Here is a 68,878-nt window from a genome sequence, read left to right on the forward strand (position 1 = left end):
TATAATAAGAATTTCAAATTAAATTTATTTTTTATTGATGAACGAAAATTAAATCATATAAATATTTTAATTATATTTTAATGATAATAACAATTTAAATTGATTACTTTTCTAAATACATTTGGTAAAGATCTTCAAAAGATTTTGTTAGACATAAATATCCTTTTTGTTTCAAATAAAAATATTTACTACAAAATTAGTTTGTAAGTACAATATCTTTTAAAAAAAATTGTTTGTTGTTCTTAACAGTATCTACAAATATTTCTTTTCTATTATATAGGTCAAATTTAATTTAACTTCCATATATAAATTTCAAATTTAGAAATAAAACCATAAATTATGTTGGTAAGCTCCATATATTCACTAAAGCTAATAATATAAAATCTTTATAACTACTTTAATAATGATATAGTTTAATTTTAAATAGAATATTATTATATTGAACTAAATATGATAAATTCTATTTTATTTTTAGTTATCGTTTATTAAATGAAAAATAAAAATTCTATTTTTATATATATTTTATAATAATAATAAATCATGTTAAAATAAACTATTATATTGAATTAAATATGGTAAATTATATTAAATTGATATATTTATTTTCATAAATATAAATATTTAAAAATATAATATGAAGACCAAACAGCTTAATATTCGCAAACTAGATAATAAATGTATAAAACAATATAAATATCTCAAAATTTTGTATATACAAATAATATATTATCTAAAATGAATAAACGTAAAAATTAAACACAAAATTTAGTATCAATTTAATAATATATTATCTAAAAGAAAATTCAGCTTTGAAGGACAGTGAATCAGAATTTAGTATAAATTAAACACAAAATAATTTTCAGGTATGTTGTTTCATGCATATACTAAATTTTACATTAACTAAATGCAAACATAATAAGAAGCAAAAAAATTCATGTAACAATCTTAAATAATTGATTAATTATAACATATAAACTAGGGAAATACCTAAAGATAGGACTAAAAAAGTTTTGGTCACAAATATATACTCTAAAAATCAAAATGACCAAAATATTTTATTAAAGAGGTAAATATACATTTATACCCATAGGGTTAACTAATCCAAACCTTAGGGTTTAGAGTTAAGGGTGGAGATTTTGGATTAGGTTTAAAATTTTATAAAATAAAAAATAAATATTAAAAATTTGAAAATAAAAATTTTTAAAATAGTTTCAAAAAGTATTTTCGAATTAAAAAAAATTGGAAACAAAAAACTAAAAAAAATCAAAAAAAAAAATTCAAAAAAAAATTATAACAAAGTTCGAATTTGAAAACATATAATCTAAAACTATAAAAAAAAGATTTTTTTTTATTTTTTTTTATTTTTTTAATTTTTTAATTTTTTAATTTTTTATTTATCTAGGATATTAGGATCTTTTTATCTATTAAATGAAATATTTTGGTAACTTTCCTCCTAATCGTCTACTTTTGTGACCAAAACTTGAAAATTATCTATTTATGAGAATTCTCCTATAAACTATGAAATTATTTGTATTTGAAATAGTTATATAAATATTTATATATATGATTTAACGTTAAAATTGTGTACCACCAGTGATCTAAAATAAATATCTATGTATATAAATTGAAAAATATACTCGCGAATGCGCGGATCAATACCTAATCTAATTTATTAATTAAGAGTCATATTTTTATCTACTATTAACAAGTCATAGTAGTATTAGTTAAAGAATTAGTTAATATGACATACTTGATAACTTACGTTAATAAAAAAGGCGAACAATATATTTTAATTTGTTTTTAATTACAACAAAATATGTTGAGAAATAATCTAACAAAATCTTAGTTGAAATTTAAATATTTTTATAAAATAACACATTAATTTCGTAATTAGTAATTTAATATTATTATCAATCAATTTTGACTAAAATTTAATTATAAAATAAGAAAATAAAATTATGTACTATTTTTTCTAAATTCTATAATTATACTATGTATTCTATAAAAATAGAAATGCTATATGAATTAAATGTGGCAAAACTATATTAAACAGGTAAATTAAAGTTTTTTTATTTTAAAAAAAACCATTTAAATAAATTATCACCCATCCTTAAAACGAGTTAAAATTCATAAATGATATAGTATTTTATAAAAAATAAATTTATTAACTTAGGTTAAGCTTTTATATCTACAACTATATATTGTCTTTTTAGTTAGTTTGAAACTCTCAACATTATATTGTTTAAAAATGTTTATATACAAAATATAATAGGATACAATAACCTTTAGTTACTATTTTAAAAAAAATAAGTTATTAGAAAACTATGAAATTTTAGTAATTCATTTAAAATATTAATGACAAATCAAAATTTAATTATAAATTGAATAATTTATTTAAATATAGCAAAATCTGTTGAGAAATTTTTTGAAAATATAACAAAAATTCAAATATTTTATAACATTATATGTTAATGTAGTAACAAAAACAAATTCAAAATTCGTCTAATCTTCCAATCTCAAAAATAGTCGTGTAATTTTTCAAAGTTTTCTTAACAAAATATAAAAATTTGAAAATAAATATTCAAATTTTACAAAAGATAAAATTATAGATAATAAAGAATATATTTTTGAAATGCACCACGAAAATAACAAATTATATGTGTTGTAAATATTAAAACAATCTAATATTTTGAATTCTTAGCTAAAAAAATAAAGGAATCCAATATTTTGGAATTTATAATTGAAAAAGTAAAACTTAATATATAGTTTTATTGGAATATTCATGATATATGTTGTAAAAATTAAAGTAATATAATATTTTAAATTCTTAATTAAAATAAATAAATCTTAATATTGTAACATCCAAAAAATATCCTATACCAATAAGATTTAATAAAATAATATGATAGATAATAATACTATGTATAAGACTTACTAAAATAATAGGGCGATATTATTTAAACAAAACAATGTTTTTACTTTTAAATCGCATAAAATACTGAAATGATATATGTTAAAGTATTTTTTTTAAACACAACAAGTAAATATAAATTATTTTAAGCATATTTATTTTCTATAATATAAATAAATAAATTTTAAAAATGTATTATACGCAAAATGTATAAATTAGAGAAAAACATATTTTGAAGGAAGTTCTCTATTCGTTTATTTCAAATTGTTATTTTATTGTACCTAACTCGAAAATATAATAGTAAGTAATAAAAATTAATAACAAAGTAAAATGTATTAAATAATCACTGTATATTAATAATACCGAAAAAGAAATATGAACAGTAATATTATAGAGTTACACAATATATAACACTAAAATGAAAACTATATATTTAAAACATTTGTCATAATATCAAATACGTTTATAAAATGAAAAAATATCCGCACGGACGTGGTGTTAAAATCTAGTATAATCTATTAATTTAGGGTTCTATTATTATCTACTATTAACAAGTCATAGTATGACCACTAAATTTTGAATTTGATTATTTACATTAATAATAAACCAACTATAAATTGAATTTTTTTTAACTATAATAAAATCAGTTGAGAAAAAATCTAACAAAATCTTACTAAACATTTAAATATTTTAATAAAGTAACACATTAATTAATTTTATAATTAGTAATACTAATATTATTATAAATCAATTTTAATTAAACTTTTATTCTAAAACAGGAATATGAATATTCTATACTAGTTTTTATGAATCTTATAATTATATTCTATATTATATAAAAATAGAAGTCATTGATGAACTAAATATGACAAAATTATATTAAATAGGTAAATTAACAAATTTTATTTTTTTAAAATCGTTTTGTTTACATAAATTATCACTCATCATTAAAATGGGTTAAATTCATAAATTATAAAATATTTTTATAGAAAAATAAATTTATTAACATAGTTTAACCTCTTATATCTACGACTATATGTTAAAATTTTATTTATTTTGAAACTCTCAATAATATATTGTTTAAAAATGTTTTTATATAAAAATATAATGGTATATAATAACATTTAGTTCTTATACTATTTAAAATATGTTATTAGAAAACTATGAAATTTTAATAATTCATTTAAAATATTAATGACAAATCAAATTTAATAATGTATCAAAAAAAATTCAAAATTCATGTAATCTTCCAAACTAAAAAATAGTTGTATAATTTTCAAAAGTTATCTTGCCAAAATATGCAATTTTGAAAATAAATATTCAAACTCAAAATGATAATTTTTTTTTGATGACCCTCGTATCCGGAGCCTCGAGAGCATCCGACTAGCGCCAATGACCGTCCATCACCGGAGCTTAGTAGGGAATTCTGCCGAGACATCCAGGAGGGCTGGTGATCACCCCATGTAAATTCTACCAGTGGCCACATGTTAGCAGGCTTCTGCGTATTGGGCCCGAAGGTCCCTCAAGATAATCACCTCCTAGCGGCACTCGAACCCATGACTTCGCATTCGCATGTTGAGTTTAACCACTAAACCACTAACACGTGGTTAAAATGATAATATTTTAAATTTTACAAAAGATAAAATCATAGATAATAAAGAATAACTTTTTAAAATGCACCACGAAAAATAAACTATATATTTTGTAAAAATTAAAGTAAACTAATATCTTGAATTCTTATATTTTTTTAAAAAACTTAATATCATAATATCCAAAAATATTCTATATCAATAAAATTTACTAAAATAATATGATAGATGCTACTATATATAAAATTTACAAAAATAATAAGACTATATTGTTTAAACAAAACAGTAATTTTACTTATAAATCCAGTAAACTACAAAAATGATATATGTTAAAGCATATCTTTTAAAAACAACATGTAAATATAAATTATCTTAAACATGAAAATATATTTGTAAGTAATAAACATTAATAACAAAGTAAAATTTATTAAACAAATCAATATATATTAATGACGCCGAATAAAAATATAAACAATAGTATTATAGAAGTTACATAATATATAACATTAATATGAAAATTATATATTTAAAACATTTATAATAATATCAAACACATTTATAAAATGTAAAATTATCCGCACGGATAATGAATGTTAAATCCATTACGAGAAGTAGTTAAATTGTTTAAAATATGCTTGTGGGTTAAATGGAATTTATACATTCAATTAGTTGAATACAAAAAATATGGAACATGTAGCGACATATGCTGAAATGGGAGTGGAGAAAATGGTGAGATAGTGAAAAGCACACACATAGATGATTATTCATTTGGGAGTTGGTGAAAACTTATTTCATGATCTATGTAATCTGGCGTCATTAATGACAATACTTATCTTTGATTTTAAAGTAAAACAGCTAGGCGACAGATGTAGATTTGACTCACTGTTAATGTTTAATCCTCATACGTCACCTCAATCTAGCACGTCTAGGTTCCAAGTCTGGGTCAGGCGGAATTTATTTAAAAAAATAAGAACAGAGGTTATATAGAAAAAGTAAGATACGGATTCACTCGTGTACTTGTGATTTTCGAAAACACAAAAATGTCGGAACTGAGATGGAAGTGTCGGGGTCTGAGATCAGTGATCGTTCTCTTCACCAATTTCGCTTTAGCTTTTGCCTTCGTTTCCGCTGAGAGGGGCTTTTTTTATTCCAAGGCGAGGGAAAGTGACGAACCACCCAGTTTCTTCCTGGATTTTCTATGGGAACCTGATCAGACAGGTTATCATCATGTCTGGCCCGTAAGTAGTTTTTCTCTTTGATCTGATCCGGTTTTGATAAAAGAAAAATAAAAATAAAAATCATTTTCCCCAGGAATTTGAGTTCAACTGGCAAATTGTTTTGGGCACACTCGTTGGATTCTTTGGAGCTGCGTTTGGTAGCGTAGGAGGTGTTGGTGGAGGTGGCATTTTCGTACCTATGCTCAGTTTGATTATCGGCTTTGATCCTAAATCAGCAACAGCTTTGTCAAAATGTAAGAGTAACGTTATACTACCATTGCTTTAGAGCATCAGTTTTATATGGTTATTTTGATCATTTTCTTTTAATAGGCATGATCGTGGGAGCTTCTGTGTCAACTGTGTATTACAATCTTAGATTGAGGCATCCTACGCTTGATATGCCAATCATCGACTACGATCTCGCGCTGTTGATCCAGCCCATGCTTATGCTTGGGATTAGCGTTGGTGTCGCTTTCAATGTCATGTTTCCAGATTGGATGGTCACAGTACTCCTCATAATCCTCTTTCTAGGTAAAAAAAATCCTCATAATCCTAAGAAATTTTACCAGTCATTCATTTTTTCTTTGTACTCTTTCCCATTGTAGAGAAATATTCACTAAATACGATAAGAAATCATTATTCATCATCATTTTTATAATTTTATTCTTTTCCATTCATTTTCTATATGTTCCCAATGTTCATGTGATGGTTATCAGTTAGACCTGTTGTCTTTCTCCATCCGCAGTTAGACTTATTATATCTATGGGTATGCAGGTACATCAACAAAGGCGTTTTTGAAAGGTCGTGAGACTTGGAACAAGGAGACTATAGAGAAAATGGTACATCCCTAACTTTCATCAATTATTCTTTGAATATCCTTTCTATAATATTGTTTTATAAGAACTTTCAATCTCTAATGCCTATCAAACTCTTTTGTGCTACAGGAAGCTGCTAAGCGTTTAGAGTCAGATGGTGAGTTGAGTTTGTGTTGTGTCAAACATGTTTCAGTGACAACCATATTACAACCTCTGTTTTTTTCTTCTTCTTTTTTTGGGTTAAACATAATCTACTTTTCACCAGGTGTATCTGCCACAGAAGTGGAATATATGCCTCTTCCTGCAGCTCCGAGCACCAATCCTGGAAACAACAAGAAACGAGAAGTGAATTCTATTATCTTTACACTAGTGCTAGTTCTGTGTGATGTCAAGAGTTAATCCTAATTTACTGCAGGTAAGTATTATTGAGAATGTATACTGGAAGGAACTTGGACTTCTCGTTTTCGTCTGGATTGTTTTCCTGGCACTGCAGATAGCCAAGGTTAGTTAGTACACATTCATATGTATCATTTTGAGCATACTTTTACATGTTCAAACTTTATTCATGTTCTTTTCATGGAAACAGACAAATATGCCAACTTGTTCAGTTGGATATTGGGTCATAAACTTGTTACAGGTATAACATTCAGTTACATTTTTATTTTTATTAGTTAGCTGAGAGAACCATGTACACTGCTTACTTACATCTCTTCCGATTCATGCAGATTCCGGTTGCAGTTGGTGTATCAAGCTACGAGGCAGTAGCTTTGTACCAGGGTAGAAGAATCATTGCATCTAATGGACAAGGAGACTCTAATTTTACCATTGGTCAGCTTATTCTTTACTGTTCATTTGGCGTATTGGCGGGTGTAGTCGGTGGGTTACTTGGTTTAGGCGGAGGTTTCATCATGGGACCATTGTTTCTTGAGCTCGGTGTCCCTCCACAGGTGTGTGAATTTATCATATTCGAGAATCACTTTTTCTTGTATCACTAGATCTCTACTTTTTATTATTGCAGGTCTCAAGTGCCACAGCGACTTTTGCAATGACTTTCTCTTCATCCATGTCTGTTGTAGAATACTATCTTCTCAAACGATTCCCTATTCCATATGGTGAGTTTATATGTTACATCATGTTTGGTAAGACTGTTTTTCTTACCTCGGGATGTCTACTTTTATGTCTGTGTAGCTCTGTATCTTGTGGGAGTGGCAACAATTGCAGCTTTGGTTGGACAACATGTAGTCAGAAGACTGATAGCAGTCCTCGGCCGAGCATCCCTCATCATTTTCATCCTCGCCTCCACGATTTTTATCAGCGCCATATCACTTGGTACATGACCTCCCTCGCTCACCAAAAACTATTTCTTTGAATTTCAGCACTTTTAATTTGTTCTGCTTTAACATAGATTTACTTTGTTTCGTGAGTTGGTGTTTATCTATCAAAATGGATAGGATAGATACCTTGCGCAGCTAGTGACGGAATTTTTAATCACCTTGAGTAGATGTGTAATGTTATATTTGTTATTAGGTGGCGTGGGAATAGTGAACATGATGGGCAAGTTACAACGGCACGAGTACATGGGTTTTGAAAACCTCTGCAAGTACAGTGGTTAAGGTTTAACAATCTGGATAATGTCAAAGAAAATATCTCGGATTTTTTACCTATTTTTAACTGAAGCCAAGTCGTCTCTACTCGGTAAAGTATAGCTTGTAAAAGTTCTCATTCTTGATGGCAAGATTTATTGTCTTTCCATGTTTGTGGCTATTTCTTTAGTCTAGAGACTATTCCGCTTGTTCGCTATTTGTTCTAAATATGTTTTTCTAAAATAGTTATGTAAGGCATCTCCAACATCATTAAAAATGCTTCAATGGTACTATATTTTCAGTCTATAATAAAATGAAAAATATGATTACTCCAATATAAAGTTTTTTTCACCATTCTATTTTCTATTCTAAAATAGAGTATCACTGGGACAAACTCAAACCCATAAGAAATAAAGGTTGAGAATGGCTACATGTGATTCGCGGTTTTCATTGCGGAATTTACAAAACCGTATTTCATTTACCATTCACAATTTTTGTTAAGGAAGTGCGGTTTTCAAGAGAAAAAAATACGAAAACCGCAAATACAATTTTTATGTTGTAAAGTGGTTGACAACAGCGCAAAACCGCTACGCATCAGATAGCTAGCGTTATTTAAAAAACGCACTCCAACAGTATAAAAACTTAGGTAATGAATGGAGCCAGCGTTTTTAGAAAAAGCGGGACGTATTTGTTAATGATGTGACAGAATTCTGAAAGTGTCACCAATCAAGAAAATTGTAATTGTTATAGCGGTTTTGGTCAAAAAACGCTTTCACAAAACTATTTTTTTGTTTGTTCAGGTTTTAACGAATAACGCAAAAGCACTACTTATGGTGCGGTATATATGTCAGAATAACGCACTTTGACCATCTATTATTTAAAATAAAAGTATTTTGATTTTTGATAAAATCTTATAATATTTTTTTATCAGCTATAAATCCCATAGACGTTTCTAATAATAATAATTACATCAATGATTTAGGGTCCGAATGGTGACGGCGGAATTGTTAAAATAAGCGGTACGGAATTTAAGTGCGGTACGGTACAACAGCGGTTCGTGCGTTATGCGGGAGAAGTACGGTACGGTACAACAGCGGTTCGTGCGTTATGCGGGACAAGTGCGGTTTTGATAGAAAAGTAGTGCGGTTTTGATAGAAAAATTAGAGCGGTTTGATAAAAAAAATAGTGCGGTTTTGATATAAAAAACAGAAAACAAGTGTGATATGATAGTGTGATTACTGTGGATCCTAATGGGAGGAGCGGTGGTTTAGCTCTTTTTTATTATAATGAGTATCAGGTGAAGATTTTATATTCTAGCAATAGAATGATAGATATTGAGGCGGTGGTTAAAGGAAAACAAGTCTTTCTTACTTTTGTTTATGGGGATCCGGTGCCAAAACTAAGAGAACAAGTATGGGAGAGACTAACCCGATTTGGTTTGGCAAGATCAGAACCTTGGTTTATTATTGGGGATCTAAATGAAATTACTGGGAATCATGAAAAGGATGGGGGTTCTCTTCGTTGTGCTACTTCATTTATCCCGTTCAATAATATGATAAGGAATAGTGGTTTACTAGAATTTCCGGCTCGAGGAAATACAATGTCTTGGCAAGGAAGAAGGGGCAAAGGGAAAGGAGCAGTGACGATCAGATGTCGTTTGGATCGAGCTTTGGCAAATGAGGAATGGCATACGCTTTTCCCATGTTCTTATACAGAGTATCTAAAGATGGTGGGATCTGACCATCGCCCAGTGTTGGCTTTCTTAGAGGATAAATTTATAAAGAAAAGAAGGGGGCAATTTAGATTTGACAAAAGATGGATTGGCCAAGAGGGTCTTATGGAGTCGATTGTAACAGGCTGGACGGGGAGTCAGGAAGGACAACTAGGAGATCTTGTTACCAAAATTACTAATTGTCGCCATGAAATATCTACTTGGCGTAAAGATAATCAACCATATGGAAAAGATAAAATACAGAAGCTTCAACAGGCACTTGAAGACGTGCAAATGGATAATAATCGGTCTCAAGAGGAGATTATTGAGGTTTCTAGGAAATTGCAGGAGGCTTATAAGGATGAGGAGGAATATTGGCACCAGAAAAGCAGGAATATGTGGTACTCATCTGGAGATCTAAATACTAAATTTTATCATGCTTTGACGAAGCAGCGTAGGGTTCGTAACAAAATAGTGGGTCTTCATGATGAAACAGGTAACTGGATAACAGATGAGAAAGGGGTTGAGAAGGTGGCGGTTGATTACTTTGAGAGTCTGTTTACGACCACGGATCCAACGGAATTTGATAGTTTTTTGGAGGAGATAGTACCATCTATTTCTCCCCGAATGAATCAAAATTTGCTGCGAATGGCAACGGAGGAAGAGGTCCGACAAGCTTTATTTATGATGCATCCAGAGAAAGCGCCAGGACCGGACGGGATGACAGCTCTTTTTTTTCAGCACTCATGGCATATAATTAAGAGGGATGTGGTTGAGCTGGTGAACAATTTTCTTCTCACAGGAAATATGGATCAACGTTTAAATATGACTAATATTTGTATGATTCCGAAAGTAGAGAGACCCACAAGGATGACGGAATTACGGCCGATAAGCCTTTGTAATGTTGGTTATAAGATTATCTCGAAGGTTTTATGTCAACGATTGAAAATTTGCCTACCAAGACTGATTTCGGAGACACAATCGGCATTTGTGGCGGGTAGGTTAATATCGGATAATATACTTATCGCGCAGGAAATGTTTCATGGACTGAGGACAAATAAGTCATGTCAGAACAAATTTATGGCAATCAAAACGGATATGAGTAAGGCATATGATAGGATTGAGTGGAAATTCATTGTGGCACTTTTACACAGAATGGGATTTGATCCTCGATGGGTTAATTTGATGCTGGAATGTATCTCTTCGGTCCAATATAGGGTACTTATCAATGGGCAGCCACAGGGACTTATTATTCCTCAACGAGGTCTACGGCAGGGGGATCCTCTGTCTCCGTATTTATTCATTATGTGCACTGAGGCATTAATAGCGAATATTAAGAGGGCAGAGAGAGAGAAACAACTTACTGGTTTAAAGGTGGCGCGAGCGTGTCCAGCAATCTCTCATTTGCTATTTGCAGATGATAGTCTATTCTTTTGTAAGGCAAACAAGGAGGAGTGTCAAACTATTCTTAGGATTTTACAGGAATATGAGGCTGTCTCAGGGCAACAAATTAATTTCCAGAAGTCCTCAATTCAATTTGGGCATAAGATTGAAGAATCAATTCGTCAAGAGTTGAGAGATATTCTGGGAATCCAAAACATAGGAGGCATGGGATCCTATTTGGGGTTGCCAGAAAGTCTTGGAGGGTCTAAGGTACAGGTTTTTGGTTTTGTTCAGGAACGTTTGAATAATAGGGTTAATGGATGGACATTCCGATTTTTTACTAAAGGAGGAAAAGAGGTAATTATTAAATCGGTGGTGACGGCTTTGCCCAATCATGTTATGTCTGTTTATCGGTTACCGAAGACTACAGTTCAAAAATTAACAAGCGCAGTTGCTCGGTTTTGGTGGAGCCCAGGAGGAAGTTCTAAAGGTATGCATTGGAAATCATGGGATAAATTATGTGAAACCAAAGATAACGGTGGGTTAGGTTTCAAGGATCTTATGGATTTTAATACGGCAATGCTTGGAAAGCAACTATGGAGACTGATGGAAAAACCAAATACTCTATTCTCAAGAGTCTTCAAAGGACGGTATTACAGGAATGCTTCACCCCTGGAACCGATTCGTTCTTCTTCTCCGTCATATGGCTGGAGGAGTATCATTTCTGCTAGATCTCTGGTTTGTAAAGGACTAATTAAACGGGTGGGAACAGGTTCGTCTATCTCTGTATGGAATGATCCTTGGATCCCAGCCACTCGCCCGAGACCAGCAACCAAAAATTTCCCCAACTTTTATCCGGACCTTACAGTGGATTCCCTCATAAATTCGGAATCTCGCTCATGGAATTTACAGGTAATTAGGACTCTTGTGGATCCTGCGGATGCGAAAATAATTGAAAGTATTCCTTTAAGTAGGAATCAGTTTGAGGATAGGAATGGATGGCATTTTACTAAAACTGGAAAATATTCAGTCCAATCAGGCTATCAAGTGGAACGGATTTATCCGGATAAGGAAAAACCACCAGTTTTTTATGGCCCTACAGTGGATATACTTAAAGCTTTCTGTTAGAAAGTTCGGTGTCCCCCAAAAATAAGGCATTTTTTATGGCAACTTCTCTCAGGATGTATATCGGTAATGAAAAACCTCAAGGCAAGAGGGATAAATGGAGATACATTTTGTGCTCGATGCGGAGAGCCTGAAGAATCAATTAACCATGTATTTTTTGAATGTCCACCGGCACGCCAAGTGTGGGCATTATCCAAGATTCCGTCAGCTCCGAATTTTTTTCCTACTTCTTCATTGTTTGCTAATATGGATCATCTATTTTGGAGAGTCCGGCCAAAGATGGATGATCATCAGTTTGCATGGATTCTATGGTATATTTGGAAAGCTCGAAATAACAAAGTTTTCAGTAATTTGGATATGGATCCGAGGGATACTCTTCAATTAGCTGAAATAGAATCATCACTTTGGGCAGAAGCACAGGTGGGAAATGACCCAACGAGAGGGCTTTCGGTACCGATCAATGTTCCCCTAGTGACACAAGGTCGATGGTGTTTTATGGATGGTTCATGGAAGGATAAGGATACGTTCTCAGGACAAGGCTGGTATAGTACTTTACCAGGGTTTGATGGGCTGCTAGGGGCAAGGAATGTAAGGGCATGTCTTTCACCCCTTCATTCGGAGATAGAGGCGTTGATTTGGGCAATGGAATGTATGAAGAATTTAAGACAGTTTCAGGTAACGTTTGCAACGGATTGTTCTCAATTGGTGAAGATGGTTTCGGAACCAGAAGAATGGCCAGCATTCGAAAGCTATTTGGAGGACATAAAGCTTCTCAAAGGAAGTTTCCTCAACTCTGATATAGTTCATGTACCTCGGACAGCGAATCTTCGGGCAGATAGTCTAGCACGCAGTGCTAGGAAACAATCGTCCTTTGTCGTTCACATGGATGCGGAGTTACCGATTTGGTTTACAGAGTCATCATGAGTCTGTAAATTCTTTGCTGTCAAAAAAAAAAAAAAAAAAAAACAGAAAACAAATATATTTAAGACAATAACAATTAAATGTATTTGTTTAGTGATAAATAAAAAATTCTAAATATAATTTTAGTAAAAAAATCTGATTGTAATTTATGTATTTTATATAAATTATTTATCAAAATAGTCCTGTTAATAAATTATTTTTACTAATTATAAATAAATAAAAAATTATTTATTTTATATGATGCATAGTTGTACTAAACAATAAGGAATAAATTCAATTTTATTAAAAAATTAATACCATTTTCAAATTTACTTTATAAAAATAACTATTTTCATAAATACGTCAATTTTGCAAGAAAAAAATTAAACTAACATTCCTAAATCATTTATAAATATTTTATAAAATTTTAGTAACCTAACTCCACCGTTAAGTGCTAACTTTTAAACAATACTAGATTTTGACCCGCGCAGGCGCGCGGGTGTATATTTTGAAAAATATGTTGATATTTGTTTTTCATGTAATTATTAGGATTTGGAAAAATGAATTCGAAGAACATAACCGATACCGATCCAAAGATATAGTACCAAACCCAAACATAAATTGATTAAATATTCTAATTATTCAAAATTTTGTTATTTAGAGAACCGAATCTGATCCGAACCGAAGTATTTAGGTATCCGAATTTATCTAAAAATAGATTTATATACTTATATATATTAATTATTTTTAGATTTAACGTATATAAAACATCAAAAATGATACTTTTAAATTGGTTTAAATACTTGAAAATATATATAGATAGTCAAAAGTAAATATCTGAAATAGTTAAAGTATACTCAAATCACCAAAAATACTTAAAATAATTATTGATTTCGTATCCAAAATTTTAAATCAAGCCAATTGATATGTTAAGTTTAAGTATTATGACATATGTTATTCAAATTTATACGTAATATATTATTTTATTTATACATTTTGAGAAATTTAAAATATATAATGATTTAAGACTTTAAAAATAATTTAAATTAGTTATCCAAACCCAAACCAAACCCGCAAAGATCCAAATCGAACTCAAACCAAAATTTAGAAACATTCTAATAAGGCTGAAATCTTTGATCCCGAAAACCCAAAATACAAACCGATCTGAACTAAACCCGTATGGATATCCAAAAGCCCATCCCTAGTCATTATTATATATCGTATTTTATCATCATATAATTAATCGTATTTTATATGTACCATCATATAAGTAATCATATAATTAATAGTATTTTATACATACCATCATATAAATAATTACATATATTATATTTTTAAAACTTAATATGAAATATGAAAACCATAATTTGAGTTGGTATTTCAAATTGGGCTTTGTATTATATTTTTCTTATATATATTGACAATATTTTTTTATAATGGTTATTGAAAAATAGTTTAGTAAAAATCCATTTTTGAATATATGTATATTTTTGAATCAATTTTTGATATAAATCAAATTTGAATTATTATTTTGATTTGAAATATGTATATAAAGTTTAAATTTTGTTTTATGTTTAGTTTAGAAAATTTTTTTTCAGGGAATTAGATTGATCCATTTTGGTATATTTTAAAAATGGCATAGATAACTTTCAATTTTTTAAAAAAACATAAGCCCATTACTTTTTTTCTTAATACTACTATCCTTGTTTTCAAACAAAAATATTTTTTTTTTAAAGACTGCAATCCATGTTTCCAAACACTCCAAATTTTTAAAAGTCCTATTCAAGTGTCCAAACACTCCAATTTTGTACTTGAGTTTTAATAAGATAGATTCTCTCGTTTCCGTTTAATTGTTATTGTCGATTTTAATATTGTGAATGATTTTTTATAGTTTGTTATTAATTAATAAAAAAAAGAAATTCATAATATTTTGACAACTCTTGTTAGTATTAAAATCAAATAGCATACCCATAGTTACGTATTGTTTTCAAACTCTCTTTATATCATTAGTTATTTTTATTGATAGTAGAGATTCTTTTTAATCCATTTAAAACGAAATAACAAATGAAGACTGAATTTGGCAAAATAAATAAATAACAAATGAAGAGAAAATAAATGAAATACACAAAAACACACAGTATTTACTGTGTAAAAGGCGGAATTCTACAAATCCGCTGGGTAATTGGTGAGGGACTACGGAAAAGCGGTCCAAAGGGTAATAACTTCCCAAAATAAAAACGCACACATGTACTTTTTCTTTTTTTAAGAAAACCGCAAGTTACAGAAAAAGCTTGATTGGTAAATGAAAGTGGTTTTCGAAAACCGCAAATTACATATAAAATGTTGATTGGTAAACAAAAGTGGTTTTCGAAAAACGTCTTTCAATTACACACTACTTTAATTTCCTTTTCTTCATAACTCATTTTAAACAATAAATCTTTTCTTTATTTCAAAAAAATGAAAATAGAGAAATTAATTATACAAATAAATCTATCCAAATAGCATTAATTTATTTATTTTCATATATTTTTACATGTTTTTGTTTTAATCAACTATTTATTTTGTATTGCAAAATATTTTCACCAATATTAAGGATGATTGGTTGAACTGTAACTGTAGAAATTTATTGTAAAATTTAAGCTGGAATTTTTTTTGATTTAATTATAAGTAATGTAGCTTTAAAATTGATTACTACAATAATATATTTCTATAATAAAAAAATAGAGTTTTAGAAAATGAGACTTTTACAGCCATTTTATTATTTTTTGCAGTAGTTAAAAAAAACAAGATAAAACATAATTAGTGATTTATCGTGTCGGGCCATGCCTCTTTCTGACCTGATAACTAGTATCGCCTCCCTGCTTCATATCGATCTATTATGCGCATTTGCATTTAGCATTGGGCGCCCGGTGCCACGAAATGATTGAGATCAGTATTTATTTTATATTATTTCAATCAAAACCGCACAACTTTTTATTAAAACCACACTAGTTTTTAATGAAATCCGCATTTATCCTGCAAAACGCATGAACCGCAGTTGGATCGTACCGCAATTCAATTCCGTCTTGCTTAAAGATGGTCTAACGTTAGGACAACCAAAACGTATTTGTCCTGTTATTGTTTAGTCTTATTACCATATAAAGTAGAGAAATTAGACCACATATACCTAGAAAAATTCATAATTAAGTAAATACCCTAAATACTATTGATACTTCTAAACCCCAATATTGTCCCTGCCCTTGTCCTACCCCATATCTCTGCCCCTGCCCTTGCCCTGCCAGCTCCTGCCCATTCTTCTTCCTTCTACCTCTTGTATCTCTCTAAATTTTTTTACCGAATAATAATATGCTGGCTCTTTCTTCTTTCCTAATCCATTATCACAATAATTTTTTTCTCTTTTCTATCTCCACAGTTGTGGATCCAGTAAAATTATCTCATCGAGGTAGGAGAGAAGATTAACTCCTAACACAACCAAAAATTGATTGAACCAAATCTCTCGCCGCGAACCGAGGAGATTGAATTTCTGCAGAACTGGATGCTCAGAGTGAAGAAAAAATACAAGATCTAGTTTTTGATTGATGGAACTTCGGTGAGAACTTCCCTGCACACGACAGAGAAATAAACGAAGAGTGTAAGGTATATAATCTAATAGCTGGTAGTTTACATCTTACGTGCTAACCATTGCCCAAAATTGTTATTCATGGCATCATTGGTTTTATCTATAGAAAATTAGTTCTTGACTAAAAGTTGTTTCAATGGTCGGTATCATTCCTAGTATTGATTAACTTTAATTTTAACATAGCTGGAACTGCTGTTATCATTCATAATAGACCCTAACTATGTGCCTTGCATTACTTTATCGTTAGCATGTAACTATTTTCATCTTACGCTAACTATATGCCTCACATTGACATTATTAGGTGTTAGTATTTATATTAGCCGTTACTACAAAAGTTAGCAGTGACCTCATTTGTATCATATATAAATTAATAAACTACATCTAAATTTATGTTTTACACGTTAAATAACATATCACAATGAGGTCACTGCTTTTGTTACTTGTTAGTTATAATTTTTTCATAAACAAGTTTATTCACTAACAACTCATATAAACCAGAAATTAGATTTATGTCATTGTTAACATTACTTGATACCTACATCATTATCTGTCTAATATATATTATTTAATGCTAACATTTTCCTTAAAGCTTAACGTAAAATGTTAACATTATATGTTATAGGATAAATACCGTTTTAGAGTTATTTCATTGTTAACATTACATGACAGATGCATCATTAGCTGTTTAACTTATCTAATATTTAATGTTAACATTTTACGTTAAAGCTTAACGTTAAATATTTTAAGATAAAGCTAAACATTAAATCTTAACGTTAAATATTTTACGATAAAGCTTAACATTAAACATTTTCTGTTAACATATAATAATCTATGTTTGAGTTTCCTACTATGTTTTTTCTCTTTGTGGACTATTGATTCCTACAATTTATCGTAATCTCTAATTTATTGGTAGAAAATTCATAAATTAGGGAAAACGTTTTTGGTGTATCTGAGATTAGATGTTGATGACGAGCATGAATTAAAAATGAGGAGATTATTGTTGGATTTGAATTGGAAACCAAGTAAGCAATAGTTAAATGATTCGATGAAAAATTGATTGTGTGTTTGAAGAAAAGCTTTATACTTCGATAAAGGTGGAGAAGAAAGATAAAAAAAGATTTATGATAGAGATGAAAACCTGGAAAAGAAAGAGAAAGAAATTCGGGAAAGAAAGAGAAAGATGAGGAATGTTTGGAGCAGGGGTAAAACCGTCAAAGAGAACCAAAAATGTACTTGGTACTAGAGTTTTTGAGCGCATAGGATATTTCTCTAATATTGCACTCGATTTGGTATTTCTAGCCAATTGTCTCTGTAAAGTAGTGGTTCCCCAGCCGCGGGACATCTCTAAGCATATAACTTCACACACGTGATGGTAACTACATCGAATAGGTTATTTAATATATTGTTCAAAAACAAATTAACAAACGATATAAAATGAATATAGTACGTATAGGAAATGTATACAAAAACAAAAGCCAAAAAACAAATAATTATTAAACAAAAAAATGAAACTCACTATACAAATCTCGGATCCTCCCTGCAGTGAAACACACTCTTAAATCTTGTGAGGTTATTAACCGTTCCAGTAGATTCCACTAGAGCTTCTTCGGTAGATTATATGTCTTCTTGAGAAACCTCGTCGCAGATTCATCGTTACGATAACACAAAACTCGTAAGAGCGTGTTTGGTTCCATACCACTCCACTGGCCTGAAGTCGGAGGCAACGGAAGCCTAGACTTAGCTGAAGAACCGTATGCTTCGAGCGTCATTCCCTTAAACCTCTCTATCAAACTGTCTGTGTCTGTACTGAACAGAGGAAGCACACCTCTAACCGTGGTCGAGAACTTATCGATCAGGTCCATGGCCAGACCATCTCCATTCGCCCAGAACAGATCTTTCATAGATTTGAAATCTTGTTCCATAATCTGAGAGTCTTGTATTGTAAAAGCCCTAGAGGGTCCTCCAGCAAGTAGGACAAGTAAGAAGCCATCGAAAGAAGCTCTCATAAGATCGGTTATGATGCGCGTACGGACTCTTTCATGTACCGTCTCTGCTATGACTGTCAAATTCTGTTCGAGCTCCTTGAGGAAAGGCTCGATTCTAGAGGACGAGAGGTCACCGATGTATAATCCGTCCCATAACGCGTGGCTTAGGTCATGGAAGACGACTTTGTAAGCTAAAGACTCAGATAGCTGTTGAACGCCTTCGATGCAAGCCGCTGGTGTGAGCTCAAACTTTTTCCCTAAACCGTTGGAGAAGTCGTCGGTGTGAGCTGACTCACAGTTCCTCAAATGCGTGATCACTCTCTTCTCCACAACGTCAAGCTCGCTGCGGATTTTGTGCAAGCTGTTTATTCTGATACATATCTGCGTGACCCCAAAGGAACCAGCCTCTCCGTTGGCAATCGGAACCTGAGAGTTTTTCTTCTGAGAAGGAGGTGACTTTTCTTTCTTCTTCCAAACACCTTGGAACTTTGACTCCGTTGTACATCGTGTGAGTGCAGGCATTGTAGGCATGTACGTAGTTCGAGAGCCTGAACATCATTATCATTACATGTTAGAAAATCAAAATTTTCAACAGATAGGAATCAATCATATGCCAGCAAACTTACCACAACCAGATTTCGCCTTTGAGACATAATACTGAAGATATTTGTCTAAACCAATGATCAAATCAGGTAACACAGCAGGATGCATAGGTATGGGAAGCTGAAAAAACGCTTCCAAAGTTTCATCAGTAATACGCAACACTTCTGCAGCAGATAGTGCATATCCTCCTTCTTGGTTCTCCACCGGATTCCAAACCTGGAAAAAGAAAACTCTGGTGATTAATTAAATCACTCCAAAGCTTAATAAAGACTATGTTTGATTTTTACTAACCTCTTGCTGCAAATTCCTGTCGACCCATTCCTTGAGTCTGTCTATCCTTGCCTTGATCCAGTCTTTGACCAAATTAGCAATAACAGTCTCAGCTTCGAAAGGAGGCATCTCACGGATAATCGCTTTGCCACCATCATCGCTGTCAACAGAATCCTCTACTGCGATTTGCACAAGATCCTTCTCTAGCTTATCAGCAGCTCTTAATACCTGAACAGCATCGGGTGTCAATTCAGATATCCCGGAGATAAACTGTTTAATCTCGTTTCCGTAACAAACATGGAGTGTAGCCACAGCAACTCCTGCGGCAAACGGATGCCACCTCTTCCATATTGGACTGAACATCCGCTTTTCCTGAACAGCTAGCTCGCCAATGTCTTTAGCAAGGATGGCAAGAACAGGAAGAGGGTTTTTCTGGTTCCTCGATGCCCTCCTGCTAGAATCTGCTTTCTCCATTCTCTATTCACATATAAAATAATCAAATATAAGTTGATAGAATAGTTATAAGAAACGGTAAGTAAAAAGACACAATGCCAACACTTGCCTGAGCAAAAGCAGTACGTAGTGATGACCTGATGTATGTCTCAATCCTCGTACGAGCTACATCAACTTCTCCTTTCCTCCTTCTACGATATTCGTTAGATATATCTTCAACTAAAATCCTAGCTGCTGATACACCCAAAGAAACAATGCCCTCCATTGTACCGACATTGCTTCGGTCAAAGGTGTCATGGTACGCAAGGAGCCTTTTCTCTGCCCAACCCAATATAGCACTAAGCGTAGCACTCAAAACTTGGGAGTACTCAGGATCTTTCGTCGTCTTTGCATCTTTAGCAACTTCCGCAAGCTGAGACTCACAAGCGTAAAGCAAATCCATCTCAACTTGTCCAGTCACAACATACCGAGAGAACAAAAGCCACGTGAAACAGAGGTTATGAAGCATCTGGTTAATCCCAAGAATCACCCACGTCTTCTTTATATGTTCCATAAGGTCATCAACTTCCTCCACCATGGAGGTAGCGTCGCTAGAATCAAAACAAGCCTCTAAAAGCATTTCATATAGCCTGAGATTAAACGGAGAGCCATCAGCCCAGTGGCAAGAGTCAGAGAAAGACCCGTCAGATCTAGTGGCTAGCGACATGACCGCAGATCGAAGACTCTGCATCTGCTCGTTGTTCCTTCCAGTCTCCAAAGGCCGGTCAAGCGCACCGTGAATGATCTGCCGCAGTCGTTGAGAAGAACTCGTCTTGTCAAGCGGTACGCGAGGGTGCAACAGAAGACCTGCCTCGAGAACCTTGAGTGATCTCTTCAGCCACGCGTCGTACTCTTGCTGATCTGTGAAATCAGATGACTTAAGCTGCTGTAACAATTCTAACGGAAGAACCACTGACTCTATCTTCCTTCCAACCTGAAAAAAAAAACATTAAATAAACTTTCCAGCAATTAACATATTCATATCCAGAAACATACAATTAAAGATCTATAAACATCAAGAAAATCAAATCACGGATAAGTTAGGCTCCGAATGATGACTGCGGTTTGAAGATAAACGGTTCACCTGCACCTAACAGTTATAAAAATATATAGATATATAGTATATGTAGAGATTTTTGTTATTGTTAACTGCAGGGCGGGCGGTACGATGGTCACCATTCAAAGTCTTAATTAGAATCAATATAACAAAATCATGATACGAGCGATTAGATTCAACTAAATCGAGATCGAGATTTACAATAAATCGAACAATTGACCAGGTCAAGGTGTGAATCAGCTCAATGCAGAAGCGAAACTGAGCTAACCGCAGATGTTTCTTTGATTTTTTGCATTAGTCTCTCTATGCTATTAGGAAACACTATGTAAAGGTCTTTTTTTTTTTGAGTTTAAATTTAACATTTTAATTCAAAAAAAAAAAAAAAAAAAAAAAAACTGAGCTAACCTGACTAGCAGCGATCCTAAGGAAAGCTCTACGAACGCGCGAATCGACGGACTCCGATACTCGCATTTGGATCCGCATCAGCTCACCGACAGTAGTGGGGCGCTTCGACTTACCACCCGAGCCAGAGCCCGAACCAGAGCCCGAGCCAGGGCTCTTGGTAGATCCAGGCGATAAGGATGACAACGACTTCATCCCCAAGGCCTTCTTCATCTTGCTCGCGGCGGCTGCGGTCAGAGAACGCTGGGCAGCTGGAGAAGCGGGAGAGGCGCCGTTGCTCGGAGAGTCCGGATTAGCAACGGAGAGTGACGAGACGGCGGATGAGAGAGGCTTCCCGGTGGCGCTACGGCATGCGGCGACGAAGATCTCGTAGGAAATGAGGCGGAGGTCGGATTCGGAGAACTGGACGGCGAGTTGTCCGAGTGGAGACGGTGGTAGATCGGAGGGAATCGTGGATGCCATCGACGGTGGCGGCGGCGTCGTCTCTCGCTTGGAGTGACCCAGAGACAGCTCTCTGAAGAGGTGAGCCATTTTTTTGTTTGCGTGTGGAGAGCAGCGAAAAGGAACAATAATACAGCTTCTAATAACAGTTGCCCCCAGAAAAAAAAGAAGAAATGGCACTATTGTAATTATTTTTTAACTATTGATTTTTCGTCTTATTATATTAATGAAATTTCATTGCGTTAGTTGGTCAAAGTTAAAACTTTTTTTTTTGGTATAATTGACCAAAAACTTGACCTTTAAATTTCCTTATAAATTGAAGTGCTTGAGCTGTAAACATATCTTCATTAATCTCTACCTAATTGTATATTCATGAATACCAGCTATGTTTGTATAATTGGTTGTACATTAACCGAAATTGTCTTACACATGATCATACTTTTGTTTAATAACACAAGTTGTTTGTATAATCGTTTATAGCATCAGTAAAAAATAACTAAAAGAAGTAAAAATGAATAATAGAATGGTCGAGTGGTAAAGAGGACTTAGAAATGTGATAAGTACTCCATGTTTAAAAACTACCATCTCAGATTTATCTGTTTGTATGATTAGACGTAATTTTCATTACAAACAGCTAAACTGGTGTTGATAGGCAAATTTTTAAACATTAGTCGGTTAAGAATCGCTATTACAGATATCCCAGATTATGAAAAAACTGAATAATAGACATAATTGTAAGTTGTAACCATTTTCGTAATTGATGAAAGATGACGTAATTTGTAGGTGTAGGAAGAAAAAATTACCACTGATAATGTTTTGGTTAATTCAGAAAAGTAAAAAAAAAACAACAATGAGAAACAAGTAAACAGATTCCATTATGGTAAAGAAAAGAAGCATACATAATTGAAGGATTAAAATAAAAAGAATAAAAAGTGTGGAAATGGGAGCTGGAGCATGAGATGCGAACAGCTTGGAGACGGTCTCACGCTCATGTCTCATGATCCTTCTTTTGTGGGCGAACTGGACCACGTAATATGCATATTTTAAGTTTCTTCTTTTTCTTTAAGTAAATTATAATTCACAATTTCACACCACCAGTTGATTGTTTCAAACAATTTTGCAGTTCGAAGTCTGGATATAAGTTTAGGGAGATAGTTACGGTATTTGGGTGATTACTTTGGTTATAGTGTTGGACATATATTTGTTACAAATAACCTATCAAAACTAGACCTATAATATCAAGTTTGAAAGTAAAGTCAACTTGATTTATATTGTGATTAAATATACATGGTGATTTAATTTACCGTGAATAGTAATCCAGGTTCACTAGCATGTGGGTTTGTTTTGTTTTTTTTAACGCTGTGTATTATTAAGCCACATGGACAAAAAATTTTAAAACACAAGATCATACCAGTAGGTATATCATAAGAGAGGATAAATAGAAAATATCAGAGGTTATCCTACTCAAAAGAACACAAAGGCAATACACGAAGACAGTACTCTTCTGATGGCGTGCACTCGGAGATGAGGTTGGAAGAGAGGCTAGTGTTTCCTCATACATCAATGATTGTAATTTACACCATCTGCGATGGAAACTCGCCATATGAAATCAAGGTTCTGGAAGGATGAAATGCTAAAACCATGAGCTCAAACCCTCCAAACATTTGGGCTCTTCTTTTATCCACATTAGTGGCTTGAAAAGAACTCAGTTTTTTGGAAGTCTGGCTCCATGAAATCAATCCCACCAGTTCTGACAGTCGCAACAAATTTCAGTAAAGCAAGACCACTGAAACGCCTAAGAGTGAGAGGCGAGACATAGTAGAGAACACTCGATAGATCACTAGATAACTGAACACCCTACCAAAGATGCATGACCGTCTCAAATTGAGACGATTCTTTGATAGCCCGAGGCCATTGCAGACCTCCATCAACAACAAACGATTGAAACCATTTTCACTTCAAGACCACCTCAAATAGAAACAGAACCATTTGCACGACTAAAGATAACAAACAGAGAAACTGAAGAAGAGAACAATCCTTAAACTCCAAAAGCATATGCCGCTCCATGCCGTCAAATACGGCAAGACACAACCAAAACCAGGTGAAGCTCCGATGTGATACGACAAACCAAACACCGCCAAGAAACTAAGAGATCAAATCTGGATATATGATATCAAGAGTACAAGCGGGATACCCGCACCATTGATCGAACAAATACGGAGCCTCCATCATTATAGCAGAGAAGATCATGGCCCAGGCAAGAATATTAAGCATCAAACGCTCCAACTCCACAACAGCCTTTTGAGTAGCTATAGAACATAAGATTCTCCAGCGACCTCCGTTACAGAGATAGAAAAATAACACATAACCTTGCTGTTGAAAAACACCACCCCTAACACCAGAGAACGCTAAGACACTACAATATCACTAGATCCATATATGTTGATTGAAAAGCGTGAAAGATGTCAAACAAAGGTAAATGATAGCGAAGGGAGCCTCTCCTGGCGATGGCGAGGAGCGCCGAACGCTAGAGAAGCGAGGATCTGGCCAAGGAAGACGACGGCGGCTGATGAAATTATTTTCAGTTAATAATGTCTTTATTTAACTTAGTATCGTGGGTTTGTTTGAATAGATAGATAAATTTTTTTTGGAATGAATATTAAATTTGTATTCATCAAAAAACATTTCTCATCAAGTTTGTGCTTAAGCAAATCATTTTTCAAAAAGCTGCTTGGTCTCTAAAGAAGATAAGAACCACCTAATTATCAAGAAACTATTTTAAGGTCAGGGAGAAGAAAATGTGTAAGTTTGAAAAAAGAATGAGAGAAATGAACTCCAAGGTGGATGCAATATAAAGGTATTTAAGCAAAAAACGATGAACTATTGCATCTCATGTGAAAGTTATGGACACTCAACTAGCTCAAGTAATAGCCGACACTAAAGGAGTGGCAATGAAAAAAGAGGCCTAGTAATAAATATAGCAATCCAAGACTCTGAGATCAAAAGCTTCATGTCCACATAAATAATCATATACGAGTTTGAAAGTTTAAATTACTGCTCATAAGAAGATTTAGGTGACTAGAGCTGTGAGTGAGAATAGTTCAGTACACTTACCTTTGGACAAGTGATTTTGATGAGGAAGAGAAGGATTTGGTTGAGAAAATTTTGGATTTGGCCAAGCAAAAAGACAATATGGTCGACAAATTCTATCACTCTGTCCGACCATGAACCCACGGTCAAGAACCAGGCCGAGTGCATGGCTGGAGACAAATCCATATGGACCAATCCAAAGAAAACAATGTGAAATGTCAAGGAAAGCCTAAGCATTCTAAGGATGCTTCACGTTCATTTGGTGGCGATAGTAAATAAAGAAAGTACATAATTAGATGAGTTCAAAGGATGCTTCCTAATCTTAAACAAACACTTAGAAATGAATTGCTAAGTTGAAAATGTTAAGGAACTTAAATGAGAAAAGTACAGGGTTAGGCGAGACTGATTAATAAAGCACAATTTTATGTGAATAGAAATGTACAAGGAAAAAAGACTTATGTGTATTTTCTTTCTTGGGCTGTTTTTTAGCAACTTGGCTTATCGCTTCTCTCATAGTTTAAGAATCGTTTTCTGACGATCTAGATTTTGTTCAACTGAATTCAATACTTTCTTATAATCGTCAATTTGTCTTGGTATTTCAAATAACCTAGTATCAAATTTTCATCTATAAAAATCGGCCAAATTCAGATCAACAATGTTCTATTCAGTTATTTTAGCCAACTCAAGTCCAAACTGAACCATCTAAGAATGGTCAGTTTGGGTCGGTTCCTTTGGTTCTAGTTTAGTCGTTTTCATGCTCATGTCTAGTGGCGAGACCTTCCTCTAACATACTTGTCCCAATATTTTCGGTAATACTGAAAGAATACAACAAATAAGAAAATGGTACAATCTGTACCACCCTTTAAGGACACCAATCAGAGCACTGTAATGTGTAGCATGACTCGAACTGTAACCTAATTTCCAAAAACGATATGTTAAAGAAAGTAATACATCGCACATCTCACTAAAGAACATCATACAAGTCAACTTTCGACTCATATCAATCATTCATCATACAATAATTGTGTCCATGTGCTCCCTTAGCATTTTCTTCTCAGTTCTCGCTTTATTTTGTTTGACCAAAACGAACTCATTAAAAGCCGCTCCGATGTATTAACGCTCAACATCAACCAGAACCATCCAAGAATATTTCTCTGGTTTAGATTTATTTCAAAACCATGAAGAAGATCGACTTGGGGAACCACCGCGAGGCGGCTCAGCCAGACTGCATCAAAGCTCTCATTGTCGAATTCATCACCACATTTTTCTTTGTTTTCGCCGGCGTCGGATCCGCCATGGCCACAGGTAAATTATTTTACAACACATTATATTCATGTTCTTTGTTACAATTTGGTCATACCAAGTTAGTTACTGGCTATGTACACGCAAATCTAATCCAAGTCAATTTACATTGGTATTTTTAATCATTCTGCTTCTCAAATCTATGGCTTATGTTGTTTATATTTTATTCATGGTATAGACAGCTTAGTCGGAAACACATTGGTCGGACTTTTGGCGGTCGCGGTGGCTCATGCCCTTGTAGTGGCGGTCATGATATCTGCGGGCCATATCTCCGGTGGCCACCTCAACCCCGCTGTCACCATCGGCCTACTTTTCGGAGGTCACATCAGTGTCTTCCGCGCATTCCTCTATTGGATCGATCAGCTGTTGGCCTCCTCCGCAGCCTGCTTCCTCCTAAGTTACCTCACTGGAGGAATGGTACGTTTAATATCACCAAAATTAATAAAACGTTAATTAATATAGTTTAACACGTATTATTAGCATACATGCTAATACAAATACAAATTATAACCCAATAATTCATATTTCACATGGTTTTATTCTTTAGTATTTTAATCTGACACTAGATTTTGACCCGCGCAACCGCGCGGGTGTTTGTTTTTACTTTTTTTTATACATAAATTATTATTTTTAAACATTAGTGGTATATTTTTTAAACATTAATCATATACTTAAATGTTTATATAACTATTTCAAATATAATAATTTTATAATTTACATGTTATAATTAATCATTTGGTTAAAACCGTATGTATTTTCAATTCTTATTATATATTTATTTTATTGTATTTGCATTTAGTTATTAAGCAAATTAATATATTCATGAGAAAACATATTTGAAAAGTATTTTGTATTTAATTTATGCTAAATTCTGACCCGTGTTTCAAAATTGTATTTATTTTTACTAATATTTTTTATGCTTATTTATTTTAGATAATATATTATTGTATATACATAAGTCTAAGATATGTTAATTTTTAGACATGTATTATAAAGTTTGTTAATTTTAAACCGTTCTATCATCATATTATATTTTTAAAATAAATAATTTATATTTATGAAAATAAAATTTATAAATTTATCAATTGAATATACTTTTAACATGAGACTATAAAGTGGATAAATAGGATATAATTTATTTATTTTTCATTTTATAAACGATAACTTAAAATATATTAAATTATTGTTAAAATACTTTTACACAGATTTATTAGAATTTTTAAATATAATATATAAATATATATATATTTAAAATGAAAATATATTATGATTAAAGTAGTTATAGCGATTTTATATTATAAGCTTTAAAGAAATACATGTTAATTTTTATACATGTATTATATATTTTGCTTAACCCATCTTACCAACGTATTAGATTTTATTTTTGAACATAAATATTTTATACTTATGAAAATAAAATTTATAAATTTAATACAATTTTATTGTACTTAGCTCAATATAATAATTTTTTTTTAATATGATTGATTATGATTATATAATATATAAAATATTACAGAATTTTTATTTTTTATTTTATAAACGATTATTGGATTTATTAATATATAATAATATTTCAAACTAATTTCAAAATTAGTGAAAAATATTTAAATATAATTTCGAAAATGAAAATCTTGTAAAAATCTTTTAAAACAGAGTTGTTAGATTTTTAAAATAAATAATTTTATATTCAAAATAAAAAGATATCAAAAGATATTATGATTAAAGTATTTTAAAGATTATATGTATTATTAGTCTTAATAAAATGCATTTAATAAAAATTTTAAGTGATGGTCCAAATTAAAAAAAAAAATCACACATGAAAGAAGTCATGACTTCTCTTTTAATATATAAGATTAGAAACCAAAATATTAAAAACTAATATGTTCTATAAGTATATTTTTAAAATACTTTTAACAATCTCAATTCAAGTTAAATGTATAAAATAAAATACACAATTTAAACACATGATGCTATGTAAATCATACGTGATAAAACGTTTTTTAAAAGATTATGCATTTTACCTAGTTTGACATTATTACGTTTTGTGATTAGGGAACTCCGGTTCACACTTTGGCAAGTGGAATCAGTTACACCCAGGGTATCATATGGGAGATCATCTTAACATTCTCACTTCTCTTCACTGTCTACGCCACGATGGTGGATCCCAAGAAAGGCTCCCTTGATGGGCTAGGCCCACTTCTCACCGGATTCGTCGTCGGAGCCAACATCCTTGCCGGTGGCGCCTTCTCTGGAGCCTCAATGAACCCGGCCAGATCATTTGGACCTGCTTTGGTCTCTGGGAACTGGACTGACCATTGGGTATATTGGGTTGGACCGTTGATCGGTGGTGGACTTGCAGGATTCATCTACGAGAACGTCCTCATTGACCGTTCAGATGCCCCACTCGCCGACGACGAGCAACCATTCCTAAATTGAATGCTTGAATCTATACTATGCACGTTACATATCTATCAAGCTCATCACTAATGATGCATCTTCTTGGTACACTTCAAGATGTATCTCTTGTACTCCTATCGTATTTCAAGCAATTTCTTTAAATTTATCAAGTTCCAGTTATCAAAAGTATAAAACATTATAGAATATCAAAACAAGATTCACCAAAAGCCATTGCAAGAACAGCGACCGTCTTTGAAATGGTGGAACCTGTTTCTGTCTCTCACAATGATCTCTCTGTCAAAAATCTTGGAGATCATCATAGAGACCTGATGACAATCACCACAAACTCGAAGGTTCTTCACGATCCTAATAGGGACATCTTCTTTCAAACTCATTATACCAAACGCAATCGCTGCCTTTTCGCTATGTAGACACAAAGCATCCTCTTTCTCCTCTTCATCTATGTCAAACATAACCGGGCTCGTGTCTGCTTTATACCCAGCAAGTCTCAGCCTCCTCGAGATCTCCTTCCAAAACGACTCGATCTCTGTATACCTCGGGTGCGATTTATCTCCGACAAAGAACTCATGGACTTCTCCGTTGACCTCCATTACACTGCACCCTGGTTCCTTTCTAACTCCTCTAGATTTCATCGACTGTCTAACATGACTAACGTTCTCCCAATTGTCTGACTCTGCATAGATGTTTGATAACATGACATAAGCCCCGTGATTCGTCGTCTCTAGCTCGAGCATTTTTTTAGATGCAAGGACACCAAGTTCGAGATTCTTGTACATTCTAGATGCGTGGAGCACAGAGCTCCATACAGCAGCGTGAGGCTTCATTGGCATACGCTGGATGATCCCGACTGCTTCTTCTAAGTGACCTGCACGAGCATACAAATCAACTAAGCAGCCGTAGTGATCAAGCTGAGGCTCAATCCCAAACTCATCCCTCATCGAATCAAAATGTCTCTGCCCTTCATCTACCAAACCAACCACACTGCAACCTCTTAGAACCGAGACGAACGTGACAGCGTTTGGAGTAACACCATCTCGTTTCATAAGAGAGAAAAGCTCGAGACATTTCTCTCCGAACCCATTCATGGCAAACCCGTTCAGGGCGCTGCTCCACGTGTACACATTCTTCTCTTCCAAGCCCCAGAACACTTCCATAGCTCTGTTCATGTCGCCGCATTTTGCGTACAAGTCGACCAACGTTGTCCCAAGCCTCACAGTGATTTTGATTTTGTTTCTCTCTATGTAAGAATGAGCCCACCTCCCTTGGTCCAAAGCTCCCAACTGAGTACAAGCGGATAAAACGGAGATCATAGAAACCGCGTTCACTTTCACACCTTCCAGCTGCATCAGATGAAACAAGTCCAGAGCTTCCCTCGATTCTCCGACCTGAGCATAGCCAGAGATCATAGCGTTCCATGCAATGGGGTCTTTCTCCGGCATCTCCTCAAACAACTTCCTCGCGAAACCAACATCCCCGCATCTCGCACAGGCCGTGACCATCGCCGTCCGACACACGAAGTCCGGACAAGGAACCGAGTCAAACACCTTGTGGCAAGAATCCGGACACCCTAGCTCAGCGTACAAAGAGATCAACCCGGTTTGGACATGCGGGTCATTGTCAAAACCGCGTCTTATGGTCGTACCGTGAACTTGAAGCCCTGTCTCACGCATACCCATCCCGGTACAGGCCTGAACCAAGAAGTTGACAGTGTAATTATCCGGTTTAAGATCGGAATGAAGTATCTTTCTGTAAAAATCGAAGCTTTTCTCTGGAACAGGGCTTTTACAATGTGCTCTGATCATAGAGTTGAGAGCAAACAATGTAGGCTTATCAGACCTATCCAGGATCTGATTCGCGTAGTCTAAGTGTTTCTGATCGCTCAAAGCCACCGCCTTTACGAACTGACCCACGAGATGGTCATCGTTGAGCGTCCCGTCGACTACGAGCTTGGCGTGGATTTGCCGCACTTCCTTAAACGGAGTGCCGGAATCCAAAAGAGCGATGACCGGGTGTTTCACGATTCTGCTCATGACTATAACAACAACATCCTATGCAACCTGCAGGGAAGAAGGTACCAAGGAAGAACAATGTCAAGTAATGGTAAGAGATTGTGTTTAAAGTTCAGTTGGGCATTTTATCGAACATCTGGTGTGCGACTCTCGAAAATTTACAACTGCTAAAAAAGTCATGAAAATGCGGAAGATTATAAGGAGAGGATTATAACCTGACTCGGCGGCCTGCAAACTCTGCGCCGGTAAGATCTTTACGGCAGCAAAATTTTCCCAGGAGAGAGAGAGAAGAAGAAGCGTATCGATGAGTTTAGACACTAAACCAGTGTTTGGGTTATGTTGCAATTGTGATGCAGAACCGATCCAAAACCAACTTGAAAAAATAGTTTTTGATTCCGAATAAGTTGAACTAAAATTGTTGACAAAAACAAAAAAAATGGAACTTTAAAGGGGTTAGCGGGAATTGTATTCACGTGCGGTTTTGATTTTTATAATCTAGAAATTTGCTGAATTTGTAAAGATAAAAAATTCACACTGAAAATATTCTATTGTAATGATTTTAAAAATCTCTAGAGAATATGTGCAATATTTTGAAATTTTAGTTTTATGAATAACATTGTTTAGGATTCAATGACGCTAAATTTTAATAGAATCATTAAAATTTACACAGAGGCTAATTTCAATATTTCATATCGATCGTCAAATCTCCTCTATACATGGATGTTTTCTTTCCGCAGATTTACACAGATGCTAATTTCAATATTTCATATCGTCAAAACAGTAAATCAAAGTTCATCCGAAATTTACAGCGTATAAATAATTATATAACTCGAAATCAATACCCCCACATTACCTCTCTTATGCGAGCCCACACAGACACATGCTAACTCTATATAGTATTTGAAGTAATTGAAAACAAGAAACATAACAAAAATGAGTCGTTCATATCATCACAGTTCAAACAACCGACACTCACTATTGTCCCTGGCTTTCAACTAATTCTTATTGTACACTTTGGTACACAATTCGTACAACATTCTCACATCAAAACCAAGAGAACATGGTGGCTTCTAATGGTGAGGACACCGAACGTTCCTCCACCAAAAAGAAAAAGGAGACCTCCGCAGTGGTATATCGCGGGGCTCGCATGAGAAGCTGGGGCAAATGGGTGTCGGAGATTCGAGAGCCTCGTAAAAAATCAAGAATCTGGCTCGGGACTTTCCCCACGGCGGAGATGGCAGCTCGTGCGCACGATGTTGCGGCGCTGAGTATCAAAGGAAGCTCAGCAATCCTTAACTTTCCAGAGCTCACTAACTCTCTGCCACGACCTGTCTCGCTCAGCCCAGCCGACATCCAGGCCGCAGCAACAAAGGCCGCATTTATGGAATTCAAAACACCATCGCTTCATCTCGAGGATGAAACGCCATCTCAAACTAGATGTGAGACTGAGACGAGCGACAAGGCGTCGTCCTCACCCACTACGTCTACGCTCTCAGAGGAGCTAGGAGAAATAGTGGAGTTGCCGACTCTAGACAATGAGTTAAGTAAAGATTTTGCGTTGTTCGACTCGTTGGAAGTATTGGTCGGGATGCCTCCATGGCTAGATGCTACCGAAAAAGATCCAGTACTGTTTGACCAACTTTTCCAAGAAAGCTTGTTGTGGAATCATTAGTAAGATTTTCTTGGAAAAGAAATTTATATTTTGATTCCTTCTCTCAATAGTTTCATATGCGTACTTTATCTCCAAGTACAACCTTAGATTAGTAAATACTTCCGCTAACGGAATTATATAAAGTGTAAACAACACAAGCTTTCCTTGTTTCTTTTTTTTTTTATCTTGCATTCGATTGTTCACATATAGTTAAACTTTGTGTTATTAATATTTTTGGGTGGTTTAGTCATTTAAATGTAATGAGTATGTAGTAGTGGTTTACTGAAAGCAAGTGTTAAGTTATTTATATCGCAGTGTTTCAAAAAAAAGTTATTTATATTGCTTGTACGTGCTAGTAGATAAAGATCAATACACCTAAGGTAAATGAAAGATTAAAAATAAATCAGAAGAGTACAAGCTCGACAATACATTAATTGTTTTACATTGGTATTCCCATGGTCGACATTTGAAGTTAACTAACGCAAAAGTTGGTAACAATATAAATCAGCTTAAGGTATCTCAGATATGTTTTCACTCTTTTTTCTCCGACTACATTTGGGTACAAATCAAATCATGTGGGTTTTGTCTGAGTTCAGCGTTCAAAAATTATTGGAAAACACCAAATTAGTATTCCAAAACCATCACGTGTATGTTCGTCATTAAATAAAAAATGACCTCTAAAAAAGCAACCCGATCGAAGAGATTCCCACTCTGTCAAAACTGATTTTGCTATGACTTATAGAAAACCATCTAACCGAAATTTTAGGGATCTTATTGAACAGTATTTTCCTATTTGGGTTTTATTAGTGGGTTACAAAATTTGTAAAAGGCAACGTCACGTATGCATGAATCAAACTGATCATTCGTGTGCATTACTGTTGGTATATTCTTTTCTTCCTTTTTTTGTCTAACTATTTTTTTGTCTAACTATTATTTTGCTTTTTCTAAGTTTGGAAAGAAAATAAAGACAAAGACTTTACATAGACGCATTTGAAATTTTGATTGGTCGGATTATCTCACTCAGGAGCGTGTCCCCTGCTACACACAATTCTCTTTCATGTCATTTTCAATCCTCGCTTAATTTTCTTTTCAAATTATGATACAGTATCTGAATGTAGTTTATAATTTAGATGCCTAAATTAATAAGTCGCGACCAATTGCTTGAACCACGCAGCGTTAATGAGATCGCGAACGGTATTACAAACTCTTATAAATTTCACATAAAAGTATATTATGAGTCATCCTATTGCTTTGTTTCAGTTAGAAGAATCTTATATTTATTTCTTATACTTGTTCATTTATAAAGCTTATAAATGTTCATTGTTTGAGCTTATCCTGCATAGTTTGGATCGACAAATTTACTTCATGTATACAAATTTAATGCCGTGTTTCACCTCAAAAACTAGCTACCTCGCCTACATCGTTATTATTTTGTTTCTTATCGACGGCTTCCATAACCTCATTTAGCCAATCAAATTTTAGTAGAGATGAACAAATTTGTGTGAGACGGTATATTTGGGTTAGGTTCGATAGAGAAGCGTACAAAACTGAAGTCAATTGCTATTTAGAATATATATATAAAAAAGATTTATTGTTCAAATGAAGTCGTCGGGAAAATATATAGATGTTTAATTAGTTTTATATGGGACAGATTTTTCTTTTGGATCTCGCGTCAAAGAAAAGAAGACGAAGAAATTTGGTATTCAACATATTTTTAATCATGTGCACATTCATTTATTCTTATAAGGCTGTATATTTTAAAAATATACACCTTTTATTTGTATTTGTTAATAAGGCTGTATAGTGTTTAATTTATCCTACCTAGTATATTAAATTGCTTATAAATAACGTCACTAAAATCAAATTTGTATATCAAGTTTTTTTTTTGAAACAATATCAAGTTTTTTTAGTTTTAGTTAGATACCTAATAATTATTTTTGTTTACTAGGTTTTTGGGCGAGTTGATACAGTAGTTGCAATGATTTATGTTCTATGTCAAAACTCTTGACAAACAATAGTAAATGACTAAATCGTATATATATATAAATATTGAGCGTTCAAAATGCCTATAACAAGTTGGAATTTTTGCAAAATTGACCTATAACTTAAAGTCAAACACAAAACTAACCTCCTTTTTTTTTGAAAATTGGTTTTGCCCTATTCACCCCACAAGTTCATATAATTTACGAAAATGCCATCCATTTTTTTTTTATTTTTTTTTTCGAAAATGACATTTTTACTCTCTCACCCTCATCATCTTCAAGTAATTACAAGATTGCCATTGTCATCAATACCACAACCACCATGAACAACCAATTTGAAGCTCTTAATGCTCCTAAAATCGATTTACCCTTCTTCTTTTTCCATTCTTGTGACCTAAACACAACATATCTCTCACTTTCTCTCCACAATGAGCTAAAAAAACTCAAGATTTTGATTCTAAAATTTTCATGGTTCATAGAGTCATAGAAGCTAACGATTATGGGTGGGTGACTTCCGTTTGTGATTCTGTGTGCTTGGAGAAGCCTTATGTATGCTAAGGAACTTATCTCACTAATTTAAGGTATGACATCGAGTTTTTTTCCAGATCTGTTCGTTAGACGACTTACTTGGGAAGTCGTCTGGCTGTAGACGACTTACCTTTCAGTCGTCTGGCTGTAGACGACTTACCTGGAAGTCGTCTGGTCAACGCAGAGGTTATTTTTGCAATTGACTTTGAAATCTGTAACCTGAGACGACTGAAAGTTAAGTCGTCTACTATTGTTTGGTTTCAAAAAAAATTCCAAAGAACCTAGACGACTTACATTTCAGTCGTCATAGGTTAGTTTTGTATTTGACTGGATAATTTCAGAAGTTTGACTTCCCCAGACGACTTACATTTCAGTCGTCTGGCGAAAATTAAAATAATAATATTTTTTTTAAAGTAAACGACTTACAATTAAGTAGTCATAGGTTAGTTTTGCAATTGAAAAAAAAAACTTCAAGATTTAATTATACACAGACGACTTATAATTCAGTCGTCCACCAGACGACTTAATTGTAAGTCGTCCAGGATTTTTTTCCGAGATTCTGGTCAAACCTCGTAAATCCTGGACGACTTACATTTCAGTCGTCTCGTGGACGACTGAATTATAAGTCGTCTGTATATAATTAAATCTTGAAGTTTTTTTTTTCAATTGCAAAACTAACCTATGACGACTTAACTTTAAGTCGTCTACTTTTAAAAAAATATTATTATTTTAATTTTCACTAGACGACTGAAACGTAAGTCGTCCAAAAAGTCAAACTTCTGAAATAATCCAGTCAAATGCAAAACTAACCTCTGACGACTGAAATGTAAGTCGTCTAGCTTTTTTGGAGTTTTTTTTTTAACCAAACAATAGTAGACGACTTAACTTTCAGTCGTCCGAAATAACAGATTTCAAAGTCAATTGCAAAAATAACCTCTGCGTTGACCAGACGACATATAGTTTAGTCGTCTAGACAACTTAGATTGAAGTCGTCCGCGTCTTCTCCACTAGTTTTTAAGTCTTCTACGTTAGTTTTTGAATAACTTGTATTTTTAAGAGTGATAAGTAACTTCAAGATATGTAAAACTCATATTTACAAAATATGTTCTCTCCCTTAGTTTTACTAAATTTGACTAAGTTTTTCAATGCAAACTTATAAAAAATATGATATGCTTTGACTAGTTACTATTGTTTGTTTCCATCTCTTACCAACATTCTTGTTTATTAAGATGAGAAAAAGGCCATTGGAGTTTATTATTGCATATGAGAGATCCAAAGATAAGAAAAAGGCTACTGAAGTCTATTATTTCATTGATTTGTAAATGTGTAAACACATTGTTAGCACATTTAATACATCTTGGAAAACATTATTACTGATTTTACAAAAAATTCACAACTAAAAGAGTATACATGCAATTCATAAAACAGATCACAAACAAAACTATTATAGATCATTCATCTACAAAGACAAGCTTGGATTCCACTTGAGTAGACAAGACCAGACAACTTTTAAGAAGTTCAGACGACTTCTAAGAAGTCCAGACGATTTCCAGGAAGTTCAGACGACTTTGCCAGAAGACTTTTAGGAAGTTCAGACGACTTCCAGACGACTTTACTGGAAGTCCAGACGACTTTACAGGAAGTCCAGACGACTTTTAGGAAGTCCAGACGACTTCCAGACGACTTCCAGATGACTTCCAGACGACTAACAAGTAAGTCGTCCCAGAAGTTTTCCAGATCTGAAAAACCTGCATATTAAATCCAGATCTGAAAAACCTGCATATTCAAAAACGTTCAAATGGCTTAAAAACAGAAAAAAATGAGTGGAAGATTATATAAATCTACCTTTACAGAACACACAAAAATACATATCTAAAAATAATAGATCTACCTTTAAATTAGTGGAAGATGAGTACCAAATAATTAAAAACCTGCAAAAAAAAAATAGATTAGTAACAAAGACATGAGACAAAATTGAAAAATTCATATAAAGTTTGGTGTTTTCAAGTCAAAGAGATTAGAGTGGGTTTGGAGAGTTTTAGTTTGGGAAAAAAGTAAGAACTTTATACAACAAGAAGTTACCAAATGAAGAAAAATCAGACATAAGAACTTACCAAAACGCTCAGAAAAATCCAGACGACTTCCTAGAAGTCCAGACGACTTCCTGGAAGTCCAGACGACTTCCAGGAAGTCCAGACGACTTCCTGGAAGTCCAGATGACTTTGTCAGAAGACTTCCAGATGACTTCCAGACGACTTCCAGACGACTAACAGGTAAGTCGTCCCAGAAGTCTTCCAGATCTGAAAAACCTGCACATCAAATCCAGATCTGAAAAACCTGCATATTCAAAAACGTTCAAATGACTTAAAAATAGAGAAAATGAGTGGAAGATTAGATAAATCTACATTTATAGAACACACAAAAATACTTATCTAAAATTAATAGATCTACCTCTAAATTAGTGGAAGATGAGTACCATTTGATTAAAAACCTGCAAAAGAGATAGATTAGTAAGAAATACATGAGACAAAACTGAAAAATTCATATAAAGTTTGGTGTTTTCAAGTCAAAGAGATTAGAGAGAGGTTGGAGAGTTTTAGAATGATGAACATTACATTTTTGTTGTTTACTATACACAGAAATAAACTTAATTATCTAATTAAACACTTCATAAAACCAAATCAAACTTGAAAAGTGTTTACTATACACAGAAATAAACACATATAGGTGAAAACTAATTTTTGAAAAAAACATTTTAGTTTTCCAAAATCTAGCCCTAACAATACTACAACATATGTTTGCCAAACTCCTAAACCAAAGTATTTCATGATTCACTACTTCCACTCATATATCTTCAAAACAAATCAATTTTATCATATCTTAATTTATATCAGTTAAAACTGTTTATAATTACTTGATTTTTATTTTTTACGAATCAAAATATTTTTTTACAAGATTTATAAATTATTTTTAAAATAAACTGGTACCAGACGACTTACACTTCAGTCGTCCAGACGACTTACACTTCAGTCGTCCAGACGACTTCCAATATCTCAGACGACTCAGACGATTTACTGGGGCTATATTCGTAAAAATGGCTTCTGTTTTTTTGTTTGGTCACAAGGGGCTGAGCTGTAATTTCACTAGGCTTTTAGGTTAGTTTTGCATTTGATTCAAGTTTGGGTATAGGTTTGGAATTAAAATCAAGTTGTGGGTTAGTTTTGGTAAAAACCCCTAACAAGTTGGTACTGATTTCGTCATGATTGCCATGCAAGACCAATCAAATTACTACAGTTTTCCTTTTGTTCGAGCACGTTGATCCATTCCTTTTTTTGCAGCGATCAATTCTTTGACAACGAAATCGTGAAGGGAGAGTTGCACCATGTGTTAAGTGTGCTTGTTTTCACACCGTTGTGTTTGTGTCGGCGATACTTAAATACTCCCTCTGGGTACAAGTACATTATGCTTATGGTTGTTCACACAATATTAAAAAAAAAAATATTTATTATTGTCGATTACTTTTTGGTTTTACTTTTAGTTAGTTTAAAGTTTTATTTAATTTTCAATAGAATCCAAGCACTTACATTTTTTTACATTTTGATTTATATTTTATTTTGAAAACAAAATGCATTAGTTGAAAGTAGAATGCCAATCTTTTGTATAGAAAAAAAAAACTAAAATATCATGCATTGGTATAGGGATGAGTATAATTTAATATAATTTAGTTATAATTGCATTATTTTTTGTTTATGACGTAATTAAGTCTATATCCCAACCACTTTTTATATTTTTATATCTATTTTCTAGTTCTCTTTCAACTTATCTACTGTTTTTTTTTCTTCCGCTCGTAAGGGAGAGCTGCATTCTATGTTTTTTTCACTCCATGCAGACCCCGATTCTGACCCCATTCCTATGATTCAAAATGTATGGGGCTTAGGATTTTTTAAGACTTTTAGAGTCTGTTTATTTGATTTATTGTTAGTATTAATGTAGTAACATAATTTTTTGAAGAAGTGAAATGCTAGAATTCACAAGCTGTGGAACCAGTTTAAAATGCAAAAACAAATAAATCTTAAATACTGTTTTTTTTGTTTTCATGAGAAAAAAAACTAATAAAGCAACATTATGTTTCAGGTTAAGTTTGCTATTTAAATTTAATTTTTATGAACTATTTAGGACCCAAATATTTTTATTTTGTATTAGACCCCGAATATCTCAGGACTGGCACCATGCCATTCTTTATTTATTACTCCAAATTCAACCGGTTTAAATTCATTAGGGTGTATAGTAGAGATGTGATCTTTGATGAGAAATATATGGTAAATCATGCGAGATCAGGCCGAATGTATGTGAAGTTGAGGTTATAACATAAATTCTGAAACAGATCAGAAACGGTCTTGTAGAGTTAGACCATCAACCGATAGTGATGAACAGTGTACAAAGTAGAGAACGGTTAACAACGTGTTAATAACATACATAAACGTGTATCGAAGCCCTTGTAGTTGACACAGATTATCAGTCTTGCCCTTGCAGTCTACAAAGGGTTGAAGACATGATCAATTAAACCCTTGCAGTTGACACAGATGATACATCCAGTTTTTTCATGAAGCTATAAATATTAAAGAGAGATGAATAGGTGCTACGAAAGAGTCAGTGAATCTGGATAAATATCGGACTTGAGATTTTATTGACTTGCCAAAAAGGGATGCGATATGTCGCAAGTAAGTTTCAAGAAGAAATTGGGAGTGTATGGAAAAGAAGCTGTTTGGTTTCAAAGACTTGTAGCAAGCAATTGTGGTTCGCCCAGAAGCTAGATAATCTATACTATTAAAGCATAATCCTTCTTAGAATTATGTTCCTAATTTTCCAATTAATTGGATTCTTCTTAGTTTAGAAAAACTTACTATTAGAAAAGAAAGTCGGCTTTTTAGGGCTAGAAATAGGGATATATATTCACAAAATCAATTAAAACTCAAAAATGGATATTTGTGTAAATAAAATTTTCTCTCAAGTTTTTTTTTTGCTTTTTCAAGTTTTATTTACCAAGTTTTTTTTAACAAGTTTAAACTAAGAGGGAGATAGCACAAGATGAGCACAAGGTGAGAATATAAAGACTATTTTGTGTTTAGTGATTTTCTTAGTTCCAACGCAAAACGGTAAATAGATGGGGAGACTGAACTTGGTCTGTGTTAGTATAACCTCATATGAAGCTAAAGCTTTGTAAGGAGCCATTCCATCAGTTAGAGTGACTACAGAGGAAGCTATGTGAACTTTTCATGATTAGTTCGAGTTCCTGCACAGCTTGCATTAGGCTCATAGTTCTGATGTATAGCTTAACCTATACATACAACAGTAAACCCAACAAATATTGCTGTGATGATGATTATAAATAAATTGGCTAACAGTCTATGATCAAGAGAAAAATTATTAAGAATTACAAGGTAACATCTCTGATTTTGTAGCTTCAAAATGGAAACTAGAAGAAGTGAATCGTAAGTGTGTTCCAGAACCATCATCGTTCCTTCTTCACAATATATGCAGACTTGAACCAGTTCCTGAGATTGATCTGAAGTGAAACTTCCTGTAATGTATTGTTCATTTCTGGTCGATATAAACAGCGTCAACATCATCAAGTTCAAGCAGTTTCTGCATAAGCTCTTTGTTCAGTTCCATGGCCTCATCATCCACCTGCAACAACCCCAGTAATCACATTTCCCAGCGAATGAACTGATGAATAATGATAAGAGTGACTTTTATATGAGGGAAAGACAAGTTTAAATGGAAGGCCAAGGGATCATATCTTGGGGGTGTAAATCTATCAGTATTAGGCATGAGGAAAAAGGTTATGGCACAGAGGAAAACAGTACAGAGCAAAGGTTCGCTACCTCAACTGTAGTCAGAGGGAGAAGTTCAGAGCCATTGTCAGGCTCAAAGTTCACTCCTTCATCACGTAGCTTGGACAACACTGTTGAGTAGTTCTCATTAGAAGTTACAATTTTGTAGTACCTGAGAGACAAGAAACAGATGAAACAAAACAAAACAAAACAAAAAAACATTACAAAAATGTACTTGTGAATCATCTCGAAAAAAACAAAACAGTGACAGTAAAAGTGTATACCTTTCTTCCCTATCTTCATCAGTATCATCTTCATAACTAGGGGGATCAATAACATCCTCAGCACCAGCATCTAGAGCAATAATAAAGAGCTGGTCTTTGTCAGCCTCGGTGACCTTTATGTTGACGACCCTAACTCGTCTAAACTTGAACATGACAGATCCTGAATCAGCCATTTTGCCGCCATAATCCTTAACAACTGATCTAACAGCTGCCACTGAACGATTAATTTTGTCTGTTAAGACCTCGACTACCATACTAACTCCACCATACCCATACACCTAAAAAAAAAGTGTTTTTTTCAGAGTCATCAAAACACAAAACTAGAGTTTGAAGCATTTGTGACATAAATAAACCTCATAGATCTTCTCGATAAAATCTTCTTGGCCCTTCTCAGAAGCCCTTTTAATATTACGCTCCACAATGTCCTTGGGTACATCCAGGTCTTTTGCTTTCTCAAGGATGGTAGCTAGAACTGTATTCGACACTGGGTTTGGACCCCCTTTCCTGACACTGCATAGTCTTTGCCATAAACCTTACCCACACAAAGAAGTTGAATCCAACAAACTAAACATAGAACATGCAACACAGAGAAAGAAGACTTACGCAGATACAACCTCCTTGCCAATTCTACAGTATAGCTTCGCCTTCTTTGAATCTTGAGCCCCCTGTATTCACCACAAACTTCAAGGTTCAAGTTTCTAAAACACAATCTATTACCAAACAACTCAAAGACATTTCATCGAACAGGTGGTGGGCAACAACAATGACAAGCTCTAGAAACAACTTCTAAATCGATTATTCCTGAAACTATTTACAATCAGGATTCAGTAGTAAAGCATTTGTGTAATCATTGAAAATTGGAACCTTTCGGCCAGCGATTTTGGAAGAGCGACGACCCATACAAAGAGGAGAAGATATCCAAATCTTTCTGACTTGACGATTGGTGCACTTCTTCTGCTCATGTGTGAAGTTGGAAGTAGTGTGAGTGGAGATTGAGGAGAGAGACGAGAGAGAGTTGGGGATGGTGAGAAGAAGACGACGATGATGATGGTTTCCGGAGTTGAGAATGGATCTGGAAGAGACGACGCCATTGGAGAATCTGAGGAGGAGTACTCCAACAGCGCCTCTCATCGTGCAGTGGGACGACGCCATTGTTCGATGGATAGATTGAGAAGAGAGGGAACTGAGGTAAACAACGATCGTATCCGATTCCTAAAATCAAAGCCTTGGATCCGACCCAATAACATTATAGGATTTGGGTTATTTTGGTGTTGAAAAAATAAGGATTTTGTTACGAAAGTCAGCAACACTTTCGTGTGAGAGTTGATATGGAGCCCATATCATTTAAAACTCACAGTAACAATTGTCGAAACCTCTTCTATATAAGGAATTGTATTGCGATCATTTTATGACGCCCCTTTCGAACGTAATAACATCAATCTCTCTTATTTGGTATACTACTTCTTCTTCTCATTTATTAAGATTATTATTCTTTTCTACTTTCTATTATTTACGTAACATGATCAAACAAATAGACACCTCTTATATATGAAACAATATATAATATAATTATAACACGTTATCAGCACGATCACTCTATTATTATAATTCTTTCTTTTGATTATTATGTTCGGAGTGGGGCCTCCATTTTATTTGTTTATGATTACCGGAGTGCGGCCCTGCCGCCCCGCCTTTTATTGTTAATTTTACAATGGTTGCTTAAGGCACCATGATGGCCGGTATACCGCCTAAACATTTAACTTGTTATTTTATATTTGAGTGCATTATCATAATTTATTATTTTACAGATTTGATCACCTTAATATTTTTGCTTTCAAATTTGACGGATAATTTTATCCCCATAGATAACTAAATATATTTAAGTAGGCACATATATTTATATATATGTTTAAATTGATAAATTTTATAATTGCTCACTGATTGTTTATGATTAATTTTTTTTTCTATCTTATGTTTTTCTTTTACCTCCAACGGTCATATATAAATTTTAAAAAAAAAAAAAAAAAAAAAAAAAAAAAAAAATTACTTTCTAAACGGCTAGTTAACGGCTATGAACAGTGTTTTTATCTATAAATATACTCATTTCTCACTCATTTACTTCATCCAAAACATTTCATCTTCTCTCAAATATTTTCAAATCGCTCCATTACGGTTTATCATTACAAAAAGGATGATTCGCATATTTTTGGTTGTATGTGCAATTCTAATTTTTGCTTCTATGTACGGTCTTTTTATCGGAGAATTTGCTCCTGAGGAATTTACGCTCAATGTCGGTTTACTTTTCTATGCGCTGTTTCTCCTTGTAATTGCGTGTATTATTAATATAAATGGTTCATTTTAAAATTATGAAATTCTAATATATTATTTGATTTTAGAAATCCAATGGCAAACATGGAGAAGCTCCAATTCCCCGCTCTAGACATCACCGGCACCAACTACATTTCATGGGTTACAAATGTCGAACTTCATCTTGAATCTCTTGGTCTATCCGAGACCGTTAAAGAGATTAATACTTCAACGCCTCAAGAAAAGGCTAAATCGGTGATCTTCCTTAGAAGACACCTTGATGAAAGTATTATTTATGACTATGCCAACATGAGAGATCCTAAAGAGCTATGGAAGTCTCTGAAAGATCGTTTTGATCATCAGAAAGACATAACACTTCCACTTGCTCGGGATGAATGGCAGAGTCTGAGATTTCAAGATTTCGACAAAGTGATGAATTACAACTCGGCTGTGTTAGGGATTGTGGCCAAATTGAGATATTGTGGTGAAACAATCACCGAATCTCAAATGCTTGAGAAGACATACACCACATTCCATAAGAGCCACATCACCCTACAACAACAGTACAGGTTGCGGGGATATACCAAATTTTCAGAATTAATTGTGGCGCTTCTCATAGCAGAAAAAAACAACGAGCTTCTGATCAAGAATCACATGACTCGTCCAACTGGTTCAAAACCGTTTCCTGAAGCAAACGCGTTAGATGCAAAGAAACCAGTCAAGGAAAATAAAGCCTATTGGGGTCGCGGTCGTGGTCGTCAAAACTACCGTGGACGTGGACGAAAGTACAATCCACAAGATAGGAAGTCATTCCAGTGGGTCCGCTCTGAGCAAACCCCTAAGGGAAAAGAACACCAAGGAAATACCTCCCAGAAGCGAGAAGAAGCTTGTTTCAGATGCGGTACTAAGGGACATTGGTCTCGTTTATGTCGTACCCCTGCACACCTTTGCGCTCTATACAAAGAGTCCGTCAAAGGAAAAGAAAAGGAAGTAAACTTTGCGGAACATTCTGAGGGTACAACGCACCTCGATGCGTCTGACTTTGTGAATGATTTCGAGGAGACCGCTATCCCGGAAGCCTAAGTGCCCATCATGTGACTCTTGAAATTCCACAATTATACCATAAATAATTGTTGTTTGTGGAAGATTAATGTATAATTATTGTGTGCTTTTCACCTTCTTATGTATAATTATTGTGTGTTTAATGTTTGCTAATGATGTATAATATTTTATGAATAATATTATCTTATGTTAATTCTTTTTGTTTGTCTCAGAAATGGACATTACAAATGGAACATCAACCAAGATCAATGCTAGAGATATTTGTATACCAGATAGTGGAACAACGCACACTATTCTGAAGCACAGAAAATATTTTTCTGAACTAAAACCGACAAATATCACTGTTCATACAATATCGGGTCCTGCAGACTTGATCGAAGGAATTGGTAAAGCCCATTTCACGTTACCCAACGGGACAAAATTCTCGATAAATAATGCACTATTTTCTCCAAATTCTAAAAGGAATTTGTTGAGTTTTAAAGACATATATCTTCAAGGATTTGATACTCAGTCTGCAACTGAGGATGGAAAGAAGTATATGTATATTACTCTTGAGAAATCGGGAAAACAAAAGGTATTGGAAAAATTACCAAAACTCTCTTCTGGTCTACATCATACATATATAAGTGCCATTGAATCACATTTGGTGATTAAGGAAAATTCTAGTGATTTTACACTATGGCATGATCGTCTTGGTCATCCAGGCACTACAATGATGCGAAAAATCATCGAGAACTCACATGGTCATTCACTGAAACCCCAAGAAGTTTATCAAGGGAATAAAATGACATGTACTGCGTGTTCTCTTGGAAAGTTGATTATAAGACCATCGCCAACCAAAATAGATAAAGAGTTACCAAAGTTCCTTGAACGAATTCAAGGCGATATTTGTGGACCTATACATCCACCTTGTGGACCATTCTATTATTTTATGGTAATGATCGACGCGTCGAGTAGATGGTCACACGTTTGTCTATTGTCCTCTCGAAATATGGCATTTGCGAGATTTTTATCTCAGATAATCAAACTAAGAGCTCAGTTTCCTGATTATCCGATAAAGAGAGTTAGACTGGACAACGCTGGTGAATTTACCTCCCAAGCATTCAATGATTATTGTATGGTAACTGGAATTGATGTTGAACATCCTGTTGCTCATGTTCATACACAAAATGGTTTGGCCGAATCATTAATTAAACGTCTGCAACTGATTGCAAGACCATTGATTATGAAATCTAAACTCCCAACTTCTGTGTGGGGACATGCTATTTTGCATGCAGAAGCATTGATTCGAATAAGACCAAGTGCATATCACAAATACTCTCCAATACAGTTAGCCTTTGGACGAGAACCAAACATTTCTCATCTAAGAATTTTTGGTTGCGCTGTATATGTGCCGATTGCACCTCCCCAACGTACAAAGATGGGACCTCAAAGGAGGTTAGGGATATATGTTGGTTGTGACTCTCCATCAATTATACGATACCTAGAACCACAAACTGGTGACGTATTTACGGCACGTTTTGCTGATTGCCACTTTGATGAAAAAGTATTCCCAGTTCTAGGGGGAGAAAATAAACAAGTAGGAAAGGATATCAAATGGTGTGTACCATCTTTACTACACCTTGATCCTCCTACAAAACAATCAGAATTAGAGGTCCGTCGGATTATGCATTTACAAAGCATCGCAAATCAACTACCCGATGCTTTTGCAGACACCAAATTGGTTACAAAATCCCATATACCGGCTGCAAATACTCCTGCTCGCTTAGAAATGCCACATGAACGTGGAGTAGAAGATAATACACGAGAGTCTAAAATACGCTTGAAGCGTGGTAGACCTATTGGTTCTAAGGATAAGAATCCTAGAAAAAGAAAGGAGTCAGAAAAACAAAATTCTTCCAATATAGCAGAAAAGTTGGAAGAGATTAACAGCGAGGTCAATGAGAATGTTGAACATCATGATTCTGAAGAAAATCATGAGATTTCTATTAACTACATTCATAATAGAAAAATATGGAATCGAAACAAAGTGAATGGTGTTGATGATCTTTTCTCATACTTTGTTTCGAAGGAAATAGATGAAGAGAATGATGACCCTGAACCAAAATCTATCTTGGAATGTCAAAAGAGACATGATTGGATAAAATGGAAAGATGCAATACAAGTTGAACTCGATTCACTTAACAAACGAGAGGTATTTGGTCCTATTATAATCACACCTGAAGCTGTAAGGCCAGTTGGTTACAAATGGGTTTTTGTTCGGAAACGAAATGAGAAAAGCGAGATTATGAGATATAAGGCTCGTCTTGTAGCTCAAGGATTTTCTCAAAGACCTGGAATCGATTATGAAGAAACATATTCTCCTGTTATGGATGCAATCACATTTAGATTTTTGATGAGTCTTGCGGCTAATCAAAATCTAGAGATGCGTCTAATGGACGTTGTTACTGCATACTTATATGGATCTTTGGACACTGATATTTATATGAGAATCCCTGAAGGATTTAAAATGCCAGAATCATTAAGTTCTAAACCTAAAGAGTTATGTGCAATAAAATTGCAAAGATCATTATACGGTTTAAAACAGTCTGGACGCATGTGGTATAATCGTCTCAGTGAACATCTAACTAAAGAAGGATATGTAAACAATCCTATATGCCCATGTGTTTTCATCAAGAAAACATCATCTGGATTTGTTATCATTGCCGTATATGTTGATGACCTAAATATTATTGGGACTAAAGTCGAAATACAAAAGGCATCTGATTATTTAAAAGGAGAATTTGAGATGAAAGATCTCGGACAAACAAAATATTGTCTTGGCCTACAAATTGAGCATTCTCAAAAGGGTATATTTGTACACCAGTCTACATATACGAAAAGAGTGTTGAAACGATTCAACATGGACAAATCGACTCCACTTAGTACTCCTATGGTCGTCAGATCACTTAATGTCGAAAATGATCCCTTTCGACCACACGAAGAAAATGAAGATATACTTGGTCCTGAAGTGCCATATTTAAGTGCAATAGGAGCACTTATGTATCTTGCTAATTGTACTCGGCCTGATATATCATTTGCTGTTAATCTTTTGGCAAGATTTAGTTCATCCCCTACGCAAAGACATTGGAATGGGATCAAACATGTCTTTCGCTATCTCCAAGGAACGATTGATTTAGGATTATTTTATCCTAATAATACTAACGGAGAAATAGTTGGCTTTGCAGATGCAGGATATTTATCTGACCCTCATAAAGCTCGATCACAAACAGGGTACGTTTTCACGGTTGGAGGAACCGCTATATCATGGCGATCCCAGAAACAAACACTTGTAGCCACTTCCTCGAACCATGCTGAAATAATCGCTCTCCATGAAGCAAGCAGAGAATGTGTTTGGCTCAGATCAATAAGTAAACACATCCTATCAAGTAGTGGGATCAACGTCGACTCAAAACCGACCATCATATATGAAGACAATGCAGCATGTGTCGCTCAAACAAAGGAAGGATACATCAAAAGTGACCGAACCAAACATATTCCACCAAAGTTCTTCTCATATACCCAAGAACTCGAGAAGAATAAAGAAATTGAAGTGAGATATGTTCGATCCTGTGATAATGCTGCAGACCTCTTTACGAAGTCACTATCCACTACGACATTCAGAAAACATGTTTACAACATTGGAATGCGTCATCAACAAGACCTGTAACGATCGTCTATTCGAGGGGGAGCTTCTGAGTTGTACTCTTTTTGCCTTACTATGGTTTTTCCTACTGGGTTTTCCAAGAAAGGTTTTTAATGAGGCAACAAGAGATGATATACATGAGACATTAATGATACTGGTCTCCAAGGGGGAGTGTTACGAAAGTCAGCAACACTTTCGTGTGAGAGTTGATATGGAGCCCATATCATTTAAAACTCACAGTAACAATTGTCGAAACCTCTTCTATATAAGGAATTGTATTGCGATCATTTTATGACGCCCCTTTCGAACGTAATAACATCAATCTCTCTTATTTGGTATACTACTTCTTCTTCTCATTTATTAAGATTATTATTCTTTTCTACTTTCTATTATTTACGTAACATGATCAAACAAATAGACACCTCTTATATATGAAACAATATATAATATAATTATAACAGATTTGGGTTATTTTGGTTTAGAAAAAGGTTCTGTCGAGTGAGGAACCCAATATGTATTGGTCGGCTTGAAGGGAATAACAGATACTGAAATAGTTGTTTTCAATTTAAACTTGTTTCAATTGAATTTTGTGTAACACTTTGGTGGGTGTACTAAGTAGACTCCGAGGGTAATACAATAGGTTCTATATATATCCTAAGCGTAGGTTTGTTTCGAACATTCTAAAATCACAGTGCCAGCGTCATGAATGTGCCTATCATGAAAGAAGCGAGTAGCAACAGACGGTTTTCATGCCGAAAATCATATAACATTGAAAGATTTCACTCTGAAAGCTTACAAAAAATACATAATAGAAGAATCTGAAATACCCTGCAAAAAGGCAAACAGATACACCTCACTTGCCTTCTTTCATGGCGACCTCACTGATTCTCTTCTCTGCAATTTGCAATTCTCAGACAAAATGCAATGAACCAGCACCAAGCTTCACACCTAACTCTCCCAACTTCCTTCCGGAGCACTGAACAAGGCATGGCCTTTACGTCCCAACCACAGTTATTCAAGCTCGCTCACCCCAGCGTTTGGATACTCGCCCCATATCCCACCAAACAAACAAAATCATTTGAAAGTTCTCTTTTTTTTTTTCCTTTTTTTTATCCTTCCATCTTTTTGGTTTTTTGAAATCTTTTTTTCCTCCTTTTTAAGCTTTTCTTTTTTCAAAATTAGGTGTGCTTACCAATGAGTGTCGAATTCTGGAAGCTGTAGTCCACCAAAGCAACAGTTAGTTGCTCTGATTCTTCTTATTTATTTATTTTTGTTTTTTGGTCTTTATCCTTTTCTTTATTTGCAGGCTCTCATTACGATTGCTGAGACCCTCACACTATCGACTTCAAGCCCAACCTGTTGCTGCTACAAAAAAATACCAAGAAAACACCAAAAAAAAGAGCATAAAGAGATCATGATTTGCATAAATTAACAATGGGTTGCAAAAGTACATGCCTCATCAGTGAATTCTGCAATGATTCTGACCTAGCTCCGTCTTCCGGCCTCCCCATCCCCATGAGTAAATTATTTGTCTAAGCCACGAGAAAAGGAAATTTATAAGCAAGTAGAGCAGTGAATGAAAAAATATATAAAGTTTTCAAGTAGATGCTACACAATAAAGCATGGAAGTAAGGGATCTGTCAATGACATATATTTACATATGCACTAGTTAGGATGCACAACATTCTATTTTAAGCTAGTTACATCATATGTTTATTTATTCTAAAACAAAAGTACGAGGAGGATCACCCTTCAACATGTCATGCACTGGGTGGTGACATACACAAGCTACCAAGCGCGGAAACTCTACAGGAGAATAAACCTAATGCCAAATGACAAGAGTTAGAATAAAAAAACCTGAAGTTCTTCTGACAAACCACTTTTCAACAATCCATCTGAATGCAAGTTTCTATGTTCCCCAGATGAATCCAAACTTGCAGCAGCCAAAAAACCCTGTAACAACCCATGATGACAAAGACTAGTACGTTCAAGACATTTTTTTTCCCAATTTGTTACGAATTTAATACTATAATCATCGGATAGGAAAACTCACCTCATGATCAAGGCTCCGCCTACATAATCCATTCTGCAAAACACCATCAGCAATTTCTCCTAACATGGATTCCCTCTCAACTCTATCAACATCCTCTTTCAGATTTGGTCTCCTTGGAAGACGTTGCTTGTCAGTGTCATTGATAGATTCAGAGTCCACAACACGACCTTTTTCTTTATTCTGCCCACCTTCACATGTTACCACAACACTAGGATCAGGTCTCGCATCCTTTCCTACAGGCTCAGCCAGGTCACGACAGCCTTGAACTAGAGACCTATTATCCACTTCTACGTTTTGCTTGCTACCAGAGTTAAGATCATTAGGGATGGAGCAACCAATATCACTAGTTACTAAGCATTCGGCTCTAGGACCTGAAACAATGCCAATCGGGGGAGTCCCACCAGTTGTGATAGCACTACTTTCAGGAGAAACTACATCTACACTAGGTGGACTAACAGATGCACGCTTCTCAGGTTTCTCTGGCCTTGTATCCATCAATTCATTGTCGTTTTTTCTCTTGGCATGTCTCTCAACATTGGCGGACAAAGATTCAACCGGCTCACCAGGTTCTCCGCCTTGTTGATTCTGGAGCTTGGGTTGCCGAAACCTTTTGTATCCGTTTGGAAAAACAAAAGGAGGGAGCTGCCGTCTACGAACATGAGAAACAAATACGTCCATCCCAGGTCTCCAAAACATATACATGTTTACGTCTTGCCTGAACTCATCCACAGTTCCACGTATATCAAACTGTTGACACTCTTGGCCACCATATCCTTCTGCCCTTTGCAAGCCCATGAAAAAAGCACAATGCCGAAACTGCTTGGAAGTGTCCACGTACTCATTTGGTTGAGGATGGCACATTAACATCCCATTTGTGTCTCGTTCTATCTGCGTTATTGGATAAAAAAACAGAACACAAACCCTTCAGTTATTGAAATTTTTACCAGTAAAAATTAGAGAGCACATTGAAGACACTAAAGGTGTACTCAACATCAAACGAACATAAGTCTATATACCTTCAAGGTCAGCTGCCGGAACCTTGACTCCACCCAACCCTTCCAAGCCAATAAATCTTCTGCATCTGCTGCTAGTACATCAACCTGAAGGTAGTTTTTATATGCCTCGAAGAACATATATTGCTCAAATAAGGAACTCCAGTGTTGTTTGTTTAACTCAATCTCCTGCAGACAAAATGATGCTTAGCAATAGGAACAGAGGATACTGTTCATAAACAAAATCGTCTCCCTCACCTGACAGATCTTGTTACCATACTGGAATTGCTCCATCATAACACGAAGAGTGCTTTGAGAGACATTGTAACTAGAATTCATGCATGGGTAAGCAGGAGTTATTATTGGCATAAGATGATAGCGGTCACGGTGATACTTTCGCGGATCCCAGACAGGAATCCCAAGCTCATCCTCTTCTATTGCACAGAGCATGACTGGATTCGGCCAACGCCATTGTGTATACACTCTAAAGAATCGAGAAACCAACATACTGGGAATAGCATTTGGATAAAGCTGGCACAGGCGTGCAACCAGAAGCGCCCAGTTTACGCCACCAAGAAATCCAGTAACCTGCTCAAAATAATAGAGATAGATGTCAAGAGCTTGAACATTTTTTGTCTAACAGATGTAACGTTCAGAAAGAAAACACAGTACATTTGAATAGACCCCACGCCTCTTAGCCCAGTACTTCATGCATCTTAATGTTGTCCGGAAGTGCTACATTTGCAAATAAATGTCAGAGATAGCTTACAAAATGTGTTACGTCTATTTACCAAAAAAAACTGGCATTCAACTGACTTTACCTCGAAATTTGGAACGAGTTTAAGAATCTGATCAGCAACCCTGCAACCATTGAGACTGCGGACAGTTTGCTCATCAACATCAGAAAGCACAGAAGAGTTGGAGATATCCAGATCCTGTTAGAAACAAGGGATCTGACTCAGCAAGAAAAATATAAACTTTGGCGAGAATTCAGCTTAGTACATGTATAAATCATGCCTGAAGGTTCAAAAAATGGCAACCCAACATCTAAGTGTTTACTAAGGCCAAATTTCCGAAAATAAGTTTCTTTGATATCTAAGCCCCCGAAGAGTATGACACTATATGTGACCATTAACACGCAACAGAAGCACGAAAACCACCAAACTAATCACCCCTAAGTTTGAGCGGAAACAGAAAGAGGCTACACTGAAATTACCTGTGGCACAACAAGAAGTGAGATGCTAGCATACAAAAGATCAATAGATATTCCTTGGAACTTAAATTTCATGACAGGGACATGGGCATCGGTAACAGGTTGAAGGTCAGTCACTTCCTCCATCTCAGCCAATATATCACGCAAGATGATGAAGAAATCCTCCTGCACGAATAAACCCGTTAGAAAACTTAAAAACAATACGCATCAGTAAAAAATGTGTACAAAGTGTCACCTCTCGGTTGACATAAGATGGGCCAACACATAAAGTATCAATATCAGCCCCAGGTCCGTGCACCTGCAAGTCCAAAAAAAAAGATCAATAATCCAAGTAAACCATAACATTTAGCGAAACTGATGGCTCCGAATGGTGACTGTGGTTTGAGCGGTGCGGTTCAACTGCGATACGATTTTAACAGTTATAAAAACGTATAGATATATGGTATATATAGAGATTTTTTGTTATTGTTAACTGCGGTGCGGGGCGGTTGTAAACATTCGAAGCCAAAGAATAGCAACTTACTCCAAGACGGTAAGATCCAAAAGTGAAAATGAGAGCGTTAGCGTCCTCCATCATCTGATCTGAATATCCCCTCTGGTGAGTTAACTCTTTCACCCAGTCTTTTACAATCTATACATGAATGGTAAAGATTAGACCTTAAAACAGCAAACAAGGTTGAGCCAATTTTGAACCTGATCAATGCGTCCAAGAACTTCCTCTCTCCGCATGGTTTCCTCCTTGCTCTCGTACAGCCCCTCATCAACCAGAAACTTCGGATAACAAAACAAAATCAGCTAAAAATCAAACTAACAAAAGCAAAATACACAGAAGAGAATGATTACCTTCTCCAGCTCCAAATTACGCTTCAAATCAGCCGCGGAAGGACCAGAAACAGAGAGCGGCTTCGTGATTCCATAGCTTTTAAGAGATTGAGTTCCCACCATGATTATAAACCCTAAGCCGATCCAGCAGAAAATATATCTATATAGCTATCTAGGAAGATAATTATTATATAGATATTTTAAGATCTGATCGAAGCAGAGATCATGATGATTTCGAAATCTAATAAGGAAAGGGAATTCAAATTTCGAAAAACTGGAGACGGAAAAGGAAACCGAGAGAAGAAGGAAGTGGCGAGAAAAGCTCGGAAGCCCTAAATCGGTGACTAGAAATTCAAAGAGGAGTCAAAGAGAGAAGGACGAGGAGGTTACAATCAATTTTTTGACTGGTTCTTAGGAGGAAGAGAGAGAGAGAGAGAGAGAGATGGAGACGCAAAGGGCATACGAGAGGGAAGGAGAGACGTCTATTCGTCTAGATATTTATTAGGTGAAAACCAGACTTATCATTGAATAATCAAAACGTTTTTTTTTTATGTTTACTTGAAATTTGAAATTTTTGTTAAATACCGTAATAATTATGCGCAAAATATCCGCACCCTAAGAACCGATTCAAAATTAAAAGTACAGAACTGAATCTAGATATATAAAAGTTTTAGTATTGAATCTACCCCTGCGAAAAAAATGAAAGTTAAATTATCAACTTCTAAATTTGTTTGAAAAGAACGTGATTTTTTTCGTGAATCATTTAAAATTATTTTGACTAACCGTTTTAACTTTTAACATATTTTGACTAAACCGTTTTCAAAACGACATTATAAATTGAAGTTTTAAATGGTCCACGAAAAAAGTCCATGCATTTTTTCAATCAGCTTTGAAGTTTGGTGATTTTTTCTAAAAAATATTCTAATATATTTAATATATATATCTCCAAAATATTAGTTATAAAAATAATTATAATAATTATAGTACTGAAAAACAAAATCATAAATTTAATATGTTTGGGACATTTTGTTATTAGTGCTACTTTGTAATCGGACCCATTAGGGTTTTCTGTGGCTTTTATTTTTTATTTTAGTTTGTACCTATACGCAATAGTTTGTTCCCCCTTGTGGGAGGAATTTGTCGTCGGGAAGTTTCTGGATATTGCCCCTCACATAGCAAAGGTTCATATGGTGGTAAATAAGATCTGGAGCTATGGTGACTCTAACTCTAAAGTAGAGGTGTATGATGTGGATGCTAGAACGATGAGATTCAAGATATCGAGTTTGAAAGCTAGGGAGAAGGTAATCAAAAGAGGGATGTGGAATATTGTGGATGTTCCGATGGTTGTGAAGAAGTGGTCTCCAAAGGCTGAAGAGGAGAAACAGGAAGAAGAAACTATTCCGATGTGGGTTCATTTGAGGAAGATTCCGCTCAGTACGTTCTCGTGGGAGGCTCTTAGTTTCATGACGAGTATTGTGGGGTATCCAGTCTGTCTGCACCCTGAGACAATTGCGTGTTCCAACTTTGATGAGGCTAAAGTTTTTGTCAAAGTTGACATAACAAAAGCTTTATCAAAGGAAATTGATTTCACATGGGGAGGTAAGGAGTTTACGGCAGCTTTCCATTACCCGTGGTTACCATCTAGGTGTAACCTTTGTGAGAAGTGGGGGCACACTGATATGGTATGTGGGATGAAAAGAAGAGAGAAGAAGCCGGAAGAAAATGGGAATAAGGAAGAGAGTCCAACAGCTAAAGTAATGGAGATAGTAGGAGAACTAGAGAAAAGTATTGCTGTTCATGAGAGATCTGTTCAAATAATGGAGGTTGGTACTAGTAGAAAGGAGGTTTCAGAGGTAAAGAAAGCTGATGTAGTGGAAAGTTCGGGTCAGGACTCAGAATTGAGGAAAGGAAATGGTTGGTCGCTAGTATCGCCTGACAAAATTGGCAGAGCTCACTCCACACCGGTGGAAACTAGTGTAGTTCAAATCTCTGCTTCCAAGTTCTCTGTTCTATCCATAGATGTGGAGGAAGGGGAGATAACTGGAAATCAGGAGGATGATGGTATCGAAAATGAGGAGACTGAGGCAGTGAGCATTCTGGAGGGTGATGTGTTTGAAGATGAGATTCTTGATCAAATGGGTATAGAAAAGGATAAGGCGGTTATGCAAAAAGGAGGTAGAAGAGTTCAGAGGGCTAAAGCTCAACAGGTTCAACCTAAGAGTAAAAGGTCCTCTAGACGTAATCTATAATCATGGCAAGTTTCTTCTGGAATGTTAGAGGATTTAATAAAGATTTGAAGCATTCCGTGGTAACTGACTGGGTAAATAATATGGAGATGAAGTTTGGCTGCATTTTAGAGACTAGAGTGAAGGAAGGGAAAGCTGAGAAAATTCTTAAAAAAGTGTTTAGTGGTTGGTCTTCTATAACAAACTATGAAGACAGTAGAGGTGGAAGAATCTGGTTAGTTTGGAGAGACATGATTCGCATGACTCCTGTATATAAGTCTGATCAGATTATAACCTGCTTTGTGGAGATGCAAGGTGAAGAGGGTTTTTATTATTCATGTATATATGCTAGTAACCAAGAAGAGGAGAGGAGGGCGTTGTGGGAAGACTTGGCTCATCACAACAGTTCTTCCAGTTTCAAAGATAAAGCTTGGTTGATTATGGGTGACTTTAATGAAATATTGGATGGTGGAGAGAGTTCAAGATTTGATAACATGAGAAAGGTTTCTAACGGGATGAGCGAGTTTCAGAGATTGGTTTTGCATTGTCAGCTTACCGATATGGCTTACCAAGGGCCAAAGTATATGTGGTGCAACAAGCGGGAAGATGGGATCATTTGTAAGAAGTTGGATAGGGTTCTACTGAATGAAGAGGCGGTTCAGAGGTTCAGCAATGCATATTCTGTTTTTGAACCAGGAGGCTGCTCAGATCATATGCGTTGTACAGTTCAGTTTTTTCCTCCAGGCGAAAAAGTTAGAAGACCTTTCAAGTATGTTAACGCTATAGGTAGTCTTCCTGATTTTCTACCTATGATCCAAGGATATTGGGATTCCACGGCGAGGTTATATCACTCAACTTCTGCGATGTATAGATTCTCAAAGAAGCTAAAGACATTAAAGCCTTTGATTCGAGAGATGGGGAGAAATAAGTTGGGTAATCTCACTGTAAGGGCTAAGGATGCGTACGAAGTATTATGTGAAAAACAGAAAAAGACACTAGTGAACCCAAGTGCTCTAGCAATTCAAGAGGAGGCAGATGCATATGGGAAGTGGTTACATATTGCAAGTTTGGAAGAAGATTTTCTCAAACAAAGAGCGAAGTTACACTGGTTAGATGTGGGAGACAAGAATAACAAGACCTTTCACAGAGCAATAAAAACTCGTCAAGCTCAGAACATGATCAGAGAAATCAGACGTAGAAGTGGAAGAGTAGTAACTACGCATTCTGAGATTAAGCAAGAAGCTGAAAGTTTTTTTGCTGAGTTTCTTAATCACAGACCTGCAAACTATCAAGGTGCTTCGGAGGAAGAGTTACATGAGCTACTCAAGTTTCGCTGCTCATCAGATGATTGTAGACAATTGGAGGCAGTAGTGACAGAGGAGGAGATTCGCAAAGTGCTATTTGCGATGCCAAACAATAAGTCACCAGGGCCAGATGGATACCCAAGTGAATTCTTCAAAACAGTATGGCCGGTAATATCTCAAGACTTCATTATTGCGGTTCAATCTGTCTTCCGATATGGGTTTTTGCCGAAAGGTGTCAACTCCACCATCCTTGCGTTAATTCCCAAGAAGTTAGACTCGATGGAGATGAAGGACTACCGACCTATTGCGTGCTGTAATGTTATCTACAAGGTGGTTTCAAAGATCTTGGCAAATAGACTTAAGAAGCTTCTGCCCCGCTTAATAACAGAGTCGCAGTCTGCTTTCATTCAAGGTCGGCTTCTTATGGAAAATGTTCTTCTTGCTTCTGAGTTGGTAAAAGGCTACCACAAAGAAGAGATTACTCCGAGATGTCTAATGAAAATAGACATATCAAAAGCGTTCGATTCAGTCCAGTGGGAATTCATATTGAAAAGTATGAAGGTTTGGGGATTTCCGGAGAAATTTATGCATTGGATAAAGCTCTGCATTACTAGTCCATCTTTCTCTGTACAAGTAAACGGTGATCTTGCGGGCTACTTCCAAAGCTCTAGAGGTCTTCGACAGGGTTGCTCATTGTCTCCATACCTTTTTGTGATGTGCATGAATGTGCTGTCACTGAAGATTGATCGTGCTGTGGCTGAAGATAAGTTTGTCTTTCACCCGGGATGTAAAAAGTTGTCGCTCACCCACTTGTGTTTCACAGATGATCTAATGGTCTTTGTAGAAGGTTCTAAAAGATCCATTGAAGGTGCTCTCTCAGTATTTGAACGGTTTGAAAGCTGGTCTGGGCTGAGCATAAGTTTGGAGAAATCAACAATATATATGGCGGGGGTTGCAGAAGCAGAGAGAAGTAGTATCTTGACGAATTTTCCTTTTGCAGTGGGTGAGCTTCCAGTGAAATATTTGGGGTTGCCTCTAATGACTCAAGCCATGAGGAAACAAGATTATCTCCCTCTACTGGAGAAAATCAGGAGTAGGATCTGTACCTGGACGTGTAGGTTCCTGTCTTACGCAGGAAGACTGCAATTGATAAACTCAGTTCTTATGAGCATTGTGAACTTCTGGACATCAGTTTTCAGGCTACCAAGTGCGTGTGTTAAAGAAGTGGAGCAAATTTGTGCTGCTTTTCTTTGGACCGGTCCTTCACTTAAAACTTCAAGCGCTAAAGTGGCTTGGAAAGAGGTTTGTAGTCTGAAGAGTGAAGGTGGGTTGGGAATTAGAGAGTTGAAAGAAGTAAACAAGGTGTATGGGCTTAAACTGATATGGAGGATGCTGGCTGGAGATTCTTTGTGGGGTAAATGGATTAAAGATAATCTGCTTAAAGGGAGAAGTTTTTGGGAGCTAAATTCAAAAATGCAGAATGGATCTTGGATGTGGCATAAAATGTTGAAGCTGAGACCAGAAGCGAAGAGGTTTTATCAGAAAGAGTTGGGCAATGGTAGAAATATTTCCTTCTGGTTTGATTCATGGTCGAAGCGAGGTCCTATTTTTGATCTGTTAGGCCCGAGAGGTATCATCGATATGGGAGTGGGCAGAAATGCTACATTGGAAGAGGCAGCGCAAAATGTACGTCGAAGGAGGAGACATCGAACTGCTCTGCTTAATGACATTGAGGGAGAGTTGAATGTCATTGGGTGTAAATTGTGCCCTGAGAAAGAAGATACCAGTATTTGGAGAGGAAAATCAGGTTTCAAACAGAAATTCTCTTCGCGAGATACTTGGCTATTATTAAGAGAGAGTAAACCGTTCTGTTCTTGGTCCAAAGGTGTCTGGTTTCCTCAAGCCACTCCCAAATTTGCATTTATAACTTGGCTCTCAATCAAGAACAGATTATCTACATTGGACAGAGTATCCAAATGGAGTCAAGGAGTTGATACTACTTGTGTTCTATGTAAGAATGCTGCAGAAACGAGAAGCCATCTATTCTTTGAATGTGAGTATACTTCTCAGATATGGGAGTTCATCGTAAAGGGAGTCTTGGGAAGTTCATACACTAATGTTTGGTCTGAGATTTTGTTGATCATTGCGGATGATAAGAGGGAGAAGATGAGTAGATTCTGTATACGGTATACTTTTCAGTCAGTATTATATGCAGTCTGGAGTGAGCGTAACAGATTGATGCATGGCGAGAAGCTGTTACCTATGCCAGTAATCAAAAAGCTAGTCGACAAGGGAATAAGAAACAAGATTACTTTGATGAGAAGAGATGGAGCAAAGGGAATGAAGCAGCTAATGCAATATTGGTTTCTTACTAGATTGTAAATAGAAAGCTATATGTAGAAAGGGGGGGGGGGGTAGTAAAGTTCTCATATAAGAAAGGAAGCACAAGTTGTATACAGGCTTTTTTGAATCATAACATTAATTCAAAAAAAAAAAAAACTAACTTATTTAAGAGGATTTTATATTTTTAATGAAGTTTGGCTAGTTCAATTAGTATGGTTAATTTCATTTGGTTTAATAAAATTTAAGATGGGTTCCGTTGTGTGTAGAGGTGGACATCATTACTCGATATTCGTTTTATACTCGTGATTTGACTCGTATTCGCCTTAAAAAACCGAATACTTACTGTTAACAAGGCAAGTATTTACTACTTGCAAAGACAAGACAAATATCAAATATCGTTTCATTTTTTGATATTTGCCTCGTTATTCGTTACTTATTACTCGTTTTATAACATACTAGTTACTTGCTAAATAATACTTGTTACTTGCCTCCTACAGAGTTGGTTAGAGTTGGTTCCAAGTAACAGGCTAGATGGAAGCTAGATTCTTCTCTTTTATTTACTTTACACAAATATATTTTTTATAGTCTGATTCTTTTGTAAATGTAATTCTTCATCATAATAGATCAATAAATTTGAAATTTCGTCAAAAAAAAATATTTGTTACTTGCAATATAAGATTCATCATATTATCACTTATGTTTGGTTTGCATTTACGAACTTTTTATTGCATGAACAAAACGTTTTTTTCTTGCAGGAGCAAAACATGACTAAGAAGTAGATAATTTTTTTTTTGAAGCATCGAAGTAAAATGGAAGAACAATGAGTTTCGTATGATCTTTCAATATTTTGAATGCTTATTTTCATTTTTGTCTACTTCCTTGAAAATTCATGTGACTTTTAGATGATAAAATTTTAGAATATGTGTTTTTTTATATGTAATCAAAAGATAATTACTTGGTTTAACAATTAACGAGGCAAGGCAAGGCAAGCCAAGGCAAATTATCAAAAGAAATTTCCAGTACTTCAAGTAAGTCAAGTATGGTCCTAACAAAAATTACTCCGACAAAGCCAAGTCAAGTATGGGTTCCGTTGTGTATTGTAGAAATTTTAAGTCGATTGCAGATTCAGAAACTGCAATTCGGTTTGAGCATTTTGGTTCGGTTCACAAGCGATAGAATTGGTTTAATATCCAAAGGGGGAAGGGAGACACAGACATGGTTTGACTCTTTCTCTCTCTCGTGTCATCAGAAAGAGAGAGAAGCTAAAGAATGGCGCACGCGACTCTCTCTCACTCCCTCATCCTCTCTTCCTCCAGGTTTCACCTCCCTCCCTCCCTCACTCTTCAAATGCATATTCCATTTTTGATTCTTCTGCTTCCAGGTTCTCTCGTCTCGGCTACAGCACCAGATTTCTCAGACACCCAAACCCTCTTTCTCTCCCCCTAACCAGACAAAGATTCCGATGTTATTGCTCCGACCAGACTTCTCCTTCTGTAAGGTAAAATTCATGTCTCTGGCTTCTTGTTAATTGCATTCTTTTGATTCCATGAAGTTTTAGCAGGAAACGTGTGGTCTCTGGAGTCCAGCCTACAGGCTCAATTCACCTGGGAAACTATCTAGGCGCTATCAAGAACTGGGTCGCCCTTCAGGTACGTACCTCCACTATTGTTGTGAAGTTAAAGGCTTTAAGGAAATGCGTTTATTTTTCTCTTGTTGCTACAAATATTCATCTCTCTTTTGTTTCAGGCTTTATGTGTTTAAATGTCTGCAGGATACATATGAAACACTCTTTTTCATTGTAGACCTTCATGCGGTATGTACCAATCAAAACCTTTCTAAAGTTTTAAGTATAGGTAGTAATATTTCCTTGTGTTTAGTTTATCTGTATTGACCAATGTAGATAACACTACCATATGACCCGCAAGAACTAAGAAAGGCAACTAGGGATACCGCAGCGCTCTATCTAGCATGTGGTGTAGACATTTCTAAGGTTCGTTTTTTTTATTTTAACTCTTTATGTGAAGATCTGAGATAACTTATCAAAAAGAGTGTCCTTGTAGGCTTCGGTGTTTGTGCAATCTCACGTCCGCGCTCATGTGGACTTAATGTGGCTTCTGAGTTCATCCACACCTATTGGTTGGCTACAGAAAATGACTCAGTTCAAAGAGAAATCTCGCAAGGAGGTGCGTTTAATGTTTTTGTATCCTCATGTTATGTGATTGTATACATAGAGGATTCTGTTTACTGATTCCATTTTGATTTTGATCTCTTTTTTTTGCGTGGCAGGGGGGTGAGAATGCTTCTGTGTCTTTGTTAACATATCCAGTTCTGATGGCTGCTGATATCCTCTTGTATAAGGTGAGTGTCATCTGAAAATTAGTGTAACAAAGAAGGAACACTAGTAAAATAAAAGAAATGCTTTTTTTGCAGTCGGATTTTGTCCCTGTGGGTGAGGACCAGAAGCAGCACCTAGAGCTTGCCCGCGACCTGGCACAGCGTGTGAATAATCTATATGGTGGAAGGAAGTGGAAGAAGCTTGGAGGGTATATAAATCTTGCTTTCTTCATTTTAGAATATTAAGTATACCGTTCAATTCAATTGCTTATGATCTATGCTTTGTACATGCTTCCTAATGGCTTAATTTTCCTTAGCCGTGGTGGTTCGATATTTAAGGTGAGACTTTCCAAATGCTTTGTCTATGCTCATTAATTTTGTTGATTATCACAGATGGTTAATCGGTTTAATAAACTATCCTGTTTTGTAGATACCAGAACCACTCATACCACAAGTTGGAGCCCGAGTTATGTCTCTTACAGATGGTCGTTCCAAGGTAGAAATGTTTTCTAAACTAAAGCTTTTGTTGTTTTTATTTTCTTTCTGCATTCAGCAGTTGCGTCACTGTTGGTCCTAGTGTTAAAGAAATAAATCACATTTTAAACGTATCCTATTGGAAATATGTTGTGGTTATTGTTAAGTTGTAATGATTAACACTTCTGTGACTTGCGTCCCTACATGTGGTCCGGATACAGTTTTGTAGTCAGATAATTTTAGAGGAATTCCTTACCGTCATTGTAATCTTGTAGATGTCCAAGTCTGCACCTTCTGATCAGTCCCGGATCAATCTCCTCGACTCAAAAGATGTAAGTAAAATTAACTGGCCGTTGTCACCATCTATATGAAAGCTGTGAAAACTCTTTAGTTTACAATGACATACAACCCATATATGCTCAAGCTCTCAGATAAATATGTGTGCCTGGTGATTAGTAATGTACACACACACATATTCTTGTAGAGTTCTGTCATGTTGGCTGTAAGTGAAGTTCGTCTGCTACTAAATCTAAATTCATCCTCTCAAAAATTATGTAGTTGATTGCGGATAAGATAAAACGGTGCAAGACAGATTCATTTGTAGGGTGAGTGCTAATTATTTTCTCTTTCTTGTTACTATTTTAGCTTAAAATTGAGATATCTAAATTCAAAAGTTGATGTTTCCAACAGCCTTGAATATGACAATGCCGAGAGACCAGAGTGCAACAATCTCCTCTCTGTATATCAGATTGTCTCTGGCAAGACAAAAGATGTATGAAGAAAAGAAATAATTGGTTTTGAATCTTAAAGATTGCTTTACTTTCTCGTTTTAGTCATAATCATAATCACCGGGGAACATTTTTTGCAGGAAGTGATGGAGGAATGCAAAGATATGAGCTGGGGCACATTTAAGCCTCTCCTTACGGATGCTGTGGTCGAGCATCTTAGTCCAATCCAGGTCTCTGCAAAGTCAAAAAACTTTTAAACTCAATCAAATACTTTCAAGTTTGTACCATTTAAGTTCATCCACGTAATGTGTTATTTGGTTTGGTATATGTTTTCGTATGCAGGTCCGTTATCAAGAGATAACAGCAGAGTCAGCGTATTTGGATAAAGTATTGACAGAAGGTGCGGACAAAGCCACGGAGATAGCAGAAGTCACAATTCGCAATTTAAAACAAGCGATGGGGTTCTATATATGAGGAATAGTGCCAATGGTTGGTTTCTAAGTTCCAAGTTTTCTAAAAAGAGAGTACAGATTTTGTTTTTGGTGGAAGAAAAAGAGTTAAGGTAGCCAAACGATTCTTGATTCTTAATTCTTGAATTCTTGAATTAGTTCGGCCAAATACTGCTCATTTTCATTATAAGCATTGTTCTTGAAATAGAAGCATATTATTGCAAAAACGTTTTTGATCTGAATAATATTTCTACGATTCAAAATATTCACAAAATTTCAGGTTCTTGAGTAGGGTTGCTTTTAGGTCTATCTGACACCTAGCTATGTTGGATCAATGATGAATTTAGGGATGTTTATCTGTCAAAAGATGAGAAGTAAACACATACATGTTGGTGTGGTTCAAAATCTACAGATTTGTGCAAATACAAAGACAAACGTAAAAAAGAAACACACTAAGCCAAGCCGGAAACTAAGACCATGATAAACCAAACTACATACAAAACCAGAATATTAGGAGCTACGTTGCTTTCTCGGCAAGCTTCTTTCTCTGCAGTTTACTTGGTTTGGTTGATTCATTGTCCTCTTCGAGCAGCTTGGGTTTTAAAACGGCTATAATAAATATAACTCGATACGTTAGTTTCATTTAATTTTGGTGATTTCTCCAGACCATTTCATTATTATAAATAGAGTTTTTGTATTCTTACAAATTCAGAACATTACCTTTTAGCCTTTAGCATTGTGGAGCTTCTGCGTTCGTTTCGACCAAAAACGTTCATGAACCACTCTTGTTTGCATGAGAACAATATGTACCCAATCGTCAATCCAAATACAACACCAGGTCCAAATCCTATCGCAGCTGCCACCCAACTCACCACCTCTTCTTTTTCTTCCTCTGGTTTCGACTTTTCATGCTGCTGTGGTGCAGGCGCGTGGATATCTCTGCAAACTTCATCGAGAGCCGGACCAAAGAGTCCAGAGTTCTCCTCGAACGAAGAGCACTTTTGTCTCCGAAACTGAGTGCCTCCTGGTACTAGACCAACAAGCTGATTGTGAGAAAAGTTCATGTAGGAAAGATACGAGAGGCTCCCTAGCTCTTGTGGAATTTCTCCGGAAAGCTTGTTTTGGGAAACGTCCAGTGACTCGAGAGCTGTCAAGTTTCCCATAGATGATGGGATGTGATGGGTGAAAGCGTTGTATGATAAGTTGAGCACATGAAGCTCTTTTAATGCACCGATGGACCGTGGAATCTCTCCTTCGAGTTTGTTTCCAGAGAAGTCGAGTGCGGTGTAGATTTTAAGAATACGTACCAGCTCCATCTCTATACCTTTATTCGTCAAAACCATTGAGTCATGATAATAGCCAAAAGAATCTCCCATGTACTTTTCTTTAGACCGATCTTCGTTAGCCTTAAGTGATGACATGGCACTCCAGTTCACAAAGTAATTTGAAGGCAAAGTTCCTGTTGAGAACAAAAGCTGATTAATTTAGGAAACTTAAGAGCAAAAAAAAACGAATTGATACAAATATATCCGTTTAGGATTGTATATTGATCATATGAATGAATAAATTTACAATATTTTCCGAATTTATTATAACAGTCTCAAAATCTTATTTTCTTTTACAAAAATAATTTTCATAATCGTAAAAAGCGTACCATTGAAGTGATTATCTGATACGTCTATGATTCTCAACGTAGGAAATGAGGCTTGATGTACCGGTCCATGAAATTCATTGGAGCGTAAGACAAGAACTTGAAGATGTTTTAGGGAACTCAACCAGACAGGAAAGGTGTCACTGATTCTGTTGCTTTCCACATTCAAAACTTCAAGAGTTGAGAAATGGATCAAAGATCTTGGAAGCTTACCCGTGAGTTGGTTATGCCCGACATCAAGCGACCTTAGACTTGCAAATGTGTTATTTGGAAGATCTCCACTAAGATGATTCTGACGAAGGTTTAAAAATGAAATATTGCTCTTGAGGTTTCCCATACAATGAGGGATGACACCGTTGAGGTTATTGCTAGACAAATCAAGAGTGATTAGAGAGCGCATATCACATATGAAAGAGGGAATCTCACCCGTGAAATTGTTATTGGAGCCAACCAAGTACTGCATAGATAGTCCAAGTTTCGTTGATCTTTCAAAACCAATGAACATGTTGTAGGAAAGATCCACAAAATTCAAAGTTGGTAGTGTCCATAGCCATCCAGGAACATGACCTTTGATTTTGTTGTTGGAAATGTCGAGATTCGTCAATTTTTTTTGGGTTCTTAAGAGCTCAGGAAACTCGGTGATACCGCATCCTGACAAGTACAACTGACTTATCATTTGCAAATGATGATTCACACCTGAACTTTTGTTGGTGGTTGAAACATGGTTCCCAGAGAGATCCAGTAAGAAGATTGACTTGAGATTCGAGTGTAAGATTGCATTCAAGTCAACAGTAGTGGGGGTGTTTAAATGGGATATATTAAGAAGTTGAAGCAACTTGAGATTCGAGAAGACACTAAAGTCAACCGGGCCTTGAGTGTTTAAACGAGAAAGGTCAAGGTCTTGAAGGTTTACTAATTTGGAAACGGATTTTGGGATGGGTCCTATGAAGTTGTTATTGCCAAGGACTAATGATGTTAATTTAGATGGTGAAGATATATTGCCAAATTCAAGAGTACCTTTGAGTTGGTTATCTCTCAAATCAACATAAGTCAAAGAAGGAATAGTGAATAGAGAAGAAGAGAGAGTTCCACTAAAAGAGTTGTCCCATGCCTCAAAGTACTCCAAGTTGTAGAGTGAACTCATGTTAGAAGGAAGTGTGCCAGTAAATTGATTGTGGGAGAGATATAAATCCGATAACATTTCAAGATTGAGAAGGGAATGTGGGAAGTTGCCACTAAGTTTATTGAATTCAACGCTTAAGAGGTTCATCTGGTTCATACTGCCAAAAGATGGCAACTCACCAATGAAATCATTACCAGAAAGATCAAGAATGGTAAGATGTGAAAGATTTCCAACTGAAGAAGGGATCCAACCACTAAAATAATTTTTAGAAAGGTCGAGAGTGGTAAGATGAGAAAAATTTCCAATAGAAGGTGAGATGTGACCACTAAAATAATTATATGAGAGGTCGAGAGTGGTTAGGTTTTTAACCTTATAAAGACTGCTATTGGAATGAAGTCGACCATGGAGGCAGCTGCGACTAAGGTCTAGCTCGATCACTTCCCAAGACTTGGTGTCACATGTGATACCATCCCAATCGCAACAGTCACTATTAATTGCCCATGACTCCGTCTTGGGACGAATGCCGTCCAAACAAGGTTTCTTTATCTCAAACTCGTTCTTGAACGTGAGAAGTGCATCTCTTTGTACAGGATGACACAAGTGTCGAGCAGGAGCTGTAAACACGGCCGTGAAATTATAAATGAAAAAGAGAAGAAAAGGAAGAGTAATATGAATGATACTCCTTGAATTCCAAGAGCCTTTCATTTTTTTCTATGTATGATAGTTTGGCTGAATATTAACAATGAAAAAGTAGAGATGAAAATTTGAGATGGTATTATGGTTGCATACTTGCATAACCATCTATTTATATATACATAATTGTATAATATATTTTATAAAGATAAATTCAATCAAGTTGACTCACTAATAGTTTTTCTACCAAGTCTTCTTGAAGTTGGAAAGGGTGGGTGAAAAGTCTTTTGTGTTGAATTCTCGATTTTTATACATTTTGGTTGTTTTACTGGAAAGTTCATATGTCCTTGTCTAAAACCAACTGCAAGCTAACATATTCCACATAAGCGAAGAATAACAAAAATGTAAACAGTACAAGCACGAAGACTCCATTTTTTTTTGAAGAAATATATTATAAATTAGTTCGATAAACGAAAATAGGTTTCGGTTACGAGCTCGATTCAAACAAAAGCTTCCTAGTCTACCAATTACAACACTAGCTTCGTCCACCCACTAAACCCGGTATATTCCGCTAGTCTGTTTCTAGCAACTCTAAGAAATCGATTCTTGTTCTCAACCGTCAATGATGATCACGAAAAAGTGAGGTTCTCCTTGTCGTCTCGGATGTCGGGAGTTCCCGTGTCGTCTATGGAGTAGCTAGGTCGCGATGATCTTCTCGAAACTTATAACCGTCACCTCCATAACACACAAACGCTATCGAAGAACGGATTTAGAACACAAACCATTTAAAAACCGATCCAAAACCGGCTATACAGACTTCGAGAGTGCCGAACCGGTCAATGGCCTAGAGATGCGAGGACCCAAGCCACGAACGCGAGGACCCCAATGTAAACAGTACAATCACGAAGACTCAATTATGCTTGATCAAAGAAATATAGGAAGAGTTAAATCTAATAATAAATATTTTTTCCACAACGCCTTCATGAAACTTTTGAGCTATGAAAGATTTGAACTCATCATAAGGTGAGCTGAATTGAACGGGGATAATTCGTTTTGCAACCCCCTATATAATCTACATATCCGAACATGTATTTAAAACGAAACTAAACCATACTGGCTATGCATGGCGTGTCACGTATGGGTATAATTTAGTTTGTGTTCACCAAATGTCTCATGGTCTAACCTTATTTGAGCTATTCAAAGTACACTCAAAGGTGAGCCTAGGCATGTGGGTTCGAACAGTTTAAGTAATTCAAGTAGGGTAGTTCAGAATTTGGATATTTCGGTTTGACCAAAATTCACCGAATTGAATCGGAAAAAAGTTTGGGTCGGTTCAGTTCAGTATTTTGTTAGTCCGGTTTAATTTTTCTTTTTTTACCAAAATGACTGAATTTTTTTGTTTCGATAATATTTTGGTTAAATTCAGGTAATTTCAGCTCAAAAATTTGGTTAGTTATGTTCAAAATTTGGTTAACAATTTAAAAAAAAAATAAATAAATAAACTAACCAATTAACCAAAAACCAAAGTATTTTATAAACTTGTCGAATCGAACCAAACTTCTCATCGAACTAATCGAAATTTCGGTTTGGTTCAAAATCCAGAGGCTTAGTTGAGCCGAGATCAATTGGAATAAACACCGACGAACAGAAGATAAGGCTATCACCCTAGTTTCGTTGAAAGAGGATACAAAAACTATTGTTTACTGTTTGGTTCATGATAAAACTCAATTCGATAAAAATCTCTCGATTCGGTTTAAATTCGAATAACCTCGGTTCGATTCGGTTTGTAGTCTCTCCACACATTTAGCAAAATTGGAGACTAGTGCAGTCTCCGCCTCCCTCCTCCATGCTCTCTCGTCTCTCCCCAATCCTCCGCCATAACCGTCTCTTCTCCGCAGAAGCGCGTGCAATGACACGCGCATCTCTCTACCACCACGCCCGTGTCCTCCAGCCCCTACTCGTTCGCTCTTCTCCGAGAATCGCCCTTGCGACCACACCGAATCTTCTCAATGTTTCCTCCTCCGATTCCTCTTCCATGTTCCACCGGAGATTCCACGCCCTACGCAATATCGTCGGAGGAGGAGATTGGAAGCTTCCGAAGCCAGCAGCGGGTCGCGTGTTCGCGGAGAGGAGAGAGTACAGGAAGATGAGGAAGAGAGCGCCTAAGAGAAAGCAAGAACTCGAGCTCAGCGTGAGCATCTGCATCGAAGAGCAGCTTCCTGACGATACCGAGATTCAGGTTCTTAGTCTTTGACGCTACTCGAAAATTCAGATTTAGC

General features: G+C 35.5%; 11 protein-coding genes across 18 annotated transcripts in view; 6 read left to right on the forward strand and 5 right to left on the reverse strand.

Annotated features, from left to right (window-relative positions):
* Positions 1–5,450: 5,450 nt before the first annotated feature.
* LOC106446812 (sulfite exporter TauE/SafE family protein 3) lies at positions 5,451–8,381 on the forward strand. The gene is made up of 12 exons (XM_013888614.3): positions 5,451–5,738; positions 5,812–5,971; positions 6,048–6,248; positions 6,492–6,556; positions 6,662–6,689; positions 6,798–6,877; positions 6,948–7,034; positions 7,119–7,169; positions 7,258–7,479; positions 7,551–7,644; positions 7,721–7,861; positions 8,060–8,381. The coding sequence occupies exons 1-12, from the start codon at positions 5,541–5,543 to the stop codon at positions 8,143–8,145; spliced, it is 1,413 nt and encodes a 470-aa protein (XP_013744068.2). The 5' UTR covers positions 5,451–5,540; the 3' UTR covers positions 8,146–8,381.
* A 9,849-nt stretch (positions 8,382–18,230) lies between these two features.
* On the reverse strand, positions 18,231–22,230 carry LOC106448687 (protein unc-13 homolog). Its single transcript, XM_048777754.1, has 5 exons — positions 21,666–22,230; positions 20,274–21,137; positions 19,733–20,188; positions 19,465–19,657; positions 18,231–19,386 (listed from the first exon to the last, which is right to left on the reverse strand). Exons 1-5 carry the CDS (start codon positions 22,191–22,193, stop codon positions 18,449–18,451), a joined length of 2,979 nt encoding a protein of 992 aa, XP_048633711.1. The 5' UTR covers positions 22,194–22,230; the 3' UTR covers positions 18,231–18,448.
* Positions 22,231–26,164: 3,934 nt separating this feature from the next.
* Positions 26,165–29,058, forward strand: LOC106446811 (aquaporin TIP4-1). The gene is made up of 3 exons (XM_013888613.3): positions 26,165–26,498; positions 26,674–26,912; positions 28,548–29,058. The coding sequence occupies exons 1-3, from the start codon at positions 26,372–26,374 to the stop codon at positions 28,929–28,931; spliced, it is 750 nt and encodes a 249-aa protein (XP_013744067.1). The 5' UTR covers positions 26,165–26,371; the 3' UTR covers positions 28,932–29,058.
* LOC106446810 (putative pentatricopeptide repeat-containing protein At5g40405) lies at positions 29,035–31,334 on the reverse strand. The gene is made up of 2 exons (XM_013888612.3): positions 31,138–31,334; positions 29,035–30,970 (listed from the first exon to the last, which is right to left on the reverse strand). Exon 2 carries the CDS (start codon positions 30,941–30,943, stop codon positions 29,111–29,113), a length of 1,833 nt encoding a protein of 610 aa, XP_013744066.2. The 5' UTR covers positions 30,944–30,970; positions 31,138–31,334; the 3' UTR covers positions 29,035–29,110.
* A 217-nt stretch (positions 31,335–31,551) lies between these two features.
* On the forward strand, positions 31,552–34,603 carry LOC106449987 (ethylene-responsive transcription factor ERF042-like). Its single transcript, XM_048777755.1, has one exon. The coding sequence runs from the start codon at positions 31,983–31,985 to the stop codon at positions 32,592–32,594; it is 612 nt and encodes a 203-aa protein (XP_048633712.1). The 5' UTR covers positions 31,552–31,982; the 3' UTR covers positions 32,595–34,603.
* Positions 34,604–40,492: 5,889 nt separating this feature from the next.
* LOC106446808 (probable transcriptional regulatory protein At2g25830) lies at positions 40,493–42,435 on the reverse strand. Its single transcript, XM_013888611.3, has 6 exons — positions 42,066–42,435; positions 41,805–41,866; positions 41,555–41,711; positions 41,202–41,479; positions 40,969–41,089; positions 40,493–40,771 (listed from the first exon to the last, which is right to left on the reverse strand). Exons 1-6 carry the CDS (start codon positions 42,351–42,353, stop codon positions 40,679–40,681), a joined length of 999 nt encoding a protein of 332 aa, XP_013744065.2. The 5' UTR covers positions 42,354–42,435; the 3' UTR covers positions 40,493–40,678.
* A 1,169-nt stretch (positions 42,436–43,604) lies between these two features.
* On the forward strand, positions 43,605–44,591 carry LOC125608205. Its single transcript, XM_048778182.1, has one exon. The coding sequence runs from the start codon at positions 43,605–43,607 to the stop codon at positions 44,589–44,591; it is 987 nt and encodes a 328-aa protein (XP_048634139.1).
* A 4,350-nt stretch (positions 44,592–48,941) lies between these two features.
* On the reverse strand, positions 48,942–53,793 carry LOC106446805 (nuclear poly(A) polymerase 2-like). 7 transcript variants are annotated; one of them, XM_013888604.3, is made up of 13 exons: positions 53,357–53,793; positions 53,207–53,284; positions 53,037–53,144; positions 52,749–52,811; positions 52,517–52,678; positions 52,122–52,235; positions 51,973–52,035; positions 51,559–51,888; positions 51,325–51,489; positions 50,309–51,196; positions 50,113–50,208; positions 49,711–49,787; positions 48,942–49,617 (listed from the first exon to the last, which is right to left on the reverse strand). In XM_013888604.3, exons 1-13 carry the CDS (start codon positions 53,456–53,458, stop codon positions 49,587–49,589), a joined length of 2,277 nt encoding a protein of 758 aa, XP_013744058.2. In that variant the 5' UTR covers positions 53,459–53,793; the 3' UTR covers positions 48,942–49,586. The 7 variants fall into 7 exon arrangements, 3 of the variants coding, with proteins under 3 accessions (XP_013744058.2, XP_013744057.2, XP_013744055.2); XM_013888603.3 differs by having other exon boundaries at positions 48,942–49,620; XR_007339054.1 differs by having other exon boundaries at positions 49,529–49,617; positions 50,005–50,208.
* A 6,532-nt stretch (positions 53,794–60,325) lies between these two features.
* On the forward strand, positions 60,326–63,457 carry LOC106446803 (tryptophan--tRNA ligase, chloroplastic/mitochondrial). Of its 2 annotated transcripts, none has more exons than XM_013888598.3 (15): positions 60,326–60,523; positions 60,589–60,705; positions 60,760–60,856; positions 60,979–61,020; positions 61,108–61,197; positions 61,268–61,390; positions 61,494–61,565; positions 61,638–61,750; positions 61,859–61,880; positions 61,972–62,037; positions 62,291–62,347; positions 62,574–62,620; positions 62,706–62,787; positions 62,884–62,973; positions 63,086–63,457. In XM_013888598.3, exons 1-15 carry the CDS (start codon positions 60,477–60,479, stop codon positions 63,215–63,217), a joined length of 1,197 nt encoding a protein of 398 aa, XP_013744052.2. In that variant the 5' UTR covers positions 60,326–60,476; the 3' UTR covers positions 63,218–63,457. The 2 variants fall into 2 exon arrangements, with proteins under 2 accessions (XP_013744052.2, XP_013744054.2); XM_013888600.3 differs by having other exon boundaries at positions 60,769–60,856.
* A 138-nt stretch (positions 63,458–63,595) lies between these two features.
* On the reverse strand, positions 63,596–66,983 carry LOC106446801 (receptor-like protein 32). Its single transcript, XM_013888594.3, has 3 exons — positions 64,847–66,983; positions 63,913–64,651; positions 63,596–63,801 (listed from the first exon to the last, which is right to left on the reverse strand). The coding sequence occupies exons 1-3, from the start codon at positions 66,669–66,671 to the stop codon at positions 63,765–63,767; spliced, it is 2,601 nt and encodes an 866-aa protein (XP_013744048.2). The 5' UTR covers positions 66,672–66,983; the 3' UTR covers positions 63,596–63,764.
* A 1,398-nt stretch (positions 66,984–68,381) lies between these two features.
* Positions 68,382–68,878, forward strand: part of LOC106446802 (endoribonuclease YBEY, chloroplastic) — a 3,230-nt gene continuing 2,733 nt past the window's right edge. The window contains exon 1 of the mRNA XM_013888596.3: positions 68,382–68,838. Within this exon, the coding sequence (XP_013744050.2) occupies positions 68,446–68,838 (393 nt within the window). The 5' untranslated portion in view covers positions 68,382–68,445. The remainder of the gene's footprint in view (positions 68,839–68,878) is intronic.

The sequence above is a fragment of the Brassica napus genome, chromosome A4 (genome assembly GCF_020379485.1).
Source record: "Brassica napus cultivar Da-Ae chromosome A4, Da-Ae, whole genome shotgun sequence".
Lineage (NCBI taxonomy): Eukaryota > Viridiplantae > Streptophyta > Magnoliopsida > Brassicales > Brassicaceae > Brassica > Brassica napus.

Excerpts from the sequence above, each read along its gene's own strand:
- LOC106446812 (XM_013888614.3), top strand. The coding sequence starts at position 5,541 with ATGTCGGAACTGAGATGGAAGTGTCGGGGTCTGAGATCAGTGATCGTT. Across the intron at positions 5,739-5,811 it reads GTTATCATCATGTCTGGCCC|GAATTTGAGTTCAACTGGCA; the intron begins GTAAGTAGTTTT and ends CATTTTCCCCAG. Across the intron at positions 6,249-6,491 it reads CCTCATAATCCTCTTTCTAG|GTACATCAACAAAGGCGTTT; the intron begins GTAAAAAAAATC and ends ATGGGTATGCAG.
- LOC106448687 (XM_048777754.1), bottom strand. The coding sequence starts at position 22,193 with ATGGCTCACCTCTTCAGAGAGCTGTCTCTGGGTCACTCCAAGCGAGAG. Across the intron at positions 20,189-20,273 it reads TACGTACTGCTTTTGCTCAG|AGAATGGAGAAAGCAGATTC; the intron begins GCAAGTGTTGGC and ends ATATGTGAATAG. Across the intron at positions 19,658-19,732 it reads ACAGGAATTTGCAGCAAGAG|GTTTGGAATCCGGTGGAGAA; the intron begins GTTAGTAAAAAT and ends TTCTTTTTCCAG.
- LOC106446811 (XM_013888613.3), top strand. The coding sequence starts at position 26,372 with ATGAAGAAGATCGACTTGGGGAACCACCGCGAGGCGGCTCAGCCAGAC. Across the intron at positions 26,499-26,673 it reads CGGATCCGCCATGGCCACAG|ACAGCTTAGTCGGAAACACA; the intron begins GTAAATTATTTT and ends TTCATGGTATAG. Across the intron at positions 26,913-28,547 it reads GTTACCTCACTGGAGGAATG|GGAACTCCGGTTCACACTTT; the intron begins GTACGTTTAATA and ends TTTTGTGATTAG.
- LOC106446810 (XM_013888612.3), bottom strand. The coding sequence starts at position 30,943 with ATGAGCAGAATCGTGAAACACCCGGTCATCGCTCTTTTGGATTCCGGC.
- LOC106449987 (XM_048777755.1), top strand. The coding sequence starts at position 31,983 with ATGGTGGCTTCTAATGGTGAGGACACCGAACGTTCCTCCACCAAAAAG.
- LOC106446808 (XM_013888611.3), bottom strand. The coding sequence starts at position 42,353 with ATGGCGTCGTCCCACTGCACGATGAGAGGCGCTGTTGGAGTACTCCTC. Across the intron at positions 41,090-41,201 it reads GATGAAGATAGGGAAGAAAG|GTACTACAAAATTGTAACTT; the intron begins GTATACACTTTT and ends CTTGTCTCTCAG. Across the intron at positions 40,772-40,968 it reads TCCCTCTGACTACAGTTGAG|GTGGATGATGAGGCCATGGA; the intron begins GTAGCGAACCTT and ends GGGTTGTTGCAG.
- LOC125608205 (XM_048778182.1), top strand. The coding sequence starts at position 43,605 with ATGGCAAACATGGAGAAGCTCCAATTCCCCGCTCTAGACATCACCGGC.
- LOC106446805 (XM_013888601.3), bottom strand. The coding sequence starts at position 53,458 with ATGGTGGGAACTCAATCTCTTAAAAGCTATGGAATCACGAAGCCGCTC. Across the intron at positions 53,145-53,206 it reads TTCTTGGACGCATTGATCAG|ATTGTAAAAGACTGGGTGAA; the intron begins GTTCAAAATTGG and ends ATTCATGTATAG. Across the intron at positions 51,490-51,558 it reads ATGGTAACAAGATCTGTCAG|GAGATTGAGTTAAACAAACA; the intron begins GTGAGGGAGACG and ends TTTTGTCTGCAG.
- LOC106446803 (XM_013888598.3), top strand. The coding sequence starts at position 60,477 with ATGGCGCACGCGACTCTCTCTCACTCCCTCATCCTCTCTTCCTCCAG. Across the intron at positions 60,706-60,759 it reads CAGACTTCTCCTTCTGTAAG|TTTTAGCAGGAAACGTGTGG; the intron begins GTAAAATTCATG and ends GATTCCATGAAG. Across the intron at positions 61,566-61,637 it reads CTGATATCCTCTTGTATAAG|TCGGATTTTGTCCCTGTGGG; the intron begins GTGAGTGTCATC and ends CTTTTTTTGCAG.
- LOC106446801 (XM_013888594.3), bottom strand. The coding sequence starts at position 66,671 with ATGAAAGGCTCTTGGAATTCAAGGAGTATCATTCATATTACTCTTCCT. Across the intron at positions 64,652-64,846 it reads ATCAGATAATCACTTCAATG|GAACTTTGCCTTCAAATTAC; the intron begins GTACGCTTTTTA and ends TGTTCTCAACAG. Across the intron at positions 63,802-63,912 it reads ACAATGCTAAAGGCTAAAAG|CCGTTTTAAAACCCAAGCTG; the intron begins GTAATGTTCTGA and ends TATTTATTATAG.